The 72,089-nt window shown below is 40.2% G+C and overlaps 1 protein-coding gene across 2 annotated transcripts; it reads left to right on the top strand.

The window, feature by feature from the left end:
* The first annotated feature begins 21,664 nt into the window (after positions 1-21,664).
* Positions 21,665-54,353, top strand: EHF (ETS homologous factor). Of its 2 annotated transcripts, XM_015863598.3 has the most exons (10): positions 21,665-21,798; positions 23,696-23,918; positions 42,027-42,126; positions 44,789-45,034; positions 45,338-45,397; positions 47,655-47,723; positions 47,810-47,878; positions 50,779-50,838; positions 52,906-53,101; positions 54,023-54,353. In XM_015863598.3, exons 3-10 carry the CDS (start codon positions 42,030-42,032, stop codon positions 54,120-54,122), a joined length of 897 nt encoding a protein of 298 aa, XP_015719084.1. In that variant the 5' UTR covers positions 21,665-21,798; positions 23,696-23,918; positions 42,027-42,029; the 3' UTR covers positions 54,123-54,353. The 2 variants fall into 2 exon arrangements, with proteins under 2 accessions (XP_015719084.1, XP_085406081.1); XM_085549955.1 differs by lacking the exons at positions 21,665-21,798; positions 23,696-23,918 and adding an exon at positions 36,216-36,245.
* The last annotated feature ends 17,736 nt before the right edge of the window (positions 54,354-72,089 follow it).

Here is a 72,089-nt window from a genome sequence, read left to right as displayed (position 1 = left end):
TAGACTGAATAAATGAACAGTGGGATACAGCATGGCTGACTCATAAGCAATGAGAAATGTGGGGCCTTTGGTCAGGGGGAGAGTGTCAGATTCTGCATCCTGGAATGAGTGGATGGAGCACAGGACTGAAAGGCAGTTCACCCTGCAGCAGGCTTGGCTAAATTCTTCTCTGAAAGCAGTTTTCTAGGGATGCTGGTGAACTTGGATTCCTCCAGCATGGTGTGTAAGGAAGGGTGATTCCCTAATTCCTACTGAAGCTAGGTGTTGCGCTGGGAGCCTGGCATTTTGATGGCTGGAAAATATAGTCATCAGAAACGAGGATTTTGGGTATCTTTTTAGTAACATCTGAGCTCTTCTCTTTTGGGCAGTGTGGTATCTGTATGATTTTTTTGGCAGTCACTTAGTGAAGTTTCTGAATGGAAGGTGCTTCATGATTAAATTATGAGTAATTTTTACAGGCAAGTACAAGGAAGCAAAACATGGCACAAAAGAGCCTTGTATAGGTCACATCTCTTATCCTGAATCTACCACAGCAGAACAAAGCAGGTGAAGGGCAGTAAATATACCTTGTGAAGGGGAAGCCCTGCAGAAAGCACCCAGATGATTCTCACAACACTTGGAATTAAGAGGGGATTTTTTTTTTCCCCGCAAGTAATCAGTTGATGCTAAGAGCCATAAGGTTCAACAGCACTTATTGCTGTCTTTCTTTGCATAATTTATCATGCTGCTGCAGCTGCTGAAGATGCCCCTTTAGCCTTGAGACAACCTCCTGTAGCAACAAATTCCACCAAAAGCCCCACTGTAGACATTGCTTCTTTTTAGGGGTCACAGCTGGTCATCCTCATTTCTAAGATACATCTTGATACATCCTATTAAAGTAGCAGCAGCGAAGCTGAGTCTTTTCCACACCTGAGTGTTTTCACACACTACTACTCATTGAAGCCAACCAAGGAATAGAGCCTTTAAAACAGCTCTTGTGGGTCAGACCCTGACCTTCTGCTGTTACCTCCAAGCATGGCAATCTGATGTAGCTATTATTTAGCCCACACGAAGAGCGTTTGCTCAGGTGTTGATCCTTCAGTGTCAGATCCTTCATTTTCTGTGACTGCTTTGCTCATGAGCATTCAGGTCCAGATACACAACCTGCAAAGCTAAAATCAGCTGCCATGGATGTGATTAGCCTTGTGCAGCCCTGGTGTGCAGGCTCCCTGCTCTCCTTGTGAGTCATGAGAAGCAGCTGGAAGAGCTGGAACAAAACTCCCAGCTGCACTATCACTCACAGCCTCAGGTTTAATCAGAAGGTCAATGTGGTTCTCAAGTGAGAAACTTTAGATTAAAATATAAACAAATGAATGAGAAACGGTGCCAAGCTTGGAGGGATTAGAGGATTCAATGAAAGATGAAACTTCAAAAACTGTTTGAGCCTGTTTCTTAATCCTTGAAACTCAAAGGCACATTAAAGTAACCTCTTGCTACACACCTGTGCACGTCTTTGTCACTGCCTGCAAAGGCAGCAGGCTTATATTTTTGCAAAGGTGGGCATCTCTCAACAAAATAGCTGTACACAGTTCCAGCTAAATGAATTCTTTCCTGGGTGAGAGAAGGGTAAATTCCTTTGATGCTAATCTAACCTTATGAAGGGTTGTTGGTGACCTGAGGCACAGGAATCATAAAAGTACTCGTGACAAATTTAGCTAGGAAATTTGGTTGTGAGAATGATTGAATCCTGCAAGATGCCATGCTGCTGTGGAGACATGTAGGTGGACAGGACTAACCAAGTAGCAAGTTGGGTTTCTGTAGATTTATAATCTTCACTGGTACACAGAAAAATATGCAGCAATCTTGATTGAAATCCTGCTTCTGCTCAAATGAGGTTTTCTAGGTGGTGGGTCACAGGAGAAGGGCTCTTTCCATGGGAGGAGTTTCTTCTGCCTAAACTGTTTTGCCAATAATATTACATGATGTTTTCATAGAGGAGAGCACTGCTTCAAAAGTCCTTTCAAGCTGTGGTCTGGAATATCAGAGGGGTGCAGAGGTCCCATGGGCCACAGCAAATTGTGTCTTGAAGCAGAGCCCAGGGACTAAAGGAAGCAGCTAGCAACAAGGACCTCTGCTTGACTTCCTGTCCTGCCTCGTATTTCTTTGGAGAAATATGTGCATCTGAACTTTTGTTTCAGTTCAGCCCTGAAAACAGGTGTAGCAGTGTGTCTTTCTGTACAGAAGTGCAGTGTGTTTCTGTCACTATTTGCAAGGACCACCTGATCCTCTTTTAGTGCTTCAGCGTGTTGAATGTCTCCTTCAAATGACCTTGTAAGCAATCGGTGCCACAGCCAGATGAAACTAACGCTTACTTAGGTGGCTTCCAGAAAGAAATGAAAACTTCTGTCTGTTGTTTTACAGGCACTTTGGGCAGAACAGAAAGCCTAATGCTGCTGATGTTGTTGGCTGGAGAAATGCTTTTGACATTTCAGGAATTAAGCTTGAAGGATTAGTGAACAAATGGTACATTGTTGTGTACAAAGAACAATCTTTAACCCTTCAGGCTTCCTGAAATGCTATGTGCCTTGTCTGGATGGTCAGTGAAGAGACTTTGGGGAAGGGGCATTTGGGCTTCCTTTCATTGTTACAAGTCTAAATTTACATTTGAACTTGGGGAAATAGAGGGGGGAAAACTGTGAATGTTATGTTAGCAAGTGCTGGAGGAAAGACTGCAGGATTGGGCAAGCTGCAGAGCTTTGTGTGCAGGACAGGGAGTGGATCAGAGGAAGTGTTAATGTGCTGAGTTTACATGCTCCACTTTACAATGGACAGGTGGGAATCTGGCTTTCTGGCCACTACTGCAACCAGAGAAACATCCTTGAAAGATTAGCACTGTGGTGCTGCTCAGGGTTTTGCAAATGCAGCTGTGAAGCCAGCCCTTGCCTTAGCTTAGGGGCTGGGCAGTGAATTTTGATGTTAAGCAAATCCTTTGTCTCTCTTTCGGTAGCATATTTCTGTTCTTGAACATAGTGTTAGTTTATCTTTTTGTTAAGAGTTCTAAACTAGAAGTTCTGCAGGTTTACTCTTTTTTTTTAAATTATTTTTTTTATTTTTTATTTTATCCCCCAGCATCAGACCAGGAACATATTCTACAATTGATTCCATATAAAACTACTTTAAATAAGTTGTTTTAAAATTGGTCAGTTGTTTTTCTCTTCCTGTTGTTTCTTCTCCATGAAGATACTTTGAAACTTTAATGAATTTAAGGGATTATTTTGCTGAGACTTGGCTGGACACTCTGTGAAATATAGCAAATGCTTACTGTCACACGCAGCTCCGAAGGAGATGAGGATAAGAAGTGAAGGTTGATAATCACAGTGTTTTAGGACTGAGAAATAATGCAGAAAATCAAATTAGCTCAATCTGTGAGGCACTGCTCGGTAATAAGGACATTGTCTTTAGAAATGGAGCCTGAGAACTGTTTTTGGTTAAAGAGGAGAGGGAGGATAGGAAAAGGATCAGGGGCTGTGGAACCATTCATGTGCAGACATAAGGAAGAAGAGAAAACAGTGACAGGAGACATAACAAGACCTGCCTGGAAACCCCAGAAACTGCAGGTCTGTCCCAGTGCTAGGTCAGTGTTTGCCAATAGCAATCACACATTTGGCCATCTCTAGTCCAATTAGTCACCAGGTTCGATCTGGTCTTGTCAGGTGTGATCTAGAAGGATCAGAATGCAACTATGTGACCACAGCATTGCAAAAAATATGGTGGCTGATGAACTGAAAGGTAGAGCAGGACAGATCGTTCTTGCTAGACTGAAAGTTGAACGTAGTTTTCTTACTGACTCTTTAGGATTAAGCTATAGTGATATAGGTCTATGTGAGAGCACTGGATTAGGAGTTTAACATGCTTCAGCATATACACATTAACTTAACCATTTCACTTCCATTTTCCTGGATAAGTAAAGATCAGTCAGGAAGCTGAACTGTGAGCTAGCAAATCTCATCTTACTTTCTGTAATTATTGCTGTATTTTTTGGCATGTAATGGCCTCGGCTAGGATCACAACATGGTACACACCTCCTGTGACTACTCCTATTAGTTTTCCATTCTGTTGACTTACAGGTCTCCAACTTTTAGCAAGGAAGTTTAGAAGGCATGTCCTTACTTTATATCCAGTTCCATTTACAACCTTGAAATATTTTCGGGTCTTAACATGCTCAGGCTGTACCAAGGCCAAGCCAGATAGTAATCGGTTGTCATGCTTTGAGAACATTTGCTTGTAATGTGTCTCTGTACGTTTCTGTGATGGAAGAGCTGCAAGTGAGATGCCTGGGGAGGGCAGACATGGGGAGCAAAGGGGAATTGATCTTGTGTGTGCATAGAAAATGAGCAAAGTGTCTATGTTGACTTTTGCTGTTGAAGTTTGTGGTGGTGTTTTCCAAGCTTCAACTTTGGCTCATCTCAGAGCCTGCCTGAGAACAGCATTAGTGGTCCTGTAGGTTAGACACAGCTTTTGGGATGAGGATACACCTGTCATCAGACAGTGCTTTTCCTGTGATCAGTAACGAAAGCTTTACAGACACAAGAACTATTCAACCTTCTTGCTTCCCTGTTTTATCATGTAATTCTTTGTGCTATTTCTTTTTCTCATATAAACCTGTGAACATTATCTCTTCGGGAGCCATCATTGTGTGGATTTCTAATAGTCATTTCAGTTTTCAAAGAGGAACAGTGCCTTTATTCATCTGGTTTGTCTGGAAGAACTCTTCAGTGCTAAAACTGATAGCAGTCCTCCCTCACCAAAGTATCTGATGAAGTAAATTTCAGAGTGTGATTTCCAGAAAAATTAAAACCATGGCTATATATAGCCATGCATCTATATATAGGAAGATAGGTAGCACTTGAATGTATCATCTCACACTGCAGTATTATTCCAGAAGGGATACAGAAGCAACCCATAGGTAAAGATATTTAGAGGAGAATGCTGAAAACCTCAGCGTAAACCATTTTTGTATAGTACAATTTGCTTGCATGGGTTAAACAAATCCTGCTAAGACTAACTTACAAAACAAGAATAAAAGATGGAGACTTTTCAATGGCAAACTACTTTTTGCTCACTTAAGCTCCTTTGAAGTATTCTAGAGCTCCAGGTGCTGCTGTGTACTTTTCAGTTTGAATATGTTTCCATTGGGTTTTAGGTTCAGGATATATACGTTTGCATTGAGTATGTCACAAAGCGGAACTCTGTTCTGGAATCTATTATGTATCTATATCAATCACTTACAAAGAGAATCAGTTGGCTGCCTGCAGTAACAATATCTAGGATATGTATGATTGTTTTGCAACCATCCTTCTTGTTAGCTCATTAGGAAAACAACAGAAGACAGCAATAAAACCCACAAACAAGACTAAAAACACAACTGAGGAAGGAATTGCATGTCATCAGTCACTGGGAAACCAAATTATCAAATTTATTTCAAGCAAAAGATGTCCAATAAAACATGTGGCTAGGAAGTAGTTCCTAGACCATAAGGTGGTTACACACAAATCTCACAGTCTTTGTAGTTTTTAGTCAGGACAGAGTTGATTTTTAACTTATGAAACTTTTTTGTGTGGCAGCAGAGTGGGGGGAAAAGAGGTTGTTTAAAGTCAAATTTCATAAATACAAACCAAAATGCAGGCTGAAACAATAAGCAGGCTGGGTTGATAAAATAGCTCCTGAGAGTCCATGCTTCCCTTAGTAGCGGGTCCAGGCCTAAGTTCATGACTCATGCTGGAAATTTCTCTGTAGAATTTGCAGTTGTTGTTTGGTGGACAAAGCAGAGACTACGTGGGCAGGCATATACTGCCTTCCCAAGCAGGTAGGTGCTGTCAGTGAGGAATGTGGCTTATGGGCTAAACCCCCTCTTTATGGCTCCTCTTTAAGAAGAAAGATCCAGGGGTTAGGAGATCTTTTTTTAAGATACTAGGCGTTGCATTTTCTGATAAGTGTTTGCATGCAGTGCTGGTGAGGAATCTGATAGGGCAGCATTTTTTTCCAACAGAATTTTCCCTTTTGTAAAAGAAAAATAATTTTAAAAATTGCAGTTCTTTTTGAAAAGACACTGACTACGTTGAACACGTATTACTGGAAATAGCATTCTTGATCAAATCATACTGTAAGGAACTGCTTGGTTCAAGTGTGAGAAGCTCAAAGCTAGGTGACAATATTGAGATAGATAAGCATTTCTTAAAGCAAACAATCATAGAATCATTAAGGTTGGAAAATACAGCTAAGATGATCAGCCATCAACATATCACCACAGTACCATTAAACCACATCCCTCAGTGCCACATCTACAGGTTTCTCAAACACCTTCTGGGGCAGAAAGTGTCTTGGATAGCACTGAAGTTATGGGACTATTCCATCCAATGAAGTGATTTTCATGTTCCATCAGTTAAAAGAATAAAGAACAGATTTTGATTCAGTAGTGAAGCAATAGTGCGAAAGAAACCTCCCTATGATGGACTGCAAGGCAGACTTCAAAAGAATGCAGGTATCTGTTGTGTGCACATTTGTTTCCTTGTGCAATTGAGCTATTGTGTAAGTGGTTCCCAGCATGGTAAACAGTTAAGGCAAGACAGTGAGATAGCTTGGCCAAGCATGTATTTATTTCAGCTGTTAATGCAGTTTTGATGACTGTATTTGCACAAAGATGTGATATTGTATGTCCAGTGTTGGATAACCTTAACATTTATCATCACATTCAACACTAAAAAGCAGCAGCAGTCATCAAAGACAAACATCATAAGCTCTGTATTTGCCCATAAATTTTCTGTGTGGCGTCTGTGACATTCCCAGAGGAATATTAATTGTCCCCTTCCAATCCTTAGCTATTTCCTGGTCTCTCTTGAATCTTGTATCTTATTTCATTAGCAAGGTGAGGAAAAGGGGAAAAAAAAAAACCCAAAAACCTTTACACAAACTTAAATAATTTCCCACTGAATTACATGATTCTTTGCTTGATTTCTTATGTGCTCCATTAGTGTGCAGCAGTGAGACACTGTTCAGATCAGATGGAAGAAAAGAATCTGAGACCCCACCAGCCAATTTTAACTGTATTTGATGTGGAAACAGCAGTTTGAACAACAATACAGGTTCTGTGGATGTGGTCAGGTGCGGATCTCTTGGTCTTGCTCCTTATAAAGACACTCCTTCTGATTTTCCCTTTTCAAGAAATTAATTGTTTTAACAAGCATGGCCCTTATGTGATGGGTTGCACAGACAGCATATGCCAAATGAGGCAGATCTGATCCTGTTGAAAAATAACTTGGGAGTGAAGAGCTGGAGACTATAGTATTCCTTCATCCTTTGCAAGAAGGTGATTGTGAAGATCAGAGCCGCTGCTTTCGGTTTGGGCTTATTCTCCACCAGATGGTGCTCTTCCCCTTGTCCTGAGGTTGTTTTCGTTCAGCCTCCGTCAATAAATAACCTCGGTGCGCTGCCCCTCTGAATCTCTTCGCCTGTCTCTTCCGCACTGCTGTCCCCCCGTATGCACCGTGCTGAGTGGCCGTCCTTAGTTCTGCTTTTGCAGTCCGACCTGCAGCTGTGCATGGCTGCCTTACAGGAAGTCTGGAGGCTGGAATTTCTTCAAAACCTTATGCCTCATTGCGAAATTACAGTATTGCAACTGAGTCTGATCACGTTGCGTCAATACCTCCCAATTCTTTCTTACTGCCATATGCGTTTACCTTTACAGCACTGCCTGAGACAAGCAAACTGAGAAACGAGGTGTTTCCACACACCTGCACGACTGTTAGAGGTCATGATGTATAATCTGAGCATAGGACGGTGACCTGTGATGGAATGCGTTAGCTCTTTGGAAATCACTTGTTGGTTTCTCCAGACTAGGTCTAGATTGCTGTAAACAAGTGGATGACATACTATATTAAAAACAAAAGCTGAATCACACAGGAAACCCATCTGATTTTAGTGTCTGTTTTCCCGTGATATCCAAAGCACTTGCTGCCTTGGCGTTGGCAGTGCTGTGGGCACTGGCAGCTCAATCACCTGCTGACGGCAAGCACTGACCTCATGCTGCCCATGGTTTTGGTCCTGCGCTTCCCAGAGACAGGGAGCTCTGGCAGCTCCTGCTTCTATCTATTGCCAGGAAGAAAGCCAGCAAAGGAAGTTGTTAAGACCTTGCTATCTCTATAAGAAGCTATAAAAAGTTAACAACATCCCATGACACTTACTCTCATGTTAGATGTATGGAATCATATTGCTCTGAAAAGTAAAGCAACAGATCTGCAAGGAAGCTGACTGAGCCTGGCACCTGACAAGCCTCAAGAGCACTGGAACATGTTAAGACCATGGAGCCAGCCACAATCCTGTCTTTCAGCTGTGAGCATCCTCAGCCCACCTATTGCCCTCCATAGCCCTCAGCCTCTTCCTTCTTTGTTAAGCTCATGTTAAGAAAACTCATGAAATAACAACGAATATATTTTTCTCCAAGGTTTTTTTCCACTATCTCTTTCTCTCTGTATGTATTTAACTGCAATCAGACTTCAGCCTACCTCCAGCCACCTGCAATAGTGTATTATTGGGGGTGTTAAAGAGATGCACCTGCTAAGTGGCTCAATGATTAACCCAGTGTCAGGAAGGGATGGGTGTAGGTTCAAACACTTTATTTAAATAGATGGTGGGCAGGGAAACTCTGTTTCCTAAAGGACTCACGTGCTTTGCTTTGCTAGCATGACCAAGCTGAGAGGGAGGCAGGTAAGAGATTGTAGCTATAGAATTAGGCTTTTTTTTTTTTTTTTTTTTTTTTTCCTGGGAGTTCTTCATAAGGCTGAGAATTATTACTCCCCTGTTCACCTCATGAAGCAAAACAGACACTTGCCCATGGCAGACAGTGAGTCAGTGGCAATGTTCAATAGGTATGCCTTGGATTCAGGTTGCAACTTTACAGTGCTAGTTTGGCATTCTGTACCAACACTAAAATTCAGAAGGGGAAAAAAAACCATGATGAGACCAAATGATTCTAACAGACCAAAGATATATAACCAAATCCTATCTTCTATCATTTTTATTATTCAGACGACACTGGAAATTTAATTTGGTTACAAAAGTTTTTTATCCTGCTTATTTTCGTCTTTGATATACCACTGAGCCCTACAAACAGCTCCTCCACAGATTGTCTGTGTGCAGGAATGGCAGACAGTTGCATGGATCTTGAAAGACATCCTGTTCTTAATATCCTTTGAAGCTTTAGAGATGCATCAATTTGTTATCTGAGATACTGTTATTCAAATGCCTGGCTGCTATAATTTTCAATTACAAATCCATTCCATAGGGAAAAAGAAGAAAAAATACATACTCTCATAGCTCTTAATATGCTGGTAGAGCCATTGCATCTTTGTGCCAAGGATTCTTAAAATGTTAATGGCAGAAAATTCAGTGGCTTAAGATCAGCCTGTTAGTATGGATTGAAAAGACAATTTCATTTTGGTTTTTTCCTACCTCTAAAAATTTGTCTTTCTATTAGAGCCAAGCTGTTGGTGTGGACTTTTCATTAGTTTCTCTCCAGCTACCTTGCAAGTAGCATGCTTTTATAAATGAAGGAAAATTATTGGAAGGGTTTAAGCATTCATTTGATCCACTAGCTAAGAGGAAAGACTTCAGAGTACTTGTGGCTAAATTGCTTCATTCTCTCTCATTCAGAGCTGCTTGGCTCAGCCCACACTGGGGATGATTTCTGGGAGGTGACACAACAGTACTTTGGAGTGTGAAAATTGATTTGGAAACAGAATTCTGATGAGGATGAGACAGTGGGGCTGTGGGAAATGCTTACTCATGATGCAGAAATGCAAATAGCTAATAAATTATGAGTGCAGGAGAATTAATCCAGCAAAGAATGCTTTTTATCTTGTCAAGAGAGACTAACAGTTTGAAACTGTGCTGCCTGGTGACAAGCTTAGGGTAATAGGCATGAACTAGAATGCATGAAGTTCCACCCAAACATGAGAAAAAACTTTACTGTGAGGCTGGCAGAGCACTGGAACAAGCTGCTCAGAAAGGCTGTGGGGTCTCCTTCCCTGGAGATATTCAAAACCTACTTGGATGCTTTCCTGTGTGATCTACTGTAGGGAACCTGCTTTAGCTGGGAGTTGGACTAGGTGGTCTCTGGTCAATTCCAAGCCCCCATGATTCTGTGATTTTCTGTTTTCCTTAGACATCTTAATTACGGGTGGATCCAGATAGGCTAGCACACAAAATGACAGCAAGCTCCTATGACAGTTTCTTTTGAGACCTAAGAAAGGAATAGCTTTCTTGTTATTGACCTCAGGCGTGGTCAGTTAAAAGCAAAGATAACATTAAGGTTTGGGAGGGATACAGAGAACCTGTCTCCTCCCTGCACCAGCTAACTGGGACAGGGGAGGGTATTTGCCTGGCTAGGGCTTCTGCAGTTGTTTAGGACTTTTGAGTTTCAGCAATAACACCAGCAATCGTTAATGGGCCAAAAGTTACTGCTCACTTAATACAATGAAGGTAACTGCAGTGGCAAAGGGAGTGGCAGGTTGATCTGATGTCTTACTTCTATATCAGCTACAAAAGCTGGAGCTCAGGTGAGGTGAGGCAGGGCCCTTGGAGCAAGGAGCAATCTGTCTCCCAAAGGTTATCCGGGGACTGCTGTGACTCAGTTTATCAGAGCCAGAGTGACAAAACAAGAACAAAGCTTCCAGACAGCCGCCAGTTGCACAGCTTAGATGGGTGCTGCTCCCAGCAGGGTTCTGATCAGGGCAGTATTGGTCACCAGGATACTGCTGTCTGCTGGTCTTGAAGTTGTTGGCACATGCCCTCTGCATTTAGATTTGGGTACTGGGTATTAGAGGAGACTTACCACCCCCTCTCCCCCCCACCCTTTTCTTCTCTCCCTGAAATGCTATAGTGAATGCTCAGTTTAATTCCCAAGGATAATGCAAGGTCTCATCCACCACTGAATTCCCGAGGAAAGGGAGGGCAGAGGAGGACTTTGTGCTGGCAGTGACACTGCCCCTTGGCACCTGCTGAGACTGCTGTGGCTGATGCACCCTTCTCAGAGGCTGTGAATGTTTCCTGGGGAAATGTATCTAGCTGAAGGTCTTTTCAGCCACATCCCTTTTTCTCTCTAGGGCATAAGAAGAACAAAACTGTACAGTACAGGTCCTGAATATTAGCGAAACAGTGATGAGTTTCTCTCTGTGCTTTTCTCAAGGGAACCTGCAAGAATGATTCAAAGGGCTTTGGGAATGTATTTTTTAATAACACCCCTGGACTGTACTTGCTGGTCTTTGTGTTTGGCTTGACATTTTGTTTACTATAGTGTTTGTGAAATAGGGACAAGCCATAAACATCCATCCAGCTGCACCTCTGCAATGACATGCTCTGACATGCACGAGTACTTTCAGTGGAAGTGTTCCTGCAGCCATCTTGAGAGATCTTTGTGGGTTTTCAAGTCATCCAGTTACAGAGAAAAACAACCATAACATGTTACTGAGGTCACAGGATGAATAAGGCATTATGAATAGTTGTGCTGGAAACAAAAGCTTTGGTGAATACTTGGTGAGAAATGTGGGGGTTGACTAAAGTTTGTAGACCAGTTCAAAATAATGAAGCACTGGGAAAAATGTTAGCTTGTGGGTAATGTCCAAGTGAAAAGAGTTTATGAATAAACAGTTCGATGTGAGGACCTCACCAGCCCTTATTTTCCATCTGAGCTGTGAATTAGTATGTCACCCTCTTGAAGGTAAATTATTAAGTAAAGAATTTAGAGCAGAGAGAAAAAAAAATAAAAATAAAAAAAATCAATATGTCAGGTTTACCCTGTGTTCCAGAGATGTGAGTAATTACTTTGTGTTGCTGTAGAAACAGATGGCTCAATCTGTTCAACTTACAGTTCTCACCAGCGGTGTCAGGTCTTCTAAGCAGATCATAAATAAATGAGATTGTATCTTCTTTGCATCAGAAACTTTGCCTACAGATAGAATACCTTTCTTTTCTATGCTCTTTAAAAGAGGGCAGATACTAACATGCCCACATCACAACTTGCTCATTTGCGACAAGGCTTTGCTCCACATTGTGTCTTACTGTTGATTCACAACTTCCTTCTCAATTAGCTGGGACTTTATGTGAAAGTTTCTATCAGATGCGTATTTATAAGCTTTTCTCAAATACAGACTGTAAACATCTGTAGAATCTCAGAAATGACAATGTGTTTTACAGGTCTGGACCTGAAACATGGCTGTTGTACTGCTTACCTACACTGTATCAGAAAGACTGTGTTGGGAAGAGAAATTTTCCCTTAGATTAACCACATAGTCTGAAATACACAATCATGCAAGCTAAGTATCATCTCTGCAAGCATCGGTCCATGCATGCTTTTCCCTGATGTGATGGTAGAAGTATACTGGCATAGAATGATAGCACGATTGATCCGAATATTTACTTTTCTCGGTGCTGTGAAATTGTAGCACACTGTGTTTTCCTCCCTCTGAGACAGATATTCAGGTTTTGAACTGGGTTGTTATTTATTTGACTGCATCCCACTTCAAGTCCACACTGGTCTTCTGGTCACTCTTTTCTTCCACAAAACAGAGAGACTTGTCACCTGTTAGGAAATGTCCTGGCAGAAAGGAGAACCGGGCTGGTAACAGTGATCAGCTGAAGGGATGAATGCTCTCATTACACAAAAGTGCATGCTTAGCAATTAAAATATTCAAAAATAACATTGTAGTTGTTTTTATGCTTTATGTACAGTATTAAAAATAAAATAGTCTACCACAGGTAATTTATGAAAGCAGGTAATAATGAGTTCATTATTGCATAGCAAGCCAACGTTGCAGTCGTGGTTATAGGCCTAGCCAAGGTCTTTGATCTTCTGGTTAATTAATGTATAAATGAAAAGACCTTGGCTTTCATCTCGCATCCATCGGCTAATTATCTCAGTAACTGGTCTCACTCAGATCTCAGTCAGTTCTTATTCAAGGACTTACCCTTTCATTTTCCATCCTCTATACAGGCAGTGAGTCACCAGAGTCATGATTTATTGTCCGTCCTTGTAAGAGATTTGTTATTTGCACAGCTCTGTCCAAGGGACTCATCTGCTTTATAGAACTTCCAGTTGAAACTATTTAAAATATGAAGTGATGTCTCTATTTATGGAGACACCACTGAAGTTAGCAGGAGCTGATTTTGAATAGGAAAGTGTAGATCTTAAGGGTTCAGCCAATCACAGAGCTGACCTGTGTATCATGAGAGTAGTACTGCACAGTGCTCTGTTGTCTTCCTATGCTGCCATACCGTCACAGCATGAAAGCCATGAGTGTGAATAAGATAAGATTCTGTGTTAAGAGGGCATCTGAAAAAGCAATGAAGTTGAACTTTGAGGTCTGACAGTATAGATGTTGGAGTTCTGTCAGAAGTGCACAGCAAATAATTTCCTCTTGCAAAAGTTTGCATCAGTTGGAAGCTTCCAATTTGCTGTAGGATCTCAACAAAATAATGTGGTGTTGTTTGGGTTCATTTCCAAATGTTGCAGATGGCCAGTTCTATTCAGTTCGTTTTTAGTCAAAATAGAATGTATGTAATACATATGTATTTATACTTTTTTGCATATCATCATTAATTAAATCCAATCTAGATTATGTTTTTAAAATGTGTATTTTGTTTTATATGTACACTGTGGTTTTTACCTTGCATCTCAAAAAAAGATTGTCCTCAAAGGAGGCCTATACAGATGATTGCAAGACTCTCACCCTCTTTCTCCCTCCTTCTCTTCATCTTTTTCATTCTATTTGTAATAATAATAATTCAATCTCAACTAGAAGAATTAAGTTCTTGATGTGGAACTTGCAGGCCAAAAATGTTATGTTAGGACACTAAGACATACATCCCATGGCTTTTATTTTTGTAAACAAAATACATTTCTTGGATAATTATGTTCCAAAATAGTCCTGGAAATACATTTGTTAGAAACTGTTATAGTCATGTTCTTGTCATAAGATGATGAATGCTCGGAATGGCAATGCTGCTGAGCTGCCTGAAAGTTTCAGTACTAATCTTTTTCACTACATCTTTCAGTGATCAGTGCTGATGCTGAGAGCAAGAATGGTTCTATGCAGATCTGTTACATGGGGGGTGTGGGGGGGGAATAGGTAAAGGTGATATTTAGCAGTTGTTTTACGGATGCACTTCTGTTATTTTCTGTTATTTTTCTCCTATTCACAGTTGCACAGGAATAGGTTGCAGCTTTCTTTTAACTTGCATCCTTATGGACAGTGGGTTTCAAGATGCCTCAGTTCCCCTACATTTAGCATTATCAGAGATATGGGTATGGATGTGATATATAGTTTGAAGATAAAAGTGACTCCAAGTAGTGTTGTAAAAGAAATACGATAGTGGATTACATTCTGAGCATTTGGATGAACATGAGCAGGGTAAAACTGTGTTAAATGAATGGGATAAACTTATTTCCAGATTATAATAAATGACTGAATACTCTCACAAACGACGAGGTACAAGTACTACCTTTGTGAATGCTTGACACTACATAATAGGCTAGTTACAATGGTAGTTTTAATTGTTTCAATTCATTAAATATATCTGATTGATCAAGGAACTGATTTAGATGGTTAAGCACAACCCTAGAACCTGTATTAGTGCAGTCTGATCTCTTAGCAGATACTGTTTTCAGAAGGAGGTTGGACTAGGGTCTTCGTAAGGTCCCTTCCAGCTTGAATTATTGTATGAAATAAATACATGCAGCGGTACAAAAGAAACATAGAAAATGACTGCATATTTTACAATCCATAAGTTGAAAAATCCAGTGTTTTCCCATTTTTTTTCACTCTTCTCTCTCTTCATCTTCTCTCCTTTTCCTTTCTCTTCATAAATATGGGGGATTTTAACAAAATTTCTCATGCTAGCTGTGTTATGACCCAAGAATATGCTTGTGCACTTTGTCCTCATTCAACAGTGTAAGCATATTATGCCAGTGACCATTCTGAATAGTTCAAGACCAATAGCCAAGTGATGTAGGTGGTAGTAATAAACAGACAATTCAGTTTAGTTGCAACAGTGCAATCTCCTAATACAGGAATCCTCATAAAGACCAGGTCCATACTTTCTTCTGGCTGTGGCTGCTCCATAGGTGTTTCTCTCAGGTACGTTCTCGAGGCATTTCTGTATGTGTGTAAATGCATGGTGAGGCCATCTGCCTGCTATATCACCCAGTTCAGTCTTTTTGGAGGATGTGTTCCCACTACTAGTGTGATTCCAGCACACATCTGCCTGTTAATATGTCCTTGCACTTACACAGATCTATTTTCAAACAAAATAGACTTGTTGAGTGTTCCTGTTGAAACTGTGTGTCAGTAGAAGGACTGGCCACAGGGCATGAGACCAGTGGTGGAGATTCCTGAAGAACAGAACTGCAGCTCCAAGGCTTTTGCTAGCTTACTAGAAGAAAAGGGAGCAGCTTAAGGAGGGACTCACTCCTTTGAAATTCAGGGCAGTGTTGCTGTGGGTCACTGAGTCTAGTTTGCAAGCCACAGAATGAGAATGAGTCCTACTAAAGTCACTCCAATTTTTCTCATTCTTTCCTCCCACAGATGCACCATGCCAGCTGCTAAAAGCCATTTCAGAAAGGGTATGAGAGAAACCTGGGAGAAGGTTTTTCTTTTTAAATAAATCAAGCAATTAATTCTGAGTAATGTAATGTAGTAACCCTGCACAGGGATGATGAAGTGCCTGCTTCATGCCAGTGTGCCTTAATGTACTACCTGGGATTCTGTTCACATGGTCATTGTTGAGGATCCATCAGCCTGGTTGGTAAAGGGCAGTGCAGCTCTTCAGTGCTTGCTGGCTAAATAGCTACATACCTGAATTAAATGGGCCTTTCTCCAGGCAAAAAGAATGTACGTGTACTTTCAGCTGAGATCATGCTATATGTCAAAATGACTTGCCAGATCTAAGCATTAGAAAAGTGAGATAGTCATATAGTGAAAGGTGTCTGGGTTATATTATAGCTTTCATACATGGGCAGCCCATTTCAAAGACTAATGCAGCAGAACCCTAAGGACAAAGGCTGAACTTGGGGCATAGAAGGATATAGCACGTATATCTATTGAAAGTTTCATGTTTCTTTTTAACTGCTTGCAAAGTTGAAGTTTAGTAAGGAATGGGTGTACTGTTTTAATTTCATTATACAAACAAATAAAAGTACTTGCAGTTCTATGGAATTTTAACACAGTTAATCATAAACCTGATATTTGCATCTCACGGGCATTGAGCACTGTGTAGATACTGGAGTTGGGATAAACTGGTTTGTAAAGGTTTGCCTGCTGTCGCTGTGTTCAAGGGTTAACCCTCACTTCTCCCATCGATGCTGGCAAAGGAAATCCTGCCATGACCGCAAGATAGGAGGATAGCCTACTAACTGCACATGTCATGCTGCCTTGCACGTGTAGCTGCCTGCTTTGAGATGTCCCCAGAAGATCTGCCATATATGATTTCTAAGGCCAACCTGAACAACAGTGACTTGGACTTTTCACATCCTTTGTAACTATGCAGGTCTTAGCCCCCTTCATTCAGTACTGTTTAGCTATTTCAGTCTTGCCCCGTGGCAGACATACCCACTCCCTGTCTGTACAGGCTGAAATCTTGGAGGCCTCTAATAGCTCTTCTTAAACAGATGAATGTTAGCAATCTGAATGCACTCAGCTCACATTTATGCACCAGGACAGACATATACATAATGAGTTTGTTACTTTATCCCCTCCTCAGTCATTCAGTCATGTAATGCTCACCCACACGCATTCAAGCATTCATGAAAATGCACTTATACAGAATATTATTACTCCTCAATGTCATGAAGTGTAGTAGTTTGGTCACCCACGTATTCATGCTGCTATGGGTCTCTGGGCGTATTCCTAGTTGAGCAACTCAAGGGAGCAGCACTGGTGCCATAAACTCTTCATAACTAATCAAATCCATAGTCTCTCAGTCAGACACCTGGCATCCCAGGCAGTCTGCTCTCTATTCTGCTGGGGCCTGCATTGTGCTGACTGTCCTTGAAGTACTTTTGCTCAAAGAATGTGCGTGGATTTTTTTGTCTAGGGATGTCCTTGACTCCTTGTCTCTATTTCATTTAGTCACTCCATGCAGCTTTTAAGGGTGGCTGCCTTGAAAAATAGTTGATTGTGGTATGAACAACTTAAATGTTCAAGTAAGTGTTGCTGCTATCACTTTTCATTCCTACGTTGTATATTTCTTTGTCTTTTCTAATGGCAGATAACTGCTCCTTTGGTGGCCTGTTGTGCTTTTTAATCTTCTGCTTTTCCAGACCATAAAGAAACAACATGTGCTACTTTCAGGTCTCTACTGGAGATTATCTCAGGTCAAATTCTCTCTTCTGAACAGCTTTTGATGTTGGGAATATTCAAACCCTATGTATTCTTCAAGGATTTACTAAGAGCATTCCTTATGAAATCTAGCTTCTTTAAATTGGGAAGTTTCACTCAAAAAGGAATAGGATTAGAATTGAAATGCTGCAGGTACGATGCTCTTTTCATTTGTAGATTTCCTAAGAGGTCTGACATATATACTGTATATGAAATGCCATCCTCAAATACTGTGAGGTAGAGTCATTGATGAGGGCCTATGCGCAAGAATGAATTTGAATTCTGTCCAACCATTCTACAGTGCTTATCCCTACTTTTTCTTCTCTATAGTTTAATAACAAGGTGTCTGATGCAAGATCTCTTTCAGAGCTCTCTAATTGTGCTCTACATCCAACGTTAGAGAAATCAATGGCTCTGACTACAGAGTTACCAATGGGTCCTAGAGCAAGCATCCTTTTGCATTCACCAGATCTGGGGAGAGTGAGGTACAACACTCATAGACTTTGCCTCTTCTGGCCCTTGTGGTTTTACCAGGTTGCAGGTTGTGAATGTACTAGGAAAAGTACCTGTGCCCAACTAAAAGTTTATCTTGCTATATTTGTACTCTTTATCTTCGTGCTTGCATTTGTGGAAAGATTGTTTTTTTGTTCTTAAAGTCAAAAGTTTGGTTTGTTTTGGTCCCAACACGATCAAAGTATTTGCTAAGAGACTGAAACCACAACAGGTAGCAGAGACCAATTAGGTCCTTTTGCTGTGCCTGTTGTTTCTTAACATTTGCTATTGCATAAAGTTGTGATGCCTTTTCTCTGAGAAAGCATTCCACAGTCTAGGCTCATAATAATCCCCATTTGGGCTTAGAAATTCTTAATGACAAAACACTCAATCAACGATTTCTCATCCCCTTTGATGCATATAGCCCTCTGATATGAATAAATGATTATATACATTCATCATTTCCTACAGAAACACCACTGAAAAGGGGACTTTATGTAACAGATAAAGAGATGTTTTCTGGCTCCTGAACAGGCAGTGCACAGAGCTACATTCAGAAATACTGTTGGATTTATACTGTTAAATTCTCACAGAAATTTATGGGACTGCATGGGTTCATATGGATGAAAAACACAGCTTTCAGGTCTTGCAAATAGTTTCTTGACAGTTGATCCTGGTGACTCCTTACAATTTTTATTTATTTATTTATTTATTTTTCCAAGTGAAAAGCAGAACAAATCAGCTGCTGCACTGGACTGAACCTCAGTGGTACATGTTTTCATTTGCCACAGCTATTGCTTATTATTTCAGATCCGTCTCTCTGCATTTCTCATACCTGTATATTCCCACCAGTGTGAGCAACAATGGAAGCTCTTGCACAAAGGAGTGGCTGGATGCCACTGTGCTGTTACACTGAGTTGGTTTGACCTGCACACTAAGGAGAATGAAACAAATACATAATTAATAATAAGCCCACATTCTCTCTTGGATTTACCTTTTTATTTCAGTGTTCAATTAAGTTATTCTAGTTGCCCTGCTGGTTCATTTTAGCCCTTTACTCCTCTTATCTTTTCCACGGAAAACTTAACGTGTTATCTGTAGTTTTATTTGGTTTCTACTCTATCCTCAGCTCAGGTTTCTATGGTTTTATCCCTGAATATTTCTTGCAGATCATGGGCAGAATTGCAGTGATCCTTGCAAAGATTCTTGCATGTTTTTCCTGCAGATTGTTTAAGTAAGAAATAACTGCTGGATTCAGCCTTGTCTTCACCTTTGGACTTGCACAATAAGATAAACTACTGTGGATTTTCTGAGAAAATGTCTATTCCTCAGTTCTTTTCTGTGAATAAGGGACCAAAGACTCCAGACAGAAGCTCTGTACCAGCAGGAGAAAAAAACAGGGCTTAGGTGGTACCTCTGGCTGGCAATTGACTTTGCTGGGAGGAACTTGAGGGGGTTTGCTTTTATCACTTTTTTTTTTCATTGGAGTGTACAGCACCCTTTCCAAGGCTTGGTTTTGGAGGACTTCCCATCATGAGAGCTTTCAAAACCGAAGAGCTTTGTTACTCAGCTACTTCTAGTTTATCAATTCCAGTTAACTGCATGTTGTTGGTCTGACAGAAGGGGGATTGTGAGGAAGAATTATTAATGAATGTAGCTGTGTAGGTTTAGAGACTGAACTTTCCTAGAATCATACACAAAGCTGATACTCTGAGGCCATTGCCTAGCTGCTCGCTGTTACTACCTTATAATTCATCCAAATGGTGACCAACAGAGCTGTAATGACTTTAGCTTTAGGTTGAATATGTTTGGAAAAATCCGGACAAAATGCTTATGCTGTTTTCTAGACCGATGTCACTGTTTGTTTATACACAGAAAAGGTTCTCCTTTCCTGGGAGAAAGGTAATTTGATGTATGAAACTGCTGAGCACTAAAATCTGAAACACAAGTGAATGGGAGAGAGCTTTCAGTACTACACCTAGCTATTGAATACCAAGTGCTCTAAATACACATTCTTAGGCATCTCAGAATGGATTCCTTGAATTATTAAACAGCTTTACCTTGTTCTTTTTTAGAATTCCCCATTAAAATAAGGATAATAAATTATTATGTTCTTACTTTACTAGGGCAGAGTAAAGATAAATAAGTGTTTTGGTGTTAATACTGCAGTGTTAGTGCTAATGCATTAGTATAATGTAATACACTGCTGTACATGCATTAAATGTGTATTTATATTATGAATAAATGTATTACTATAATACCTCAAATACCATGAGGATTAACACTATAAGAAAACTCATGAGGAAATGAATACAAGTTTTGAGAGCAACTTTGATTCATGTGCAGCAAACAGAGCTGAGGGCCACTCCCTGAATACATAATATTGGTTAGCTTAGCTTCAAATGAGTACCATTTTGTCTCTGCCTTAAGTACAGTACTGCTCAACTGTCACAATGTTAATAAGTCCTTCAACTTCTGTTTCTTCTGTATGCATTCTGCATTATTTATTTTAAATGTGAAGTGAAAGAGATGTTGTTTCAGCACTGTGAGTTAAACCCAGGAACTGTTGTCCAGCTCAGACCTCTGCCCAATGAACTTGGCTGTTGGGCCAAATAGGGTACTCACTGGAAAATGTCTTTACAGAAGCGTGGATGTGAACAGGAACACAGCCTTTGTTAGCTGTGTGTGTGTAAATGTGTGTGTGTATGTATATATATATATATGTATATATATATATATATATGCTATTAAGGATGAAAATTATCCAAATATAGTTCCCATGATGGGAAATCTCAATTTATCTAAACAGCTAAGGGAGAGTATTTAGGAACCTGTAAAGAAGAAACTGTATTGCAAGCTTAGGTAGTATGCAACTGTAGTAATAGGTGGCTTGCCTGTAACATCAAACTTGTTTAGAAATAGCTTCAGTTCTGCTCCTCGTGATTTCTCTATAGTTTTTGCAGAAATTGTATTATTTTTACAGCAAATTTTATGAATCACTTCTGATTTTGCTGTGGAAGATTTGAAGACACATTATTCACTGAATTCTGATTTGCGGACACGTCTAACCTACGTATCAGCTTCTAACACTCCATTTGTTATTCCACTGGAATTTAACAAGCGAAGCATAGAATGTCACTGGAAAAGTAGAAATTATCATACTTTTGTTCTCTGTTTTCATCAGGTGTCAGACGCCAATTTAGGAATCTAGACAGATTTAGATAATTTCCTCCATGCCTGATGGTTGCAATTAAATTAATTCTGAGAATCTGTACTGACACTACAACCATGCTGTGAATGTGTCCTCGTAGCTCCTAATTAGAGAGGTTTTCATGTTTCCTCTGCCACCTAGAATGTTGTGGGGACCAAAATCATGCTAATTTTGTGGTTCTGTTGCTGCAGAAGAATATGAAGAGGGAAAGGTCTGCCTGTCTCCAAAAGCCACCTGTAATACTCTCTGTGCTGAACCACATGTAAGTGTCAATAAGCATAATCAGGAGCATGGGGGCAGCATAGCTGGCCTGGTAGGGCAGTAAATTTAAGAAGCCACCACCCTGTGTGGCACCCTGCCTTTGAAAATAGAACACTACTAAATAATGCATGCTGGTATGCCGGCCAAGTTAGCCTCACCTTGCCCAGACCTGTTGGTACAATGTGCTTTTTTGTCTGTCTGGAAGTATTCTGGGCCTTAGCAACCAGAGCTGTCTCTGCCCTTGGGAGCTGAGACAGAAAAGGCTTGCAGCCACACACACAGAAAGTGACATACCAGTCTAAGTACCGTATTTGAATCTAAGTTCTGCCACTTTTGCTTGTGCCCTTACTTAGAGAAGGAAAAACCTGGTATCTGTAGCTATGTTGAGATCCTGTGGTCATATCTTCTGTGATACTGCTGCAGCTTGTGGTGAGACATTCATCTTCCGCGTTTACTCGGTGGGGTGGTGTAAGATATGGTGGGTTCCTTGTTAAAGGTGTCATTCCAGGGAAGGGATTGCTCTTTATTACTTTCTTATTCTTTGCTTGCTTCTTAACTTTTTCCTGTTCTCCTGCTGTGGATTGATCACTCATATGATGATACGATGATAAGACATTATTTAATGATGAAAGCTTTAGTATGAATGCTCACTCATGGGATGAACTGGTATGCAAATACTTAGACTCAGTGACATGAATGCTTAGAGAAACCTCACAGATACTTGACCTACTTGTGAAGACTTCTGAACAGTTGCCTAGCTGTTTTCATTGACATCCTTAGCCTTTGGTGTTTTAATTCCAAGATGGTACTGCTCCCCAAGATGGAAATTTACAGCTGCCTTCTTCCTCAGGGTCAGCTTTCTTTTATAAGTGAGAATCAAGAGTTGCAGCTGTGGAACTTGACTTTACCTCGGGTGAAAACCAATGGGATCTTCTCAGACATCGCTTGTGTTCAGGCATGCAGTATTAGTTTGAACAAATCCAACTTAGGTTTTAATATCATTGGTGTGGATGATAAAAGCAAAGGTGACATTCCTCAAGAATGAGATCCACTATTAATCTTCAAATCAGATTCAGAATAAGTAACATGGCTGAAATATTTCCTCTACACTGACAATGGTCCTGCTTAATAATTAATAGTATCTCTGAATGTGAAGGACTATTCACTCCCTGTGGTGTGTGAATCTAGCACCAAGAGTGCTTGTTGGTCTCTGCTCATAGGGTAATTTATGATGAGCCCTGGAACCAAAAGTGAAAAGTAGCTGGAAAATTCATTTTGTATAGACAATTGAAGAACCATGGAATAAAAATATTCAGCAATTCTTATGCATGCAAACTTTGAAACCTTGAAACTTTCCTATGTCAGTAAATTATGTTTAAAAAAAAAAAAAAGATAGATGAGGATTCATATTCTAGGTACCTCATTTCTTGCTCAGGTTGCTGATTGCAAGCTGAAGTAATTCACACGTGATCAAGACCAGATTCTCAGAAGTGTCTGTAGAGATCAGGTATTTCACAAGGAAACAGCCTTTCTGTGCTTTTCATCTCAGCCAAGAGTTGAAGTCAGGACTGGATTAGTGAAAGGCTCTAATCCAGTGCCCTCCCTGTGGCTTGTAGGAGCAAAGAAAAAGATTTTGCCTGACTCCTATGGTCTCTGGAGTGCCTTAAGAAAAGTTTTATCTCTCCCTTGCTGGTCAAAACCCTAAGAATCAAGAAGCTTAAAGCAGATAAATGTAAAACCAGACGCTCACCTGCAATTTCCCCCCCCTAGTGATCTTCATATAGTTATTTTTTTCATACTCATCCCTATTTATGCATAAAGATTTTGCTTGTAATTTTTTCTGTCCTTTCTTTTTTTTATTATTTTCCTCTTGCATACCCAGAGAAGCTGGAAGAACAAGAGACTCCCCCCGATGGAGACTCATTCATTTCACAGGAAGCTCAAAGTGTAAGAATGAATCAAGTCCATAATATTGGCTTGTCCAATCCATCTGCCCGGCGGAGCAGGGCTATTTTCTACCATGCATCTTCTAATGTTATTTCCAGACTAAGTTTAAGTTAGGACATACCTGCTTTTCACTTCTCCTCATTCTAATTATAATCTCCCTATCTACCTGAAATAACCTCCTTTAAAAAAAAAAAAAAAAAAAAAGGGATGGTCTTAAAAAAACAACTACAAAGAAATCAATCCCTCATCCATTACCAGGTTTCTCTTTTGTTCTGGAGCCACACGTGTAACCTGGTTAGACCTGTTCTCTTTGAATACTGAGGACTGAGCTGGCCTTATGCAAATGTACCCAACCTCGTCTTGGTTGTTGTCGTTGCAGACCCAATCAAATGAACAGGAAGTGACCTAAGGAATTCCCCCATTGGCTGCCTGAGTGTTCAGCAAAATGTTTTAAAATTAATATCACATCCATTTATCTTCACTCCTGGGAGTCTTTAGGAGAGATAACCTAGTAGCTGTGTTTACCCAACCTACCATTCTTCAGACTGTCTTCCCATTGCCTCAGTTAAGGATTTCCACTCCAGAATCTGCAGCTAAATGAGGTAAGGTGTTTGGGTTATTATTTTTTATATGCTTCCTTTAAATTAACACCAATGGAAGAAAAAAAAAAAAAAAAGAGCTGTCTGCTGGACTCATGCCCACCCTACCGAGCCCCTCCCTTCCCAGTCTGGAACAGGAGCTAGGCTTGTTAGATCAAAAGGCTTTTTTTTTTTTTTTTTTTTTTAACATTACAGTATATACTTCTATTTTTACCTATTTTGAACTTGCACCTTTTCTTATGTTAAAATAATCTTGTTGTGTTTATGTTTGATTGGGGACAGATCTCCTACACCTCTACTCAGGCAGAGTGTCACTGACCTCACGCTTGAGCCGCTGGTTTCCTCAGAATTACTCAAAGGTTGTGAGGACCCTTGTTACTATGATATCTCTAAGAATAATAATTCTGTGGGTCAACAGTCTGCTGCCGTTGTTCCCAGAGAGGTCATCTGTTCAGTAAGGCAAGGGGCAAATAGGTAGACATTATCACTAGTCTTAGAGAGTTATACCAGAGACACCCTTCACTGGGATGGTGTTTCTGCTGTGGTTTGGGAGGAGGTATTGATGGTGATTGTACTGATGACAGACAAATACTGAAAGAATTTATAACTTGGTCCAACTCTGTCCTCAAGGCAGTCTCTTGGCAACTCCAGCAGTGAGGGGGGGATTGTCGCTCTCAGTCCCTTCTGAGTTAAATCACCCCAGAGAAGGGAGCTCAAGTACTGAATAGGTAAATACAGTTTGAACGGAGGCCTGCAGTGTCTTTGCTTGTTTAATTTGTTTCTCTTCCAATGGTAATTTTATTTGAATAGAGCCTGAATTGGCCCCTTAAGGTATAGACACAGCAAGAAAGATACTTTAAAAATTCTGTTTAAGGAATGGTAGAAGTGCGTGTAAGGAAAGAGTTGCTCAAAATCTACAATGATTGTGTAAAATATATGTGATGGGCATTATGCTGAATATTTGTGTTTCATCCCATGAGACATTTTAAGCGGGTGCTCTTGTGTATATATATTTTAGAGTTACTTATCCGTAGTAAGATTACTGCATCTAAACATATATCACCTTTTCTTCTAAGTTACATCCAACTATCCTTTTTTTTTTTTTCATGTTCATTTCTGAAATAAAACTGGTTTGTTAAGATCGGAATGAACCTTGAGGTAAAAGTCTCACTGACTGATTTTACTTGTACTCTTGTCACTGCATTAAGCATAGCTATCTTGTACCAGCATTTCCTGTAATTTGTGAAAATTTGAGAGGGATAGTAATAATAAAAAGCACTCCTTTAAGCATTGTTTTGATAGCAAATTTGTGGGTAGCAATTTAAGCCACTTTTCTGACATCCGTTTTTGCACTGTAGAAAGTACCAGAGTTGAAAAACAGAGCAGGTTTACATTTAATGCAAATATAGAAACCAGAGAGAACAGTTGCAATTAAAACTAGAAAAACAGCAGTATTAAGGTACTTTACCAACAAATATCACAGTTAATGGCAGTTTAATTCTTAGCCCTTACGGGTTTTAAAACCAGAAGTGATTGTAGTGATAACAGCAGGATTTCCCAGAATTTTTCAGAGTTAGAGGGCTTGAAGTAGAGTTCATCTTTTTAGAAAACTTCCAAACTTAAAAAAAAAGCCCATACGTCCAACAATGGGAAATTCACCAGAACTTTTAAATTAACTGCTTAAATACTGTTCCTCTAAAAATATTTTCTCTCATTTTCAGTCTGACGTGGTCTAACTTCAACATTCAGCCACTGGGTTTTGTTATCTTCTGATAGCCAACACAGAATTCCCCTGAGTCACAAATTTCTGTTTCCTTACAGTGGTAGCTGTTTGTAGCTGTGAACAGGTCCACCATCAGTCTTGTCTTTGACAAATGTGTTGAGTTCCATAGACTCCTCCATCTCATGGAAAAATCTTGGCTAGTTCCACTGTTGGTTTTTCTGTCCTTTCATCTCTTTGCTGATTCCCTTTAATTTTTCAACTTCCTCTGTAAAAGTCGGATGTCAGGAGTGGTCACGAGCGGTAGGAGCAGCAAAGCCCAGCACATAAAAAATATGAGTCAATATATCTGTGTTTCTGCCACCGTAAGTGATTTTGTTTTTTCCCCCCCAGAAGGTGGAATTCTTAAAGTTCTGGATCAGAAGTTTATAAAGTATGATTGAGACTTTGTAGAGTCATTGTCCTCCAGGCCCCCTTCTCACCTCTGTATGTCGGTCCTACCTGCAGAGACGATGTTACCATTAATAGTGCTGATGTAGTTTGCTTGCATTTTGTTTTTATTTTTCTAGTCATAGTAGCAATTATAAATCCCACAAGAAAATAAGAGTATATTTTTCCCAACTTACAGTATTAAATAAACCCGTATCAGAGCAGAATTGTGCTTCTTCACCAGCATAAATTAGGTAACACTACTTAGCAGTTTGTAAGGCGGTAGCAATTCTTATTATCCCAGTCAGGGTGAGCTCAGTTAATAGAATGTGGTCTTTTTAACATGGGAAATATTTGCTTGTCATTGTTTGCTTGTGGTATTGCCACAACAATGTCATATTACTTCAGATATTCTCAAGTTCTTATGAGTTTTCAGACGTGGTAAAAACTGTTGGAGAGCTGGACTAAGGCAAAGTTAAATAATTTGGCTCCAACTGAACTTACTTCACTTCTTTTCATTACCAACTAGTTTTACTGTTAAAATCAGTACTTGTTCTGTCTGGGAGGTGCGAGGTAACAAATTGCGATGGAGAGAGATCAAACTAAAAAGGAAAATTCATCCGGAGACACAGATGAAGAGAGATTAGAGAGGAAAATGAAGGATTTCTATAGGTGCGTCTCTGTCCAGACAGGACTGTTGTGTTAGTCTGTAGTTGCCTCTCCCACAGCAAATCAAACAAAAATAAAAATCTAGGACGGTTAACTTGTACACCTACTGAAGAAGTATATATGATCAGCTCTTAAAAAGGAGGGTAGATGACTTCGCAGCTGTGTGCTCGGAGAACTGTTCGTGACACCTTTCCAGAATCAGTGCTTACTGTTATTCCTTTGCTCACCCCTTGCTTACTCTGTCTAACTTAATGTTGGCACCAAATCATTCAATCTTCTCCCAGCAAATTTTCCACTGATGGCAGCATTATCTGGGTTTGCTTTGTGGAGTCTAGTTACATGTTTTTTATTGCTGTTGATGTGCTTCAATTCACACAGAATTGTCTAAGCTCTATCTGCAGTACAGCCAGTGCCACCTCCATGAACTGGAGCAACAGCCCGTGGTCCCAGGACAGTGAGACAGAGCTAACTGGCTTAAAAATTGGTCAGTGTTGAGACGAAACTACAAATAGTTGGATGACCCTGTCTTGTTTTGACTGTAGTGTGACCACCCTCTATGGGATCTCCGGTGGTCTTACAGTGCTCTCTTTCTCATAAGCCTTCTTGCAGTTGTGAAGGAGGTATTCTTGCTGAGGACTAGGTGTTCCTGCGGTAAACAGCACATAAAAAGAAAAGGGTCACAAACTTAATTGTCGTCATTGCTAATGACACATGGTGTTAGCATGTGGTAGAATCAAATATAAAGGCATTGTTGCATATGAGGAAATGAACAGAAATGCTAACAATTTCTGTAGCTTGCGCAGTTTGTGATGTTTCATTGAGTCTTTTGTCCAGTCTGGCAGCTTAGATATTGCTGAACTTTTAAGCATAAACTCATGGAGTTCTCTTCCTAATGGTAAGCGCACAAAAAATGTTCAGCACTATCTTCAGCAAACCCACTGGCTTCGGTCAACCTTAAAGATTAGATAGCCAACCTTAAAGGTACCTCGGGTGTCTGCTGCTCCTTCTCCTGGTGCCGCTTTCAGCCCATGCTGCAGTTTGTGTGTACTTCAGCCTCTGATTAAGCAGGGACACTGCAAAATTCATGAGTAAAACAACTGATAGAAAGAGTAAACGATGAAGTATTTGTTCATACAGGCGGCATGTGGAAGAGTAAGGATTAATTTGGTTTCTGGAGAAGTTACCTGTCTTTTCTTAGTATGATAGATGTTTTGAGCTTTATTAGGGGTGCAGCTTACAGCAAATCCCTCACTGAATGCCGAAAATGCTTGGGACATTTGTTGGTCATTGCCCTATAGATGGGTGAGAATGAGTAAACAAGGAGTCATGTAGCCAGTGGAGCAACCAACTGGCACTTGGCACTTTGCGTGCCTCCATATCCCTCAGAGGCTCCCTTTCCAAAAGCTGACATTGCACATGGTTATCGTTAGCTATTCCTTTGGTGATCTTGTGAAATGTGCTCCATGGGGAAGAGTATGAGAGCTAGGAGAAAAAACAGCTAGCTGGGGCTGGGTAACCACTGGTCATGGACCAAAGAGATTGGGCAATGAAAAGGAATTGCTTTGCAGTGGTGAAAAGAAAGCCACTCTATTTGGAGGATCTGCAAACATGAAGAATAAAATAAAAAATCCTGCCTATCAGAGAGGGAAAAAATAGTGATGTATTCTCTTAAGTTATTTCCTATGTCCACAATCATTTGTAGCCAGAAAAGCTTCTTGAGCCGCCATAGGTCTGTAATAATTGGGCTTCTATGTGTAAAATTATACTCTGTTGACCAGATCTCTGGTGCCACCATCATAAAAAATATGTACATACATATATATGTTTCAAAGCGGTTCTGGGTTCTCTCTTTCACCTTACAGTGAGCAGTAACTAATTTATATTGTTCTATTATTAATGATCTTGTGTAAAACTGCCTGAGATGCTATGGTCAGGATTGAGACTGAATGCACAATATAGTGATTACCCCCAAATTTTCTTAATGGTTTTTACTGAAACTTGTAATTACTATTGCACAACAATGTAGAAGCGTGCATCTTGATGATGCACTTTTAAAGTATGCTTGGTTAAGCAACTGTCTCATAGATTGGCATGGCCACGAAGGGGCTTTATCAGGGAGTCAAATTCTGACACACTAAAGGTGCTGTTCTCATCTCTTTTGCAGTGGGATCTGCCACTCCACTCATGTGAAGCAGATTGCACTCATAATGTTCTCAGGCAACTGCCCCGACAGAGTAAGATGAAAAAGGTTTTAGAAGACTGATTTAATAGGTGATTAGACGAAGGAGATATCCCTAGAGACTTATCAAAAGTGTGATATACAAAGTGAAGCAGATACAGATTTTCCTTCATTTAGGGACTGGTAGATATCTTTACACTCCCTAAGACTTTTGATGGAGCTCTAATACTGTGCGAGAACAGGTAGAAACTTATCTTCCTCCTTTAAAATCTCAAATGATTAAATGTTTTTGGATGATAGTCAAATTGTAGTCAATCCAGCAAATCTTTCTCAGTCTGTCTGCAGCCACTCCCGATAGGCATACACTCAGACATGCTGCACAAAGTACGTGCACATGCACATCCCTTATCTCCTGCATGGGCTTTCTTGCCCAACTTTAAAAAGTAGATATTCAAATATTTGCCTTATATTCAGCCAGTTTTGTCCAATAGTCTGAATAATTCCTTCATTTAATCCTTTAAAATGTAAAGTAACTTGTGTTCGGTGTATTTTGTCGGCGGGCAGAAATGGGTGACTCGTGCTGTCCTGCAGTGAGTGAGGGGCTGCTTGTGCCAACAGCCCAAGCATGAGCTACCTATGTGAGACTCGGTGTTAACAATTGATGCTAATATTATGTGAAAAGCTAATGAGGTTTGTACAAATTTAGCACCAGAGTGTTAGCCTGCCTTATGATACAATGCATCTTTGATATTGAAAAACCTGGAAACAGCTTTTATAAGGATACGAGAAAGGATATATAAGGATCTCTGCTGACTCCCCCTTCCTAAAATATTCTAGTTGGTATAGCTTAGATGGTATTAAAAATGTTAAAGTTGGTAGTTTGGTGGTAGTGAGCTTCCTTTAGAAGAAAATAGTTGTTTGAAAGAACCTTGAAATATATTCATTGGTTTTCTGGGTGGAAACTGTTTCAGCTAGCTCAAGGACTAAATGAAATACAGACAGAGGGGAACAAAAAGGACTGATGGAACGGAGACAGAACGGAGCTTTTCTCCTTGCTTCTGACTCCTTCAGTCTCTGTCCTTCAGCCCAGCACACAGCTGCTGGAGGATCTGGCATTTTTGTGCCATGGATAGAGAGCTGGAGATGCTGTTTTTGTCTGTCTCACTGGCTATAGGCCTTTCGTGGTCTCCAAGAAGAAGCTTCATTAGCCATGTCAGCCAGTCTGATCAAATAGAATGCAAAAGTAAAAGAGTAAAAAGAAAGAAAATGGAAAGAAAAGAAATAAGGAGGTAGTGATATTCCAGCACTGGGTGGAAGAGCAAGACCGGGATCGCAAGCTCCACATCACAGCTTGTGTTTGAGATGTCAGATCTGGTAATTGCAGAGAATGTGCCCCACAATCACAGTGGCAAAACCCTGAGAGGTCTCCAGGTGCCCACATGGGCATGGTAGACAGGGGATAGCCTCCAGTGGAGCTGCCCTGCAGTGACATTACTGTCTGCTGCAGTGATATCGTGGTGTGGCTTTGGACATTTGCTGTCTTCTACAAACAGTTTTGCATAACAGGCTGAGTTGCGCTTTTGTTTCTTGAACAGCTTGAATATAGGTTTTTACTTGCCAGCTCATAGGGATGGGGATCCTCCCTCTTTGCTGACAGGAAACTTGCTTTTTAAAGTTCATGGTGATTCAAAAGGAAGAAAAATACAACACCTTGAAATAGCCACAGTTCCACAGAACAGGGATTTTGAATTTCAGCCAGCTCTACTCAGGAATTTCTAGCTCTTTTTCAGGATCATACGTAGGTCAAGGGCAGCTTTTTTGATTTAATATTCCAAGTGTAGATTTAATTGTTTGACTAAGTTAACATTCAAATCTCTACTAGGCGCATAATAACTATGATGCATAGAGGAGACTTGCTTCCATCTGAACAGATTTCTTTTCGACAGAAAATTGTTTCCCTTATTTTAAGTCTTCTCTTTGCCCTAGCAAAAAAGCCTATGATCATCCTAACTCATCTGTATGTTGAAATTTTTTGCTGGAAACATGATGTAATGGAGCTTGCACTGGAGGATATGAGTGGGGCTGACTCGTTCACTGACTTCTTATAAGACTTTAGCAAGTCACTTCGGCTCTGTCTCAATGTTCCTACTTGTCATAAGGAGGCAATACCAGTTCCTTCCATCACTTCTGTGCTTTGTGCTATTTACTACCCTGTTTGTGGATTCTTTTTGTGCGTGTGCTTCTGCTATAGCTATAGATGAATGCTTTTACAGATGATGAGCCCTGCAGGCTTGGTTTTCAGAAGACCTTAAAACCAGCCCATTCCTAGCTGAGTGCCTGCTTCTTGTGAATTTCATTTATTAATTTATTTTGGTAAATAGCAGCTGGAGAAGTGGAGTGTGCGTACGTGCACAGGGATAAGCAAACCTTCCCAATGTTCCAGGTTTTCTTTCTCTCTCACCAAGGGTCCTCTGCCCCTTACAGTCAATTTTCTGCTTTCTCCTGCTTACTTTCAAACCACTGCTTTTTCAGCTGATTTTGCTTTGCGTATTTTGTGCAACGCCTCTTTTGATGCCAGTCTTAGAAGAGGGTGTTACTTTGCCCTGTTGGGATTTCAGTCAATGGAAAAGTACAGTGTTGAGGCGTCCTCCTGATACCAGTCTGTTCTGTAGCAAAGGACTATTTATGAAGCAGGAGAGAGTTCACATAAGAATCGAAAGAGTACATTTGTGCAGAACCCAATGGGAAAAGCTGTATCGTCAAACCGGCCAAGGCTGTTGAGGCAGATGCCTGGCTTTGCTCTTTTGTTTATATTCCAACAAATCAAAGCTGACCTGTGTTGTTATCGGAGTAAAGCAGCAGGTGCAAAAAAATAACCCCGCTGCCAACTCAAACTAAAGGGTAAGGCTAATACCCTCTGGGAGGTATTGAGGAGATAACAGAGGGCCATGCCAGCAACTGAATTAACGGCTCTATTTACGGTGGGTTTTACTTAACAACCTGCTCCCAACACAGGCACATAAATACTCCATTGTATTGTTTAATGCAACCACTGGAGAAATCAATGGAAACAGGATGGGCAGCTCTCACTGTGCCAGCTGAGGAGAGGCACTATGAAATATTGCTCCTCTAATCGTGGCTAGGAGAGAGAGGAAGCTGCTCTGGGCTTTTAAAAAAGCAGGAAGATGTTTTCCACAGCTCCTCGTTGCTTTACCTGTAGAAGGTGGCTGTTAGAGCATGAAAACTTTGCTCCCTCTGTTTTCTGGCTGCTTTTAATGAAGGCAGAAAGCAGGAATGAGCTCTTGTGTTCCAGCACTGTGCAGCTCTGGGAGGCATTGGGCTTCTCTGAAGTTTGGGCCGTGTGGGGTCAGGGGCATGTGACTGAATGGAATGCTAGGGCACAACCTCTTATTCTTAACACAGTAAATACAGGATGAAGAAATATGAAAGAGACAGAAGAGCTCCAAATAAAAGTGCTTGCTGAGCACACAACTACACAAGACTAAATGGCAGTCAAAGTAATGGTTGGTGAGCACCACTGAACTGTTTCACTGATAGCTGCCACTCAGGCATGCTTTCCTGCACAAACACCTGCCCACCTTGTGATATTTCATAGTCTAGAAAGAAGTACTGGAGAAGCAGGTGTATTGGCTGGAGCTACTGTCATTCTGATGGGACTGATATTCCTCAGCCTGTCCATGGGGAGTATCTGACTCAAGCATAGGAGTTAATAGTCAGCTGTACAAACCCTCTCTTATCAACTGCAACTCATGATCCTTCCCATTATAAGCCCTCTACTACCCCTGTTATGTTTCTTCCTTGAAATACCCCTCTGCTTTTGTGACAGTAGAAGAGTGCTCACATCAGGCTGGGCAGCCAGTAGGTTGAAATACAGGTGCATATGCTGCTGCTGACTGGCTTAGACCTCTAACAGCCTGTGCTTGGACCTTAAAATAGGACACTTTGCTCTCAACTCTCGGCTTCTCTATCCTAGCTAACTCTTAGCTGTGCCTTTCGTGTATTTAGTGAGCAAATGCTATCAGTTTGTCAACTGAATTAATTCATGTAAAACAAACAAACAAAAGAACAGTAGTCTCCATGAGAAAATTTGTATGTTAATCATAAGTAAGGCTTTTAAGTATGAAATCTTAAGTGGACAAAATTTATATTGAAGATTTTATCTCTGTTCTTAAAAGCAAGAAATTTTCCAAAGTGGACTTTAAGTGAGAAGGTATTCCAGGCTTATTCTTGTCCATAGAACCACCTGGCACCACACTGGAAGAATGTTAATACAGAATAATCTCTAGGCTGTGTTAGCTGGGTGTCCCGAGTGGGGTACTGACAGCATAGGCATAAGAAGGTTCAGCTGTTCTCAGCTAAATCATGCCTAGGGCTCACTGTGCCCTTGTCTGTGGGACTGCCATCCCTGCCAGGGAGGTCTCTGCCTTCTCCCTCCTTCCCAGATAACAGAGGCTGATCGCAGGGACCCGCAGGACACCTTCCCTTTTATGGTGCCTGAGTCATGTTCCTTATTCTGTCTGGTCCTCACACAGAAACTAGCCCCAAAGAAGCCTGTAATTTCCAAGCAGTTGCTCTTTGTAAAAGCATAATATCTGAAACTGAGGTTTTTGTGTTTTTTTTTTTTTTTTAAACGGGATCTTTTTTTAAAGAACAGGAAAAAGGATCTTTTTATTTTGGAAGTAGGCAAATTAGTGGTTGTTACTACTGAAACCAGACTAGTCCCATAAAAAAAAAAGAGAAGTTCTGGTGCTGGCAGTGGTTAAAGTATACTTCTCCATGAGAAACTGGCTGCTGCTGCAGCGTATGTTGGACTTTATGTATCAGACTAGCTGTTATGTTGTGTTTCAGCACCTAAAAAGAGCTAAACATGAACGAAGCCACAATTTTTCTGTTTATTTGCTAGTAACTGATCAGTTACATAGTCTATGTTAGCAGAATAGAAAGCAGATCCCCCAACACAGGCTCAGTCTACAAGGCAGTGCAAAGAGAAGCTGTCGTGAAAGGTGGAGGGAAGTGGTTGTGGAACCAGAGCCAAGGGGAAAGGAGAAGGTGTTAGAACACGATGGTAGTATTTTGTTAGCTTATGAGGTTCTTGCTTAATTATAGGCGGGTAGTTTGTCAAGCTACAGGGGCATCTAGAGTGCTTTTTGGCCATTTGTATATTTAGTGTATTGTAAGCAAAAGAAAGTTGTTTAGTAAAAGGAGATTAGGAAGATGAGCTGGCTCCTGGTTAGAGGAAGGATGTACTGGAGAGATAGGAAGGACATGAAAGAAGGTGTGGAGTTGTTCCATGAGGTGTGGTATTAAGTGCTGAAAGAAGAATAAAGAGCAAAGGCAGTTTTTCCCATTATTGTGTTTTCCAAGACTCTGTACCCCTGAGGCAAGACTGATGAATCTATTGCAAATGACTTCTAAATACTCAGGAAAAAATGGCTGGCCCAAATTATCATGAACTTGCTGAGGTGATGCAGACAGCAATAAAGGGAGTGCTACATGCCGGTCGAAGCCACCTCCAAAGAACAGCAACAAAAATCCTACTTTTCTTACCAGTTATTTGCAGACATGTCTATGTATTCAAAAAATTCTAAGTTTATGATCATGCGAAATTGACATGAGCATTTATCACAAAATATAGAACCTTTTCTTGGCTTGCTTTTAATTTAGCCATGTGACTAACACTTATATGCAAGTCTGTGAAAGGACCTTCTGCATGAAAAGAACAAGCTTTCTGACAGCAAAATCAACTGTGCTATTTTCTTTCTTACTCAAAAAAACTAGAGGCATGGCAAAGATGTACGTCTAGGCTGTGATGTGAAGAGGAAGCATGGATCCCAGCACTGGATCCTTGATGAGAGGCAGGTTTGCTGTTTCCTTTGCTAGGGTAGCATAAGTGTGGATAAAGTGCCTATGATTGGCAGTTAGCAGTGTCAGGCACATCTGTGCCTTGAGGACTGTGTGATTGTAGTTGGCTTTCTGTTTGTTTCTGATTTAGAAAAACAAACAAACAAAACCCCTGTTGAAATTCTCTCTTTTATTTTCATTATACTAAGTAGTACCTTGAAAACTGAAGCTGGTTCATATGAAGATTGTGGACTATGGGCTGTGTGTGTGTTGGGGGGGGGGGGTGAGAAGAAAGCAAAAAGGGGGACAGAGGAAAAATACCCTGTGAGACTTTGCATACAATCAAATACATTTTCATTTTTTGCATTCGTAAGGTGAACTTTGTTCTCACTCAGAAAGGAAACTGAACTATGGTTTTGTCTTTAAATTACATCGTTAAAAGAGAGATAAGAACCAAACCCTGGAGCAGAGGGGTAGCTCAGATACAGATCTAGATCCTAGCTTTTCTACTCAAGCTTCTCTTTGGTTAAAATATATATGCAAGATTTTGAAGCATCCATATGAACATGTTAAAACAACCACCGCATATCTCTTACAACAGTTGCCTTGTAGTGCATCATGAAAATCAGATCTTTAGTAATAAAAGATTCCAACCAAGCTTTATTTGACTTTGTTTATTGCGATCCTATCTGCAACACAGGTAAATGCTAAAAGCTCCTTTTCTATTCATCTTCCTTTTTCTAGTCTTTCAGTTTACCTTCATGTATACGTTTAATAACAAGGTTCAAAGAAAACAAAAGAATAAACCCAACTCTTCCTTTCCAAAAGCCCACAACAGTAAATGATCAAGGTCTCAATATAGTCTCTGAAAGCTTACCAAGAGCTAGTTTTGCACATGCGAAGGTGGTTTTATGCATATGAACCACAGCTGTGTACACCAGAAATGTAGAAGCATAGGAATGTGCAGTTCAGAAGAAAGAAAAACATGGGCCCCAAAGCTCCAAACCAGATTCTTGAATACAAAGAGTATGGGGATTATTTAGAACATTTTCTTATAAAAATGAGTAGTTGAACTTTACACTTGCATCATGATTCATTAAACGTGTTTTGTTGCTGTGGCCTAAGGGTACGTGCAATGGACTCAAAATGAAATGCATCGAACACTGTGTATGCTATATAACAAAAACCGAGTCTAATCATAGTGTTACTTCATAGTAACTTTCTTAACAGCTTTCAAAGAATTGGGAAACCTTTTTTCTTTTTTTCCATTAAGTTATGTTTGTACCGACATAAGTGGTGATTATATCAGCAAGGCCAAGCTGCATGGGCTATCATTGGTACAGTAACTTGCAGGTCACAATGAGGTGGCACTCAGCTGAGCTTTGCGTTGTGAAATGGATCCCTGCTGGTAATCAGCTTGCTGTATGTGGATCTGCATGGTCAGGAGAGATCCTAACAGGAAAAGATCACGGTGAGCTCTGACAGGGTTATATCTTGCCTGGGATTTTGGCATAGACTGGTTGAATGTGAAACTCTGTAAAATAGACGGTAAGGCACTCTTAGGGTCATCCATAACTGTATTTATATGCGCAGTGGTTCAGAATTAAACTCTGGTGCTGTGGTAGTAATGCACGTTAAATGAGAGAAAAAAGCAGAAGACTGAAAGCTCATGGTAACGTACAAACAGGCTGTCAACATTCATGTATTCAGTTTGTGCCTGCTACTGGAGATGTAAAATAGGTGGTTGGAATGCAAAGCAGCTAATTGATCATACACATTTCAAGTACAATGCAGTTGTGTTTCTGTAATAACCGTATGTGTAAAGCAGGTCCACCTGCTTTGTTGTGCATCTCCTTTGTTTCTGATGTCTTGAAAACTCAGCCTGTTGCCATCTTTTGAGGTTTCAAGAAAAAGCTTAAAATCCAGAATCTGATCCTCTGCAGCTGCAGTTATTATCTAGCATCATTTATTTTAGATTGCTGTTTAACTGCTTGACTGCAATCCAAGACACAGTAATGGTATAAAATATTTAACATACTCTGTAGATACTTGTTCCATAAACTCCAAGCCCTGAAAAGCAGGGATTGTGTCTTCACTGTGTACATAACATACTTCAAAGAAAATAGGCCCAGGTGAAATCTATATTTGAAGTTCAGCCACGATGGTAAAAGGGGAAATATGGGGAAGGATCCCATAGATAAATGCGCCAAAAGAGATCCACCCTTTTGGACACGCCAGGAGGAGCTGCACGGAGCTTGTCTCAGCTAGAAGTCACTTTTAGACTTTGCATAGCTTACGGGTGGAGTCATAGTTTAATAGTTCCAGTCAGTTTTGCCTTAGATATTTTTTTAGTCTTTTGCATAGAGTACGTATTACAAACCAGAAAGCTATACACTTTTTTCCCCTATGGGCTCCACACCCCCTCATATTTGTAATTAATGAGACCCTTAGTTCAGTTCAGTGTTGTAATGTAAGCAATTGTACAAATCAATGTCAGTGCAATCACTGTGGTTGGAGTTCTTTGGGATTCACTCATTTTCTCTGCATTGCTCATTCTCCTTTCATGTTGAGTTCAGCGTTTTCCTGCCATTTAATACACAGTGTTCTTGAAAGATTTGAGTTCAAAGAAAGGAGAAATCCATTATTTGGCTGTTAAGGCTCATTGGAGTGAATGTGGAAACGGGGATCAGAGTAATTTACTTTCAGAGAACACCTGTAGTGCAATAAAATAATTTCCATAGAGTGCACTATACACTGTTCAAGGTTCAAGGATTTGTAAATATGTTTTTTTGCAAAGCAGGGTTTGCTCCCTTTGCCAAGCCATGGCTTTTTCTGGTACCACCATGCCCTCAGATTAGTCAGGCAGCTAGGACAGATGAGAGGACCAGAACAACTGAACTCTGGTCACTGCAAAGTGGTCAGGCTGTGGCTTGGTCTGAGCTCCTCCTGACTCCAGTGAGAGCTTCATTAAGAGAGGCCTTCAGGCTTTGGGTTTTGAGTACCATCTGATATATTGAATGTAGATTAAATAGCTTTTTTAAATTTTATTTTCTGAGTGCGCTCATGCCCTCTAGTAGGACTCTCTCTGAAAAGAATGTTGCTTAGCACCAGTGCACAACTATATTTAACCTTGTTGATTGAGTAGAGCATTGTTTGATTCCTCTTATAACTGTGCCGTGTTCCTGGTTGTGTTTTAAGTTTATAATTCAAAGGTGTCACATCTTTAGTGGAAAAACTAGGAATGTGTGTATAGATATCTGCAGTGTGCACACAAGGGTGTATGTGTTTAAAAATGTGTATATACATACATATATGTATAGACATGCAGAACATTTCATGTGTGTTTTCATTCATAATATACCACTTCTTATTCCATACTGCGACACATCCTAAGATTTTTATATTGTTTTTTGAAATCTCATCTTAGTTAGAATCCCCTTTTATCATGGTTTCCTGAGGAAATGAGGCTTTTGTGGTTATTTTGTCTGTACCTTGGCTTTTGCAAGTGGCCTGTAACAACCTTTGAGTCCCATTGCCAATTTTAATTAAATTTGATATGGGGTAGGAGTCTCAAAGATATGAAGTTCTTATAGGATTAATGAAACAGGCTGCCAAATAGAGAAAAATCTATTAATACCGTGTCTGAAAGGAGTGAAGCTTGAGCTCACTGCTTGAAGACAACGAGATATTATGAATGCCCCAACCGTGGGAAAAACTTCAATCAGTGCTCACATCTTACTAGACACTCGAGAATCTAACCACAAGATACACATTCATAGGAAACCAGGCTTCATTAGTTCCACCGTTCACTTTGATATATGGCATACGATTAAAAGAAAACTGAACATATTATGTGTCCTTTCCCTTGAGGCTTCACACCCTTTAACCAGGTTTGTCTGTACACAAGGGAGACTTGAGGATTTGGCCCCAAACTAATGAAGAGCACGCCCGTTCCAATATCCTGACTCGAAATCTTTCCAAGTAAGGGATGAGACACTGCTCTAAGCATAAATCTGTCATGAACTTGTATCAAAGAAAGGCATATACTGGATGAAACAAAGAAAATCACAATTTTGTTTTTATAGGGAAAATGTTATTGAGCATGATGTGCACACTTCATGTTAGTTATGTTAGCAAAGTGAATTCATGAAGTTACGTTAGTGGGACTTTGTATTCACCCTGAATAAAGTGCTACAAGTCACTTCCAAATTAGGAGTGCTCTTGCATTAAGGTACAGAAGGCGACACGACAATTTTCAAGTCACAGAAAAACTCAACCCAGCACCTTGATTAATACCCATAACTTTGGGAAAGTTTGAGTTAAAGCAGAATCTAGTCCTGTGCCAGTGGTTATTGTTGTATCATGATTTCTTCTTGTGAACAGTTGTTCCCACAAGTGATGTGGGTTATTTTGTTTGAAATAACTTGTATAGCTTTCAGAAAGAGGATGTACTGACTGATAAATTTGCAAAGTAAGTTCCACATACATTGTCTGAAAATACTATTAATGTTGTAAGGAATACTGTGAAGAGCAATTATCTGCTAGACTATGACAGGGGAATAAGATTACAAGGGAGCATGTAAGTAATCAGGAGCTACGGAGAAGGCTTATTAGAGTGCTTCTACTCAGTGCTTTAATGTGTTCTGCTTAATGCTGGAAACTATGCAAGACTTAATTTTTGGTTTATTTAACTTTCTATAGATTTGTCATTGAACCGAAGTGTCAAAGTGTCTTTTAGTTTGGAAATTCAGCTGATTGGTTACAAAGAAAATAAAACGAGAATTTATGTGAGTAGAGTTTTCTGAGAAAAGATATGCAGAGCCTTGAACGTAGAAAATATTTCAGACCATAAGCATACATTTTCCCAGACACGTTTATATTTGCACAAGTATCAGGCATTAAAATTGTGTAGAATTCCGTAAACCGTAGAAACTGCTTAAAATGACATAACAGAGTATATGTGAATCCTCAATGGTCTCTTCTGAAAACCTGAGATCTATCGGTTGAAATTCAGTATTAAATGCCTGCTGCATTTTTTAAAAACAAAGTCACCATACTGCGTTCCTAGGAGAGTTCTGTTAATCCTCAAGCTCTATGGTTTTCCCAGTGTACCTGGTGTTCTTCCTCACCTTTATTTGATATTGTAATAAGTTTTTTTATCATGAATACTTTACTTGTATAAAATTTTAAGGACATAATTGAGTCTTAGATGATTAAAAAACGAGTCAGGGAAATAAATAATTTGATGTATCTTTCAGTCTGTATCTGCTCAGAAGAGTGGGTATGTGTTTACTTTCAAACATGCATTATCTCTGAAAAGCATCCATCTCAAGTTTGTGAGATAAATAATATTTATGCTGAACACAATCAGTGTAAGAAAATTCAGTGTTTCCTGACCTTCTCCTCCTCACAGTACCAAGTCGCTTGGCTTTAACACAGGGCTAATAATGTCTTCTTATCTAACTTGCATGAGCTTACTGACTGATATCCCCGTATCTTTTATTTGGCCACGGAGTTTAGCCATAGAGGGACAACAAGTATCACTCAATTGTTGACATTTTGTACCATCACATATCTGCTATAAGAAATAGATTTCACCAGTCATCACCGAATCACAGATTTGTTAGAATTAAGGGTGAAAAGCATTATGTCATTTTATGTAGCAGGGAAAAAAAAAAAAAAAAAAAGGTGCTGAAGTATGGTATACTGTAAAGGACTGTTCCCTGTGATTTTTAAGTAATCTCAGCATTCTCCCTTTATAAATGTATATAGATGTGGAGTCAGGGAGAAGAAAGACTCTCCATAAAATGTACGTATTTGTAACTTTTACGAATGCCATCATTTATTGCAAATGATGGAGGAGTGTGTCAGCCCAGATCTTTTTCACTCAGTTCTTTCAAACCAAGGCTGCGACTGTTCCTAATGGCTTCTTCTATCAAAAATGTTCTTGGTATGAGCCTGTGGGGGTCTGACAGGGCTCTCAGTGGAAGTTTCCTCTTTCACCTCAGTGGGGAAAAGGCCAAGACCATCATTTTTAACTTTCACAGGTACATTTTTATTATTTCAGACTCTCTGTAATTTCAAAGCGATGTCTAGCTACTTTCATGTGCCCTCCTGAGCTCTAGCATTTTCATTCTTACAAACTCTATGGCTTTGGGTTTAGAAGGTTTTTGAACAACAGTTTGTTCTGTGTGTATTTATATAAGAGCACTGTTCTGAAGCCATTGCAGAAGTTAGAAAAGTTACTTTTCTAAACTCTCAAAGAATGCTCATTCTGTGTAGTTATAATGTGTATTTATAAACTTACCACTTTAAACCACTGAAAGATAATAAGAAAGTCGCAAGTGCCTGTAGTTGTGGCGTTTTGTCCATGTTCACTGTAATGATTGAACGTGTGATAAATGTGACATTTTTGTAAAATACCATCTAAGTAATTTTGCACAAACAAAACCAAGAGTTTTGCTCACGATGCTAATGCTGATGTAAGTAGAAGGGAAAATTTGTGTCATTTGTCTTATTTATGAGATCTTTGACTTCCCAGTAGTTCAAAAAGTATGATCTGTGCTATTTGCAACTGAGAACAGGTTAGGGACACTGCTGACATGGATCAGAAAGAATCTGAGCCAGCTGAAAAAATACCCCTTGTAACATTACCTCCCTGTAGCACTTACAGGTGGGTCCCTCTGTGTGAAAGAGTTTCTCAACATGAGTTGTTATCATAAGTTCTTGTATAGTTTAATTTGCAGTTATTGAAAAGTCTTTTCTTTCTCCTAAACAAAACAAAACATAACAAAAAAAAAAAAAAAAAGAAAGAAAGAAAAGAAAAAGAAAAAAGTAAATCCTATTTCAACCACATTTCTCTTTAAATTAAAAAAAAAAAAAAAAAAAGCCAGACAACTTTGTTTTTTGCTTCTCAAAGCTTGGCAGTTTTCCTGTATTGCTCTGTCAGGATCCTTGTCTTTTCATTCAGCTTCATTTCTGATTACGGATTATTCATTTATGGATGGGCAGCTGTAGAAACTTGCTTCTTGCATATGCAAATCAAGCATGGTAATGTTTATCATAAAGAGATTTTGTGGCAGCTGAAAAGGGGTTGTGGCAACATGTTCTTGATTTCAATTGTATCTCCTACAAATGGAATTGGCTTGCTCACTTCACCTTCAGTGGATTCTTTTTTTTTTTTTTTTTTTTTTACCATTTACCTTTTGGACTAGACGCTGCTCACTAAGCAAGCTGTTCGATTCATTTACAGATCATGATTTTGGAAGGAGCTGGCAGAATGAGTATCAATTCCAGCAGCAACCTACTCCACCAGCAGCCTTCCTGGACAGATGGATATTCCACGTGCAATGGTAGGAGGAATTCAACAGCTCTGAGCTACGTGTTTTTGTTTTTTTGGTGGGATTGGACAGAGGATAGGCAGGGGTGGAAGGGACTACTTAACCCTTAAGTATGCACAAGTATTACTTTTCAGTGATACTGGTTTACTGGAGTTTCACTTCACGTTGGAAAATTTCCCTTTGTTATTTTCTTTGTAAAAGCTGAACTCACAAAACTTATATTTCCGAAAGTGACTGGTTTATGGCTTATTTTGTTACTCCTCCAGGTGTTTTGTTTTTTTTTTTTTTGTTTTGTTTTTTAAATGAATTTCAAAATAGCGAAAGAGTCGAATGTTCCCTTTCCTCAGTCCGGAATTCTTTCTCTGTCACATTTACCCCTCATGCCCTCTCTGAACTGACATTACTCTTCAGCACTAATCACCCCTCCGGCTTTGCAGGGGAGTAGTCTTTTCGCTCCTTTACTGTATTTGCTTTTTCAGCTCAGATTACTAGATAGCTATCTAATTAGACTGGCGTTAGGGCACTAGGTAGCTTGTGATCTGAGAACTTCTTTGTTATGCACAGAACCGTCTCTTTAATTCCATATATGCCTTCTAATGCCTAAGAGTTAGTGATGACTTTTGTACCTAAATTAACTTACACGGTGTCACACAGGGTGAAATTTATTATACTATTTTTGTGATGATATCGCTGCATAGATACACATTCTCTCTATATATATAAAAACATAGTTACAGATGCATAGATAGCCATGCAGTGCTTCATCTAATTTTATTTTTCTCACCCCAAATAGTGTTTTAGAATCAATGTGTGAACCTTAAAATCTAAGCAAACATGTTGCAGTTGTTGTTCTGATCTGCAGAGTGGTACAAAAAACTTCTAATGAAAGTAAAATGTGAAACTCTTGTGTTTGATTTTTATTTTATTTTTTTTATTTGTCATTTCTAAATACAGAGAAATACCAAAGTGAGCTTTGAGTAAATGTACCAACCTGCCTATAATCTCCCTAACAGAATTATAGAAAAAAGTCTTGACTGATCTTGCACATGATCTCATAAAGATATGAATTTGGATTTCCCATTTAGAGATCCTCAGGATTCACACCTCTTTTGGAGTAACAGGAAACTAAGAGCATAGGCCAGCCTCTGCAGTTATGTACCTCCTCATGTCCATTTACCATGCTAACTCCTTCCTCTCACTGAAGACTTGTACTTGCATTAGAGAGTGTATGAAAATTCTTGACTCTTCTGAAATGATGGGAATAAGAATCAACCTCCTTTTCAGGGATCACTTCTTTGTTCCTTCAAACCTTCACTTGCCAACATACCGAAGTCTTAGTCATTTCTGTACTCATCCCCCTAATCCTTCAACAGCAGGATGAGCAACATCAACCTAAAGCACTGACGCAGACTTTGCTGGCCGACATTGGTAAAGGAACCTAAGTAACTGTGGGCTTATTTTGTGTTCACCCATGGGCTCACACTGCGCATTGTATCTTAAGTGAAGAGACCTGATGTCTAGCTGAAATGATTTCCTAAAATGTGCCAGCTCTGTTGTTTGGTCTTCTAGCCACCCCTTGTTACCCGTATTTCTTGCAGCTGTGTGGGGAAGACTGTAAAGGACCAGACTGGTACCAATGAGAGAAGCCATGTGCTGGAGTGGAGCTAACTCAGAGCCTGGCCACGGCAGTATTTCCTTTTCTCATAATTTAACCTCCTCTGCAGTCTGTAGTTCTCTCATCCTTAAATGAACCTTCTTGCTCTTCTGAACATTTTATCATGTCGCTGTCTCTGCCTGGCCTTCTCCACTGTCCTCCTTTCCCAAGGAATAAATTGCACCAAACTCCTTTTGCTAGCTTTTCTGAGAGGCTGGATCAAGGCAGTCCTACCTTTGTATATCTTACATCTTATCTTGTGTAATTATCCTGTCCCCGCATATGTTTACTTTCATTTGTACACATAAATTATTGTCATGCAGTGACATACAACTGAGAGTGGTTTGAAAGACTGACCAAGAAAAGATTCAGACATCCTAAGAAGAAAATTAGGCAGCTTCCTTAATTTCAAAATAAGTTTTACAATTCTATTTAGAAATCTTACCAGACTACAAAGATAACGTACAGTTGTTAGAAGGTCAGCTCTGTCCCGATAGTGTAGGCCGTACTGATAGATTTTTACGTTAGAGCAGTTTAAGAGTGCCTTGTTTTTAGTGTTCATTGGCTGAATTCCACAATTCATATTCAGTCTTTATACAAACAAAATTCCACTGCTCATTATGTGGATTTTGCAAGGCTTTTCCATCATTTTCTGATGTACTAGAACACTTTTCCCACGCACAGATCAACACTCCTTTGTCACAGTGCTTCTGCACTTTATCTTACTCCAAAGAATTTTTGGTATATTTAGCCAACATTACTGAATTCGTTCCTACTCATTCAACGTCTTAAGAGAGGTGTAAAGTAATATCTTTCATTTTTAATTGGAAAACTGAGTAAAAAAAATTAAAAAAAAAAAAAAGTTTTTCTCCAGCAGTAGCTACTGAGCTAGTGTTAAAGACTGAAAAGAGTCTAAGTTTGTGGAATTCCAAGACATGAAATTTAGCTATGTAACTTTTCTATCCTCGCTATAATCCCATGGTCTCAATGGAGCCAGTTAATATCCATTTTCTTCTCCAGTGTCCAGCAGTTTCTATGGAACCCAGTGGCATGAGATACATCCTCAGTACTGGACAAAGTTTCAGGTCTGGGAGTGGCTGCAGCATCTCCTTGATACCAACCAACTGGATGCCAACTGCATACCCTTCCAGGAGTTTGATATCAATGGGGAACATCTGTGCAGCATGAGCCTGCAGGAGTTCACTCAGGCAGCTGGGACAGCCGGGCAGCTGCTTTATAGTAACCTTCAGCACCTAAAATGGAATGGTAAGTAGACAGTAAGCTATACGGGGATAGAGATGCATGTACACTTATCTGAATTTTGGAATCTTCAGGAGCCGCTTCCTGGCCAATCTCATTTGCTTTGTCTGTTGTATTGCTTATGCGTAACTGACAGTATTACTGTATCACTTATGTCATGTATAAGGCAGAAGGATCAAGGAGAAGGGTTTGTATCCCACTCTAGAATTAGCTCTCTGACTCAATTGTAGCTGCTTGTGCTTGGAGCTGTATATTTAATTCTTCAGTGCTTGTTGTCACATGTCCTATCTGCCGTATGCTTTCTTGCAGGTCAGTGTGGAAGTGACATGTACCAACCTCATAATGTCATTGTGAAGACAGAGCAAACAGGTAAGTAATTGTTTGGGTGACTTATCTCTGTGTAGACAAAAAGGGGAAGTTGTCCATTCCAAGAGAGAGAGAGAGATCACAGCAGCATTCATTGCAGTGTCAAGTGTTTCACACAGAATTAAAGAAATAACACAGATATCAGTCAGTCATTTTTTGAAGCTTCAGGTAGCGCCATAATACCTTCTCATATGGCCACTTTTGCTGGGATAATAATGTAACACCACTGGCCTACAGTAATGTGCAGAGTTACTGTAGTACACAGTGGTCAGAGAGCGCAGCTGTACAGATAACATCATTCTTTGCTTCATTCAGCAGACTGCAAAATGATTCACAGAATTTTAAGTTGTTGGCTTTTTTCTTAAGAGGAAAAATATTTCGCGATGAAGTGCTGTTAGTGCTTTGAAATGTGAAGATATTTCCAAACCAAACATATTGGATTAAAAAAATTCAAAATGTTGCATTTGTTTGAGTTTCAATGAAACTGAAATTCTTAGTAGTATTTCGGATTGACTAAGTCTGCATTTTTCCTGCAGCAGTCTCTTATTCCATTGTATTTGTAGTTAGATGCTTTTCCTGCCAGGGCTTTGTTTCTCCGGGGAAAGAACTTCAGCTTGGCTCAGTGCACTTTCGACACAATTATTGTGTGAATTTCTTTCCCAGGACAGCTTCGTCTGTATCTGAACATTGCCTAACACAATGGTCCCAGCATCTTTGTCTGTAGATGTATTAAATAGGCACATTTTAGTATCTCCTGGCAGCAGGAGTACAGACTCATAGTGTGAGGTGTCTCTGACAAATACTGCCAGCCAGTTCATTCATTGAACCCAGAGGAGCACAGCCTCCCCAGCCAGGAACACTCCTCACCTTCTCCTTGCAGCAAACAAGCATGGCAGTTCACTCCCTGCCTATGCCTGCATGGCATGGGTGACATGCATCCAGTGGCCTTGATGCTTGCCCTGTGAGTAACCACAGTAATTCTCTAAGTCTTGATTTATGAGATCCTGGTATAATGTTAGTCTCTCCTTCCAGTAGAGATGCACAGGGTTCTGCAGGGTACTTCTGCCACGCATCCTGGAAAGATCAAAGCCCACTACTGACTGTGTTCCTCGCTCTGCCATGTGGTGGGGTGGCGTGGACTGGTGCAGACTGGGACTCCATGTGAGCTGGCAGAGATGGGCTGGTGGTTTAGGGGGAAAGCCTGCCTTGTAGGCACTGAAATAGTATGAAATGTGAAGACAAGCTGTCTCCCCACATTCTGGCTGGCTAAGGCCTGTTTTCAGAGGTAACACTGGGCAGATCAGGTGTCCAAACAAGCAAAGGGTGTGTGCTATTGTAGGAACACAAGCTCTGAGTGCCCAAACATGCAGCTATTACTTAGCATGCCTGCTAAATTCCTATGTCATAAATGGTAACTCAGCCAACCATGATTATTTAGCTATAACTCTTCCCCCTTTTCCCCATTTATATGAACATTAAAAAAAAAGAAAAAAAAGTAAAACACAGATCTGAACTTCAGAACTTGTCCTTTCTGAGCTTGAGTTCAAAAGAAAAATAAGTTTTTAAAGCTTCTAACCTCAAAAATGCACTGTAAAAAGAGTAATTTCCTGTAATTTTCTGCTCAGTGTACAGCTTATAAAGACAATGCTTCTGTATGTATTGATCCACCTGACCAGAAGGTCATTAAGTCATATTACACTTTAAGCTTACTAGTGGCTTTTGGGTTAAGGGTGGGGACTTACATGCTGGTTATGCTTTGATGTTTCTCACCGTGTGCTTACACATGAAGCTCTGTCTCAGAGGGGACTTTCGAGTTCCAATATGATAGAAATAAATACTCATTATAAGCATTCTCTTGTTCTACTAGATATTTGAGAGCACTTTCATTCCCATGGCACCAAAGAACTGTCGTAATCACCAGGGGCTGAAACTTCAGGACTGGATTGGGTAGAATTAGGGCTGTTCTGACATAGGAAAATTCCTTCAAGGGCAGGCATAAATGATGCCTTAGCCAGGAAAGGGAAAAGGCAGCTACGTTATTTTGTAAGTCAGTGCTTTGTGCAAGTACGTTTGCCTGAGTATGGAAACCCTAATTCACAATTTGAGAGAAAGGAAGTAATTTTCCACTTAGACCCTTCAATTTTCAGTTCTTTTCACTGTTCCTTTTGTGTACTTCTTGCTGCTTTGTCCATACTGTGCTCAATATTCATCCTTATGTCATTTTGTTGATCTGATTTTCCTTGTTGCTCTTCACCTTCAGATCCGTCGTTAATGGTGTCCTGGAAAGAAGACAACTACCTGTATGACAGTGGCTATGGTAGTACAGTAGGTAACTACCTTCACCATACTTCATGCTTTTCTGAAGTAGTTGTATTGTTGTCAGAAGACATTAAGTGTTTTCTATTTAATTCCCAGAGCTGTTAGACAGCAAAACGTTCTGTCGTGCTCAGATCTCCATGACAACACCGAGTCACCAGCCTCCTGGTAAGGAACTTGTAATTATTATTGTTAATTGTTGCTTTTCCCAAAGCTACCAACATATAATAGCCTCTGTGGTCTTCTGCTGCATGATTGAATCTGAGCTTCCAGTCGTTTTATACTAAGCAGTACTGATTCTGGCAACTCTTGTAGCTATCATTATTACCGTAGCGTCTCTCTTCCCTCTGTCAAGACAAAGAAGATCAAACAATCTGCTGCCTCCACATATCTTTTAAAGTGACTGAGTCAAAGGGGAAGAAGATGTTAGTGTCAGAGAGACAAGATGTTCCAGCTCAGGCATCTCCTTTTCTGTGGGGTAGCCAAGTGTGGGCAAATAATAGTCATATTCCTCCCCAGAAGCAGCTGCAGTTCCTCACTGAGCTGGTTGTTCATGTCAAGTAGGTTTGGGGGCAGGCTGGGGGCAGCCGCTGGGCACTGTAGGACAGACCCGTTGTCCCCTGCCCGGCCTGTCTCTAGGCAAGCCCAGCATGCCATTTCACCCCTTCTTGGAGCTCCACAAGGCCACAGGAGAGATATGATCTGTCTGCTAAAGGGCAGAAAAAAGAGCAAACCCATTTAATGCAGCACCCATCAAAACCCCGTGGGCAGGGCACACACATCAGGGTGCTCTGCAGGGCACGTCCTGCTGCAGGCAGCGGGATGGAGGCGAGAGCAAGGTTGGAAGGAAAAGGGAATCTGAGGTCATGAGGCAGCAAGAAAGGGGGAAGGAAAGGCACAGTCCTCTTAGAAGGCTTTCAGGCAGATAGGCCTGAGGGTGATAGGTAGAAGCTGTGGGGTAATGAGGGAGGTGTGCTGTTGGGGATGTGGCCTTGCAGTCACTGTCTCTGCAGAGCGCTGTGGAGCTGTGACTGCCCCAGTGCCCACTGTGCCCCTGCTGGGGTTACACACTATGTCACTGCTGGGCTTGCTACTGGGTTGTGTGGCTTAAGTGAATACACTTGGCAATCAATTTAATAAGACAAAGAAAACCTGACTTGAGAAAGAAAACCGCCAAATCTTAAAAAGAAAAAAAAAAAACCCAACCAACCAACAGCAAAACCCCCATTCTGTTTGCTTTTGCCGCTGCCTCCACCCACTCTGCTAAGATGGCTGCCAGGAGTTCAGAGCGCTCTGGTGGGACCAGAGACCTGTCAAGCTTCTGGCGCGGTGTGTTTACCCGCTGACTGCTTGAGCCTAGAGCGAGGGTGGCACGCCAAGGGCACAGCCTCCTGTAAAAACTAAATTTGTATATCCCGTAAAGAATATGGCTCATTCCTGAATCATATGCAAATACCCTGCAACCTTTTGTCACAAGTTTTGCAAGACAGCTTTGTTGAAACTGCATTGTAACTCTTTTCATCTGTCAGGCACCAGCCTCACAACACGATGTGTTTGAAACCGGTCTCCATGTGAGAGGCAGGCAGAGCAAGAGGCTGTGTACACAGCTGAAATCCAGAGTAAATCACTAGCCAGGCAGAAGGCAACTGAATCTCCACAAATAAATCTCCAGCTAAACAGAGCATAACAAACATTTGCGAGCAAATTGTGGGATTTTAAAATAGAAAGGATTTAAATATGAGGGCAAATAAAGGGCCTGGTCCTGTTGTCCTCACTGGGTGTTCCCACAGGCTTTTAATAACATCGGGCAATCGTGATTTGAGGAAAGGCAGTGAAATAAGCTTCATTTTACTTTTTTCCCCCAAGCTGAGTAAGGTTCAGGCTGGTTCCTGCTCTTTGAGAGTGGGAAGACAAAATGACTCAGAGCGCATTTGATGCTTGGGGGGTCAAGGACAGTAATTATGTCAGCTCAGAACAGGGGAGGTTGGACTTATCCTCTCTGCCCTGCTTGGGGTACACATCCAGTTATGTATGAATAAAGCAAGTGCGTGAATAGCTTTGCATCTACCTTTTCACATCCAGTTATTGCAGTTGCTTGTGCAAATCCAACAAGTTTCCATGCAAATGAATATTTCCTGTGAGTCATTTGCAAATGCAAATGTCCCGTTTCCATGAAAAGTATGATAATCTTGCATTCATAGAAGCTGGGAAAACGTGCGTGGGACCTTCAGCTTTGCTTTGTGGCATTCATGCATGAAGCAGGCCAAAAAGCAAATAGAGGAGGGCCTCACTCTTGGGACAGTCCCATAGATTTTGTGAGACCTTGGAGCTACAGAGCAGGATGCAGTCAGGCTGCCAGGTGGGGGATGGCAAGGAACAGACAGAACTTTTCTTTTTCTTCGTTTCTGAAGAAATGTTAGTGCCAGAAATCCGATTCCTCCTGGGGCTGGCTGCAGGTGATAAAGCACCATCAATGAGAAATTGCTTGTTTCTGTGGCTTCGAGCCATGGAACAATATATGCACGTCCAGCTGCCAAAACCTCCTACCAGCACAGTCCCGCTCCCTGCCCCCCAAACAACTGCGCTGTGCCAGTTCATTATGTTTTAGTCAGGTAGGTGTTCTGTGCATCAGTACCAGCGCATACATTTCACATTAGATCATCTCTTCAGAAACAAATAAGCCCCCAAAGATACATGCTTCTGCAAAGACTAAGACATAATGGGACAATTCAGGCCTCCTTTTATAGACGTGATTCTCTTATTTTTCTCTCTCTCACACATAGCATGGGGTGAGGTATTTGTTAATCTAATTTAGGTTTCAAAAGCCAAATGTTTACCTCTGCGTTCATTCTTTATTCATCAATGGTCTCTTTGTGAAGTGTGCTGATTACCATACAGTACAGAAAACAAAACTCTCCCCCTTCCTCCTCCCTTAGATTGCCTTCTGAAAAGTGATTATCTTTAAAAGAGATATTCATTCTTTTTTGTGGTTTTATTTCTTTCAACCTGCTAGTCAATGGAAAACCTTTAATCAAATTTACAAATAGGCTTCATTTTCCTCTCTACAGATTCTTCAGATGTGAAAAAAACACAAGATCATACCCCAAAGTCACACACCAAGAAACACAGTAAGTCCATGGTTATAATGGTTATAACATCTGTGGTTTATAATGTTTGATTGAGGGAAAAGAAACACATTAAGAGTGGATACCCATTGGGAAGGAAAAGGGAGCATTCTGAGTTCATTTTGAAAGCAGAACTGGTTAGATGGTTACTCTGATTGAATTCTCTAAGTATCTGACTGTTTCTGGTGCTGTTTGCTCACATTATTTTTGATGCAGTAGTTTTGCACTTTTCTAATTGTTTTTATCAGTTAGAGCCTAGAGGGAAACAACCAGAAATCAGTTTCCTTCAGCCTGTGTTTAGCTGAGCTGGTAAAAGGAGTATAGGAATGACAAAAGAGGTGATGGACTAAATAAGGAAGGTCTGTGCACAGGCCCTGCTGTGCCTGTGCCCGTGTATGCCAGGTGCAGCAGTTCCAGAGATGCAGTTCTGCATCTCCTCCCAGAGCTTTTCATGTATGGCATCATGAGCAAAAACCTGCACCCCTACTCCTACAGCTGCCTTTTCTTCTGATACAGCAGAAGATACTGCTCTCCTCATCCTCTTTTTCTTCTAGTTTTGATTCAACCTGAGTCTAAAGACCAGTTACCATATCAGTGATTCATAAGCAGCATTCTGTTAATGCATTTCAGTGGCACTTTAAACCTGAAAATAACTTGCATATGTTCTTTTCATCCTGTGTTTATAATAGAGCATATTGACATTGGTCCTCTGATGTGCATTGCAGTATTCAATGTAATACTGTTTCTGTAGTCTCCAGATTAGTTTTTCCTTCATGACTTCTCTTCTTATCCTGCTCTGTGACATTGCTCATTCAGAACTCCAGAACTTTTATCTGCATGCAGACTCTTTTTGTGTTGTGTGTGTATCAAGACTGCTAATGAAGAAATTAAGTAGGAGTGGTCTGAAGACAAACCTGAGAAGAACCCCATCACAGACTTGGCATAAAGTAAAGGTCACTTTGCCATGCTGGGCTAATCCCCTACATTTACAGTTTTCTCAGTAGTTGTACCACTATCTATACAGTCTGTTGTTGATGTCCAGATAGACTAGATTCACCACATTTTGTTACTTCTAGAAAGCAATTATCATAGCAAAGAAAAATTAAGGATTAGTTGACAGAAAGCTACTGATGTTATCTGTATACCAGTTTTTATTTAACATCACATCTTTGTTGAGGTTGTTTCCTTCTTACTTTGGTCTAAAGCCTTACATGCATTTGAATGCAGACCAAAGGACAACAGTTTTCTGGCCCACCTTGTCACTATTATTCTTCATTCATATACCATCACATCTCACTTGTTTGACTGTATGTTTGTTTCTTTTCCTTCTTCTACCTGGGCTTTCTCGTTTAATCTCTACAATAGCTGGAACAGAGCTGTGCTTAAATAGGGTCTCCATATTGAACTGGATGTCTATTTTTGCCCTTTCTGTTATTGAAGGCAAAATTTAATGCTATTTTCCTATACAGTTTTGGCTATCTGTTTTTATCACTGTCTCTCTATCCAGTATACACCTTTTTCCTGAAGTCTATCTAGAACACTTGAGACCAAACACTTGCTTATGTGGAACAGTAATGTATTTCGTTTGCCTTCTGTTTGTCTGTTTTAAATGTATGGCGCTTCAGTGCCCACCGTACGGTTCTGCTGGCTGTTTCACAAGCTGCATAATAATACCAAGTTACATGCTGCTGTGCTGTAGAAGAATATCAGGAAAAATTTTTTGGGAAGGGAAGTGAGGGGAAGACTTAAACACATTCAGTGCCAAAGTGGTGTTCAGTTCAGGAAGCAGAGGATGGTTTGGTTTCTACCTCCCCTGGTTGCTGGGGCTCCCATCCATCCTTTTGCCTCAGGGCTCAGCCTGCTGAAAGCTGATGTTCAGCCCCATCCTTGGTGTAAAAGCCATCAGTGTTTTCACCTGTGCAGCTCCAAGGTTCTGCACTCCATGAGGCATGGCCCATCCTCACTGTGTGGTCCTTGTTTATAGATGACATACCATAAGAAAACGGCATAATAAAGAACATACCCAGAGAGTTCCTTAAACTCCTTCCTTCTGCATCCTTCCTCTTTCAGACCCTCGAGGAACTCATCTCTGGGAATTTATTCGAGATATTCTTCTTAACCCTGAGAAATATCCAGGATTAATCAAATGGGAGGACCGGTCAGAAGGTGTCTTCAGATTTTTAAAATCCGAAGCTGTGGCTCAGCTCTGGGGGAAGAAGAAGAATAACAGCAGCATGACTTACGAGAAGCTCAGCCGGGCTATGAGGTGAGTGCACATAAAGAAACCATCTGAATGGAGAATTTTATGACTTTTAAAAATGAACCGTAAGCAACAGCAGCTCCTTTTTTATTTTATTTATTTATTTATTTTTGCAGCAACAAAGTCTCTCCCACTAAATTTGAGGTTGTAATGTTACATTCTGCTTTGTCTTAATTTATTCCTCCTGTTTCCATATACTATCATATGCATATTATATAATATTTACACTATATTTTATACATGATAAATTCTGTTTCTGACCATACTACCAACCAGTAAAAATATTTGATTGTAGGAAGGAAAGATGGTTATAGCAAGCTGAAAGTTCACATACTACTGAACTGGGAAGTTTTAAATGACAGAGTACTTGTTTTTTGCACCAGTGCTCAGAACATAAACATTCCCCTGCCCGTTATCTTAAAACTGGTTTACGAATCCTCTGTGAGGATCTTCATTGTCCCTTGCTTTAATATTTTCAGAATTTCCCGTAATCCATAGAAGTTCAAACTGTATTTCAAAATGGTATCTTAGATTCTTTCCTGGTTAGGCTTATTTAGGAAAAGAAAAAAAAACACCACCAAAGAAACCCCCCAAAAAAACAAAAAAAGAAAACAAAAAAACCCACCAAGATGAAATCTAATCAGATCTTATAATGGATAGGGCAGTACATTGTAACTCAAAAAATGGTGAGATTAAAATTCATTAGTTGATTAATGTTAAGTAAAGAGAAGACACAATGATTTTTTTTTTCTTCTTTGTCTTTCAGTTAGATGAACCTTAGGTGTAATAAAATATGATAAAATAACATAAAATGAAACCAAATAAAGACATTTCAGATAGCTTTGTGATTCCCGATTTGACTGTGTGGGTCATTTGAGATGATACAGGAATTTAGTTTAAATCTTTTTTACGTGTTTCTTTTAACAGATACTATTATAAAAGAGAAATCCTGGAGCGTGTGGATGGTCGCAGATTAGTATATAAATTTGGAAAGAATGCCCGTGGCTGGAGAGAAAATGAGAATTAAAGATGTCAAGAAATAACACTTAAAACACCTGGATGTAAATATTCAAAGACTATTTTCTTATATTTATGTACCAAACTGGGGTGAAAAAACAATTCTGCTTCTGTCGGGAAGAAGGAACATTATCATTATTGGTGTTAAAATTATTTTATTTGAAGTATGTCCTGTATGGGGAAAAAATGTACACAGTTTTCTGTGATATAAGATAACATTATAGAATTATGATTATTTTTCCCTTCTTGTGAAGTTTTTCTTTTTTTTTTTTTTAAGTCATACAGGCATAATGTGATTTATGACAATGCTGTGAGTCATGCAAAGAAAGGGAAGGAGCAAAATATTAGGGCATTTAGGCAGTATGATAATCCACTTTGGAAGGCAACTGTAAGTGGAGAAACTGTAAAGCATCTCTGAGCCAAGTAGTCTTCTTCCATAACCAGCTGGTTTATAGCTTTCATTGGCCAATATCACTTGTTCCTTCCCTCCAATTTCTGAATGTTTCAACACTTTGCTGGCTTCCAGTTGCTTTTATTAATCCAGACAGTGGGTTCCCCTTCAATTCACTTGTCCCAGCTGTAAGAGCAGTAGCTCAGCAAGGTGGGAGTGAGCATTTACTTGGAGAACCCATACTACCTCCACCACTGGGACCTTCTTTTGTAGGCAGAAGTTTAGGACTGGACCTTGCCTGGTACTGAGTATCCTCCCTAACCTCCAAAGGGCATTCAGCTCTCACCATGAAAAGGGCTATGTGTTTATAACTGACTTTAACTATCTTTGAAGTGGACCGCAGGAAGTGAGTCGATCTCAGGGACCAAAAGCCATTAGAGGAAGATGACTGTTTTCTGACTGGGCAAACATACCAAAAGACACCAGTTTCCCAGTAGAGAGAATACTCTCCCCTACCTGATATTCCTAACTAAAGCATTCAAATCCATGACACATAAAGCAGTGAGGAGGGGGCAAGCAGAACATGTATTAATCCAATGGCATGAGGGAGATCCCAGTTCCTTCAATTTATATGATCTTCCTGGCAGGTCAAGTTTCATTTGGACATATATTTTCAAATAACCTCTGAGAAATGTAAAACTCTGTTGCATGCAAAATATGAGTTCTCTTTGCTTTTCTCAAGCCTAGCTCTTTGTATTTGTTTGCTTTTTTTTTTTTTTTTTTTTTTTTTGGCATTCTTAGTTGCAGATAAACCCACCGACATAAAGACACTGAGACATTGGGGACACTTGAATCTGGGTCTGGGTCAGTATTTTGGGCTTGTCTCTAGCTGTGCCATGCGGAGACTGAACACTGATTGGCAGCTTTTTCTTTCTCCAACTCACAAATGCTTCCTGCTGGCACCAGGCAACGGGGAAATAAATCTAGAGGAGGCAGTTCTTCATCAGGTCACTGAGTGCGTGAGATGTGGGAGTTGAGAAACAAGATTTTCTTGGTGATGTTAACAGAGGTGAAACAAAGATCAATTCCTGTTTCAAGGATTGGGAATTTGGAACACAGTGACAATTACAGGGGCTGAAAAATCCCAGGGAAAAGAATATTAAATTCATCCAATATCCATTTCCTCAGGCTCTTGGGTTTGAATCCAAATTAGCCAGAAATGCAGCAGGGCACAGCTGGAGGTTGAAAGATATTCCAATTTTTTTGTTTGTCTTAAAAGGAAATGCAGATGAAACCAAGAGACAACAGAAGTATCAATATAAATGGCATCAAATGTGCTTAGCAACAATTTGTAGGCAAACATAAAAGCCTAACTTGTTATCTACACATGTAGGGCATGTCTAACAATAGCACCACCTCCTACAGTGTGTGTGCCAAAGCTGTCACCATCAATTACCCGTACATGACAATTTTTACTTTTCATAACCTGGGTGGAGAGAGGTTCATCTAATTTACAAATCAAGTTATTAGTCTCTGTACTTCAAAGCACTGTTTTTTCTCTCAGTGTATCTCTCTTTTTTTTTGGACTGACTGTGCCAGCCTTCCTTGCTTTTGCGCAACTCATTAATTTCCTCTTTTTTCAGCTTGATTGGCTACATTCCACTCCATTTACCATCATTTTGTAGTTCATACAGCAAGAACCATGCCACCAGATGAGGAGAGAACCTTCACTTTTTTCCAAAGATCATCACCTTCCTCCCCCCAGCCCCACAGTTATTTGCAACCCTTTCATGGGATCACAGAATCATTAAGGTTAGAAAAGACCACTAAGATCATCTAGTCCAACCATCAGCCCATTGTCACCGCACTCCAGGCTTATCCCACTACACATTCCAATCCACCCCTTGAGTAAAAACCTGAAATTAGTGCATCTGTCACAAATTCCCTGGCACCCAGATTTCATCCTTTCTTGCTCTGGAAGCAGAAAGGCATAGCTGATGGCCATAGCGATACTGTTGTGCTAGATCTCAGGCTAACTCATGTCTTACACATTATCATACCTTCATAAGACTGCTTGCTACCAGATCTTTCAGCAACTTCCTGGGAAATACACTGAACTTGTGATATAGATGTTGCACCCCTTTTTTACTGAGCAGCAGCTAAACATGCTTGTAAAGGTTTTGAAAATTAGAAGTTTCACTTAAAGCCCACTATATAAATCCAGATAGTGATTTATGCTGGGTTGCAGTATAAATGCCAGACTTCTACTGTCATGTCTTTCAGCAAGTGGAAATCGTGCAAGTTTACATTCCCATTCTGTAGAATTTTTCAGACTAGGTACTTGTCATTCAGCATTACAATAGCACAAATCTGGAATAGAAGCCAGCCAACTTTTACTCTGTTTCACAAATATATTAACCCTCGCCTAAGACAAACACAAAGGGCTGTTTAAATCTGCAGTTCTTGCCAAGGACAGATGCAACCAACCAAAGGGAATCTTTTTACCAGACCTAAGCAAATGGAGAAAATGAAGAGATGAATGTTTATGTAAATTACTATTTAAACAAAAAGCATTTCTGATTGCTCTTTTATTTTGTATTTCAGAAGCTGAGCAATCATATTTTTAGATGTATCCTTTAAGTTAGCAGCTGCTCAACTGGTAGCACCATGTGTATAGATTTTTATTGTACCATAATTTTTCATATGTAAAAAGCTCTAGATAGGAAAGTATATTATATTTATATAGATACATGCAAATCACAGTGTCAGAGGTGTTGGCGTGAGCACCCCTCCAACTCTATTTTCTGCACTAAGTTAGAGCAACTTACTCTTAAAACATCCTGAGAAGCTATATGTAGGCTGGTGAACTACACAGACATTAACATGTTTAGTTATGTTTTTGTCTTTCTTTCTGTGGCAAATTGCGTAATTCTTGCTTGTGTCTCACAGCTTCTTCAACATACATGTGTGGAAAAAACCCCACATGAGATATTTCTCTATTGCCATTGTAAATCTCAACTTGGAGACTATGTATCACAGAATGGTTCTAAAGACTGTTTCTATTTTTGTGGACATTATATAAATTCAAATAAATGACTCGTGAAAGAAATTTTCTGGCTAACATTTACCTTTTTTTTTTTTTTTTTTCTTTTTTCTTTTTTTTTCTCGAAACTGGAATTGTGGCTGCAGTGAGTTCTTTTTGATACTGGAGAATATTTCGATAATGGAGAAAAAGTGATGTAACTCCCACAGAATCCAGTAGCCTACTGAACTGGTTGGTGGTGTAGCCCTTCTCTGGTGAAGCCACTGGGTCTGCAAACGTCTTGCACGTCCCACAAGGCTTGTTGTCAGTGCTGTCAGCAGAGCCAGACTGCCTTTCTTGTTTGGCTGCTGAACTTCACAAAGTCTTACTTCAGCACTGCAAATTTAACTTCAAGGCATTTTGGAGCACGCACAAGGGCTTGTCTGATTACCGCTGGCATTACTCACACCGAGCATTTGCTTCACTGAATCAAAGCTGCTAAAGTGGCAAAGTCCTTTCCTTTGTGCTCTTTTTTTCACCTAAGAGATAGCTACAAGAACGCTCAATGAACAAAGAGAGCACCTTTCTCCTGATTTGATCTTCAGTTTGAGGGAAACAAGAATGAAAAACCTGATGCTTAAGAGAATTTCAGAGTGGGATCGCACAGCATTTGCACCCTGTGGCTATATCAGAGAAAACGTTTGATTTTCAGACACAGGCACAGCCCTCGCGTTCAGCCCGCAGAACCAGGCTGCTTCCCCTCAGGGCTGTCGCAGTCTGAGGGCTTGGGAGTCCCCCGTCAGCCTTCAGGAGGAACAGGAACCAGATTCCACGCTAGTTTGGCTGAATTTTAAATAAGCACACAGCTAGTTTTCCTCAAAATGGCTGGGCTTTTGTTTCAAGCAAGCTGAAGCCAATACTTGAGCCAAAGACAAATAAGAACATTGTCTGGAAACATGCAAATAAATGTGTATTTAAAAGTAACCTTCTCTGCTTATGATTTAAAATAAAGCAAAACTGCAGTTTTCGGCCACACTCTAAGGCCAACATGAAATAAATATTCCGTTTGCAAATCCTATGTGAATTGAAAGTAAGTAAAACATGCATTGAAAATTGTCTTCCAAGCTTCATCTAAACCCAATATAAATTTGCGTGCACTCCTCTGTGATAGGAGTGAATGGGATTTGGTTCATTTAAGTGAAATCTTGTACTGCAGAAAGAGAAACAGTTAGAAGTTAGCAATACCAATGGTTCCCAAGCAGTGTCATCAATTTAAAAGACAGGTAGTCTATTGGAGTTTTCAGTGTTTGCTCCCAGGCTGATGGAGTTTTGCACAGGCAGCCCAGGTCCTGAGATGAAGGCAACTCAGCTGAGCTCTGTGCCAGTCAGGAATTTCCTCTAGCGAGCACTTTTGCCTCCTTTCCCTTGATATTTAGCTCTTTCAGTCACCAGACAGTGCTTCAATATGTGAGAAAACAAGAAAATACCAGGAAAACAAAAAACAAACATGAGAAAGAGACAGCACTCTGCCACATCTTACTGCACTGAGTGCTGCTGTGTGGAACTCCAATGGCAGGAAAAGAGTTGATGACATCCAAATCAGTCTATTTATATTCTTCCCACCAGAGGTTGCTTGCAAAAATTAAATACAAATTAGTGTTTACAAGTCTAATTGCAACTGTAAGGAGAAGAAGAAAAGAGAACAATATGCCTGTATGCATGACATAATCTTGTGAGGCTAAAATAATTATGGAAGTAAAATGACAAATATATATATATATGCATTCTGCTGAAGAATTTCCCTCCTCTGTCTTCAAAATGGTATAACATTCTCCTTTTCTCTCATCAGCTTTTGAATTTCTAGCAACAATGTTTAGCCTCAGCATGGGGAATGAGGAGGAGCGGGATGATCTGTGATGCTGCACCACATCCTGCAAAGCAAAGAGGCAAATTATAGCTTCTTCTTCCCAGACTTTTGGGATTGGTTTGGATCACAGAGCTTTTAATGTTCCTGGGAAAAAGATACTTTGTGTAAGGTTGGAGATTAATTTTAGAGCAAACATGAGATGTCACTAAAATGAATAGGAAAATTACATTTTTTCTCAGGATAGTAAATCTGAATTTTTCTCCAGTGAAACTCCAGTGCATCTCTCCCAAGCACTTTCTCTGCTGGTGGGATTATTTTTCTTGAGTCTGCTGACTTGAATAGCCAAGTCTGGTTGAATAGTGCCAGTTATTTCTATGAGAATCTTTTAGCATTCTCAGGTGTTTTCATTTTGATGTGAGTAACCTGGAATTGTTTCCACATGAAAAGCCCAGCACCAATGTATATTGCACAAGAGTATTTTAATGTTTGAATCCTATGAAAAGAATTTTATTTTTTTTTTAAATTTTAACTGAATACCAGAGAGATTTCCAACATGTCTGGAGAGGGAATAAAATAAAGTAAAACAGGAGAGATTCTTCATGTCATTTTTACTTTTAATTTTGGAGGAAAAGTTTTATAATAACTTTTGGCATTTTGTTTTTGCCTTTTACAGTGTAGTAATGACACTGGAAATGAATCCGATTTAACTGAGTTATTCTTTAAAAAGTATTCTGTGTTTTCTAAGACACAGATGAAGGTACTGTTGTTGCGTTAGTAGAAGTTGGAGAAACATTTGCACCTCTTAAGTGATTCACCTCTTTTTGGAAGATACAAAGGTAACAATACATCAGAGTCGTACATGAACAAAAATTGCATGTATGCTGTGTCGCATCAGAATCCCCCTATTCAGATGCATCTGTTCCATTCTGAGGTGTTTCTAAGATTACCTGATTAATGAAACTTTTCAGGTAAAAGTCAACAGCATGGCAGCTATTACTGTATTTTGCTTGAAGTATTCTGGTTTGCTGATAAATCTGGCGTAACCCAGCATATATTTTCATTTTAATCAAACTAATTAAGGATCCATCCCACAAATTTTACATCCTGATGGATCGTTGCTCCTGCCTTGATTACTGTCCTTTTTGCCACAGGCCATCAATTTCACTGTCTTATTCAACACACATCCCTAATACCTATTTGATTCAGAGTATTTTACCTTAAGCACTGCTTTGAATTCTACCTTAAAAGGCGAGAAAATCTGGATGCAATCTACAACATTTCAGCATTGCAATTGTTTTCTCCTCTCAGATATTGCCTAGGGTCAGAGGGACAGGATAGGCCAGAAATGCAGTTTCTGCTCCTACAGTCGGCCTGCAAGGCCCACAGAAGAGCAACACAAAATGTACTTTTGCCTTTTGCCTTTGCAAACCAGCTGGCACCACATGCAGCACTTCTGGGCCTCAGGGAGGTGTAAAGGCTTCGTAAGTTCTTGTTCTCTACTTTTATAAATTTCATGTATGTATTGCACTTGTTTGTTTGTATCTGAACCTGCAGCTTGACACCTCTCTAGATGTTAAGATAGTTTCTTCTTCCAGTGAATTAGTTCAAGTGATTTATTGTTTCAGTGAATTGATCGCAAACTGAGATTAACAGGTGGACTATTTATTGAGACTTTCATTCATTGTGAAAGTCACTTTGTTTTTCCATTGGCAGATGTTTTGTGACTGATTCCAGGTTTCTGCATAACCATGCACTGGGATTTCCTCATTTCAAGCTCTGGGTAATTCAGAGGTGTGAGTGTTTTTTCAAGAAGTGATTTCAGTATCATGACACATCTGGTGTGTTTTGCAAAGGACCCTCTTGCTCTATGTATCTTCAGAGCAGTGAAGAGACTGAAAGCTGGAGGATCTCAAGAGCCATTCATGGTAATAAGAATCCTTGGGGCTGACATGACTCTCTCACCTGCTTCTTTCCAAAGCTCCTTTCTGCACCTAGAGAATCTTGGACAACAATGTGACCTATAGGATTGTGTGGGGATGAGATTATTGTGCTTCACAGCTCTCAGAGGCAGGCTGAGGAAAGCTCCATAGCTCCACAGGTGAGGAGAAGCATCAAACTGATACAGGTTCCAGCCCCTGGAGAAGGTAGGATTGACTGAGTGCAGGGCTGTAGTGCTGCTCTGCACCCTCACCTCCTGAGGCCTGGCCAAAGACTTCTAATATGCTGTGACAGTGAGTGTTGAAGAAAAGTCTGAAGACAAATGGGACTGGAGAAGGTCCAGGTTGGTGATGTGAGGATGCTGAGATGTAGCCTGCCTTTAGAGAGCATGAGGAATGCTGGGATGAGTGGACTGCACCCTCCCCTTCAGGTCTTGCCAGCTTGCTTGCTGTGTGTCAGCTCCTGTCTGCTCTCTTTTTCCACCCCCTTTTCCCAGGTGGGGCGGTTACAGCTTCCCCGGCTGTACCCACAGGAACTGCCCTTTCCCCAGAAGCCACCAGCCTTGAGCTGGCTTTCATGGGCTAAGAACAAACTAGCCCTTTGGCTCTAGCTTACACAGTTATAAGCTTTGGATTTGCCAAGTCAGAGAAATCTAAATGTGCAAACCGAATCTGCTTCCAGGGGCTCTCTCATGCTGCTCAGTGATAGTTCTCAGTGCAGCCACTGACCAATAGGAGGAGAAACAACAACCAGTGACTGCTGCAAGTCACCAGAGACATGCAGACTGCAGTCCTATGCTGTCTAAGAGCCCTATATTTTCAAAGAAAGCTTAAATAGAGAGACAATTAATTAAAAAGGGGGGAGGGGAAACGCCTTGAATCTCATCCTTCTTATGGCAGATACAATCATAATGTTTCGGGTAATTAGCTTTGCCAGAGCTGATGATCTCTCATTTTGGGAGTGTATAAAATCTGTGAGTAGTGATATGAAGCAACCTGCAAGTCTCCATGCCTTCTTCTAGAGTTCTCTCTGTACTCCTCTATCTCCCTCTGAATCGTACCTCCTCTCCTGGGGAAAGGCTCATTGGTGCTTATCAGATTCAATTACTGCTGTTTCATATCAATGTTCTCATGTGAAATCAGAATACAAATAACATAGAACTACCTCCATGCACCTAAACAATTACAAATGCTGATGATTCACCAGTCATTCATGCCAAACCAATATTTTTCAGTATTTTACAGATCATGAGCTAGACATTTTAATATGTTCAGGCTGAAATCACTGGCATGCCATAAGACATCTAGTGGAGAAGGCCACTCTGCCTGAGGATGCATGGCGTGCTCAGTTGCTGTCACACAGCCATACACAGCATTTTTCCTGGTAGGTTTGTGGGTATTGAAAGGCATGTTTGCTTTCAAGGAAATTTAGTTAGGTGGTAAAGTTAATCCATTCTGTTACCATGCTCCCAGGGAAGAGGGACTCACTTTGAGGGACCCAGCAGCCATCCCTGGCACAGCTCCTACCTACCTGTGGTTCTTTCCTAGCTCTTCCCCATTTTGGGGCTGCCTCTAGATTCACTTCTTAGAGCTCCCCTCAAGCTGACCCAGATGAGAGTATAAGCTGTCCTGTCATGCCAGGCTCCATCACTTCTGCCACCACCAGCAGCACAGCAGATGCAGCTGTTCATTAATTTTGCTATAAAAACTGAAACTGGAGTTGTCAGTGCTGAACATGTTAAGGACTGGGGGAGCCATGATAAATGTTGAGGCTGAGAACACTCTTAAGCTCCTTGAAACCTGAGCTCATGACTTCAGTGAAGGAAAGTAACTGACACTGGACTGTGTGCTCGCATAGGTGAGGAGCAACCTGGTGCTATCAGATTTAAGGGAGTCAAATACAAAGCCACATCGTGGGTGTCCCGAGATCCCACCAAAAACTGTATCATACCAAATATGTTCTGCTGTCATGGAGATTGGTCACTTTCAGCAGTGATAAGTGAGACCTGCCCTTTATCTGATGTTTCTATCAGATGTAGTTTTTCAATATATATACACACTAAAAAGTCATGTGCTGAAGCTTATGCTCCTTTCTTCTGGTGTGCAGAAGGAATTTAATTCACTGCATATGGATAACCCATTTGTTTACAGTCAAGTTAAGTACAAAGCCAGCTATTAAGCTTTGCTGTCACCTTTAATAAATGGTTTCACAAGATAATAACTCTATGCAGCTACGCCCAAGGGCCATCAGCATTTTTAAAGCCTCTTTATGTGTCAAGAAAAAGCCACACTGTAACAGCCAACAACACTGTGGAGAAATATTACCACCTAATATTTCGTTTGAACACTAAGGTTATGAGTTACAGAGACCTGCAAGCAAAACTGAAGCTTTAAGCTGATCCCCTGCCTCAGAAAGGATATAGAGTAGCAAGTCTTTCTTCAGCTTGGAGAAAGACAAGGCTGGAAGCAGGGGACTTATCAGAGGCCTGTCTCCCAAGCCTAGTCACCATGTGAAACACCTTGAACCTGATTGCAGATTGTCTATTTAAGCTGACCTCAAATGTCTGCTGTAAGAATGGCTTTCTGCTCTGTGTCTGCTGCTGTGTGGACTGGCCCTGCTTGATGATGGATCCAAAAATCAGTCTGAAGTAAAGAAAAGATTTTGGTTGAATCTGTACATCCTAAGGCTGTGGGGTTGTTGGGTCCAACCTGAAGGAGAAGGTACAAGTCTGTAATGAGAGCAGCAGGAGAGGGAGGTGATCTGTCTCTTGGGCAGCCACTTTTTGTCAAATTATTTGTTACCAGCTATTTGTGAGCAGTGAAGGGATCACCTGCTCTGTGGAGAAGACATCTGACTGAGCTATGCAGGGGCACTTAGCAGGTATATTACACTTTGACAAAGGTTTGACACCTTTCCTTAAATTTTACATGGCAATGAAAGGATTTTGCATTGCATTTCTGCCATGAAGTTCCTTTGACTCTAAGAGTGCTTTCGCAGTCTGGCAAAGCACAGATCTGATGAGGCTGGGATGTGAAACAAAGGAGTTGACACAAAACAGGGGTACCCAGGCTGATTGCAAACCTCCTGGGCTGAGCTGCAAGGATGAGCTTGTTGAGGAACTGCAAGCACAAGGTGTTCGTTTGTGAAAGATCCCTCCCACCAGCAGGTGTTTGCCATGGAAGGTGAGCAGGCCATGTTGAGTCACAGAGCGCTGTGAGGCACAGCCTGCATCATCTGGGCAACGGGAGGTGAGTGGGGATCAAAGCTGTTGATAAATGGTGTGGGGTTGTATGTTGTGAAATGAAGTGATGGTTGGTAAGGGGTGGAAATATAGTTAAAATAAGGAGGAACTGAAGAGAAGGATTTGGTCGTGCAGGGAGTTCTTCCCAACTGCTAACAGCAAGGCTGGAGGTGCTGGGGCTGCAGGGCTGCACCATGCTTGCTCAAAGTGTGTGTGATCAGAATTAGAAACCATTATAACTGTAATGACTGAAATTGCGGAGTGATGCATCTAGGCCTTTTGAACTCTGGATATGGCATTTGCATGCTAATATCTGAGAACAATTACCTCATGTCTCCTAAGGGAAGTGGTTGAGGCCCCATCTGTGCACCAGCAGGGCTTGATTTTCAGATGCACTGAGCAATTGCCTATCCCAAGAAAAAATCAGGCTGGAAAATAAACTGCAGATAACAATCTGGTACTGGCAGAGGAATAGAGTAGGTGGGACCTATTATGCTTTTTTCCATCTCAAAATTTTATGATTTGGCTGCATGTATTCGCCTGATACACCAGTTTAAAAAAAAATAATAAAGTAATAATACTGTGTGATCAACCCACACAGCTCTGCTCCCCAGTCAGTTCCCACACCTTCGTTCCCCAGCTTACTCAAAGGGTTTGGTTGGGGAAAAAAAAAATCACAAAGAAACCACAAGCAGAGCAGATCACCACAATCACACCAGGCAACGACTGGGTTACAGATAATTAATTTTTGGGAGCTAGATTATCCCCTGGGTTTACACACCTGTCTGAAGGAGCAAGGCAGAACAGACCATCCTCCACCTGATGCTGAGGAGCTATGACAAATGTAGCTCAAGGTGTGATGCCTGCATCTGATCTCTCTTCTCCATGCCTCGTCCCTAGAGCAGGAGTGAGGTGGAGCATAGCAGGGCTTCTCTGGTGATGGAAAAGGGGAAACAGGAACTGCTCTGGGTGGGAGTAAAAAGTGTTAGTTGCTTCCAGGGAAAAACAGGAAAAATACAACCCTGCTGGCCAGTCCTGAGGGATTTCTTTCAAACAAAATGCCTGCATGTATCCTTTCAATCTAGCCTTGCGCAACTAGTTCATTGTAGTAAGAGATCTATGGTCCAAGCATTTTGATAGCAGAAAATAGGCATCTTCAGAAGGCTGAGATAATGCAGTAACATCCTTTCGTGCCTGCCATGTCATAGTGAAAACAAGCAGGTACATAGCAGGCATCTTATGACAGAAAGGGATCACGATGGCTGCAATTACATTGTACTTTTTCAAGATGTTCTTGAACAAATTGCCTTCTATCTACAAAATGTAATGAAGAGTAAATCATAAATATGACCTGGATTGCTACCAGTATGTGAAAATGTGTCTATGGGATCACACGCATTAGCAGTTTCCCAGATAAAGCCAATGATCTTGACGACTGAGTCCTAACTTGTTAATCACTCCATCATTTGTCCTTTTATTTTCTCATCAGCAGTGTTAGTAATCTTTAGTACTTCAGCTGCTGTCTTAAGGTAACAGAGTTAGAGGCTTCAAGCTTTTTTTCCTTCAGAGTATTTGAAAGTGCATTTTTCCTAAACAGATTAGGCTGTAGGTGAGCAGGGTAGTATGTTCAGAGCTACAGGAAGAGCTACATGGTTATTGTGGGGCTTTTTATGTTCATGGGGACATAAATTATACTGTGTTGGTTTTGATTGCTTGAAAGGATCTCAGTCAATGGTCTCAGCTATTTCAAACAGAGACTCTCCTGTTTATCAGTGTTGTATTCCAGACACAAATCTTTCTCAATGCCTCAAGTGATTACAGCTGTAATATTGCATATAGAAAACTAACATGTGACATGTATATGTGTGATATGTAAGGGATCTAGTCATAATATCCAGCCTTTCTAAATCATTATGTATAGAGTATGGTGTGTTTGGAAAGATGTGCAATGCTTTGAAAATAAAATAGATTACTGTTTTTCTGTTTTATATCACAGCCTTATTTTCTTTACTTTTCTGCTTCATGGAGAAAGCAATAGCTTGTGACAGTGAACCTGTACCATCCACAGGTGAGATAGCTCAGGCTGCAGGTAAAGGTCTCTAGAGTTACTTGCTTGCAAACCTTTAATTCCTTTTGGTGTCTGTCAGTTTTACTTTGGAAATCATAGTCTAGATACTCAGTATGGAATGCAATAACACAGCTATAAAATCTCAATGCATGTAGCATGGAATGAAAGAGGAAAACTGCTCATAGTCAGTTTTCCCTCGCATGTGTCAATGAAGGAAACAGAAGAAATAATATCCTTCTTAAACTAATCATAGTATTTTAAATTCTTTTTCAGAAGGTATTACAAGTAAATAAAAGCAACCATCACTTCTAACTTTTGGGGTATTAAATTAAAAACAAAAGTTCTTGAAGCTTTTTCCAAAATGCATTTGGATATAAATATGGTAAATTCTGGCTTGGAAAACACTTAATTTTTCTTATCCTTTTTTTCCACAGTGTGAGCATTATGAATTTTAGTAACACTCCCACTAGAAACTTGGTTAGACTTCTGATCAGAATGGCAAAGAAATTAACATTAGCAAAAGAAGTGGGACTTCAGACTGGAAAGTTAAGAATATGAGGTAGGGGGCTCAGATCTTTTTGAGATCAGTTCAAAACTCTGAATTGTTAACAATCGAAAGTAAAAGCAAAACCAAAAAAAGGAATGCAGTGATCTAGTAAAATGAAGTTTTTAAACACAAAAGACTCCAGGGGGATGGTGAGCAGAATGAGACTATGATGATGCTATGATACTGTTTTGTAGATGTTTTAATCTTCAAGGTATGGAAACATGGTCTTGATGAAATTACTCCAAACTGCTCTCAAAACAGTTGCAAAATTGCACCCCACAAGTGGATATTAATGATTCATTGTCAAGCTGAGTTGTATTTAATGTGGCTTGGCTGTAATCTCCCATGGGCCCAAGTACTAGTCAATACTTTCATTAATGACTTTACTCATGGAAAAAAAGGAGTCAATTTACTGAGCTTGTAAGTCATAACAGCTGAAAAATATAGCCAGCCTTTTGAAACACAGGATGGAAAGTCAAAACAATGACGTTAGAGTTGTGATCCAAAATAAGCAGAAGGTGTTCTAGATGGACACAAACAATATCAATGGCACTATAGGAATACTCAGTTGCACAAAAATGAGGTGGTAAGTGACTTATTGGACGTGTGTTTCGTAGAAAAAGAGGAACATAATATTTCTGCAAATTACAAGTTAAGCATAAGAGGGCAGTGCCAGAAAATATTCAAGAGCACATAGACACAATGCTTATGAGATAACAACAGTGCATTTCCTGCTCACCTGCAGATAATCTAGCTTTATGCCCAGCTTTGGATACTACTTCAGCAACACCAGGATCTTGATAGCACAGCAGGAAGCGCTAGAGATCTAAAGGCATGCTTTATGAGGAAAGATTAGAATATCAGGTTTATTTTACAGGGAGAGGACAGGAATGAAAAGAAAGGTGATTCCCATATTCAAACGTTTTTGTTTGTTTTGGTTTTTTTTAAAAAAAAAACAACACCAAAAAGCCATCATGAAGAAGATGAATCTTTCTCCACTTCCAGTAAAACAAAACAAGAAATAACAAGCCTAACTACAGCAAAGGAAATTTGGGTTAGATGCAAGCAAGAGATTTATAATGGTACGAAGAGGAGTCTCATCAGCAGACACTAAAAAGAACAGGTTAGACCAACATCTCTTTAGAATTACATAAGCACAGCTGATCTTTCCTTTGGGTGAGGGATGTACTGGCACAGTCATAAGAGCTCTTCTAGAACAACTTCTTGTGAAGACATACTGCAGTCATAAGTCATGTAGGCTTGGATTAAACAGTAATGTCTCAATGGGGGAAAAGATGTTTTCTTCAATAGCTTTCTGGCCAGCTTTAGCTGCATGCACTGACAGTTCCTAAAGCTGCCTAATACTAAGATTTCACTGTTACGCTGTCACCCAAGTCTACATTCTGCAATAAATGTTTAGGCACTTGGAGAAGAGTATTGTATGGACATACAATTTAAATTAGAATATATGCGAAATTCAAACTGATTGTAGAGGACAGTGGGGAGAACAAGTTGTACTGACATACCCTGAATTATGTCTGAGTCTCACCTATCGGGCCTATTAGGTAATTGTTTACTGTTTACTCTTTCCCTGCAGGTAAGTGATAAAGCAAGTTCAAGTCTTAAAAGGAAATGAGAGGTTGCTTATGTCATTAAATTGTAGGGAGTGTTAACCTAGATTGGTCTACACTACTACACTAGCAGGATCGTGTTCTGCAAACAACTGCCCTGCAGGAGGGAAATCAACTTTTTACACGGGTAGGTGGTGATAGGACATGGGGGTTCAATTTAAAACTAAAGGAAGGGAGATTTAGTTTGGATGTCAGTTAGAAATTTTTCACTGAGAGAATGATGGAGTGCAGGAACTGGCTGGTCAGAGAAACTGTGGGTGCCCCCATCCCTGGAGATGGTCAAATCTAGATTGGATGGGGCCATGGGCAACCTGATCTAATTCCATGATTTAGTGGCTGCCAACCCTACTTGTGGCAGGGGGCACAAAGATGATCTTTGAGGACCCATCCAATCCAAGCCCTTATGTGACTTTCCTATGTGCATCTAATCTTTATATAGCTCATACTAGTGTAAAATTCTACAACACCTTAAGATCCTTATCCTCATAGCACTGTCAGAAATGTGAGTGCTATCATATCAGTGCTAGTGTTATCATCTTCCTACACACATCTTAAACACAAAAAATAAAGTCTAAATCTCTTCACTGCTTTTGAAATGTTAATCTACTTCTATGTAGACATGGACTGATGCAAATTCCTTGAAGTCATAGAAGTGTAGAGAAGTCCTGGATGTGAATGCATCAGCCAGGTATTGTTGGTACCCTGCTCTGGGTTCATTCTTTCCTTTCATTTGCCTGTCATGAAGCACAAATCTGTCTAAAGTAGGCAATGTGATTCTAGTGGTAGAAAATGCTTTTGTTTCTTAAAATGGTCACAAAAATAAGGTCTGAGATTTTTTTTTTTGTTGTTATGAAGAATTTCTAATAGCAACCTGTAAAGCTGCAAAATCTGAACTGTGGTAACTAAATAGTACTAGATTTTAGAAAAATAATGAAATCATGAAAAAAGAAAGCACTCTGAAAAAATACAATATAACAAATATTTCTGCTTTGACAGAAAAATACATCCATGTATTTTGGCTTTTTCCAAGGAAAATTCAAACTTTTAGCCAGTCCCATTCTTCTTGTTGTCCAGTGGGAGAGAGACCTATTAGAAGGTGGATATGGGGAAGAAACAAAAACAAAACAAAAAACCAAAACCCACAACAACAAAAACAAACAAACAAAAACAAGGATATGTTAATTGAGTTTGGCCTATGCATTGTGAGTGAAAGGAAAAATAGGACATCAGTTTTACAACACTTTAATTCTCTAATTCTTCAGCTAAATTTTTAATGTGTAGTTAAAGAGATGAGCAAAGAACTAGAACAGAAAACAGTTTTTTGTAAATAAGCCAATGAAGTTAACAGTGATATTTAGACACAAAACAGCTTTAAAATGATGTTCCAGCTTTTCTTCTACAAAGCCCATAAAACTTAACGGTTATGAAATATTTCCTTTGTTTGGCTTCTTTTTATTTCAGTTTAAAGCAAAGTCTGAGGTACTCCTGATGTTCTGCCAAGGCTAAGAAAAAGGATTTTAGGAAAGCCTGAACTTCCAGAGAAGTTCATGTTCATTGCTGTCAACAAAGCAGCAATAAAAGGAGATTTGGCCATTCAGCTGATACAAAGTAAATACAATAGAATCAGTTTTTTAAGATGATTAATGCTTGGTATTTAGGAAGGTAGACACAAAAGGTTGGCTGCAGCCTGCTGAGACTGATCACCAAAGGGTTGTCCGTAGTCAGTGGAAGATTTGGGCTTGGCAGACACAGGGTATGTGATTCCTGTGTTGGGCAAGGCAGTAGACAATCTCCCCATGGATTCTCTGCATGGCATTCCAGGAGGAATCAAAAACCTATGCAAAGCTCAAGTATCAAACTGGATCCAATCAGTTTGTAGCACTCATAAATGTGTGCTAACAATTAATTAACTCAGTGCTACCGAGTTTGTCCTATTACTTAGGACAAACCTCTATCTTGATGTCCAGAGAATCTGAATGCAAAATGAAAATACCTAGAGGATACTCTGAGTTAACAAGATGGTAATGCCTTATTGATCTTGCCAGGCCACAGAAAAAAGGATTTTGGCTGTCTAGAATGATTGGCACCTGGTACTGCCAACCTCAGGCACATGAAACGATGTGGGAGTTGGGTGTGTCAGGAAGCAAGGACTGAGCCTCATGCTGCTATCTTCTTAGGATAGCTTGCGCTCTTCCTGATGCTTAATGGGAACTGGGATATGCCTAATCAGACCAAACAAAAGATGTAGAGATTAAACTGCACCATTAGTATGCAGTAATGAGATGACTGGGAAAGATCTCTCACATGCAACACCTTCATTTCCATGCTTAAATGATTTACTTCTTTATTAAGTCCACTTGAATCAGCATTTCAACCAGGCAAATTAAATGTATGTGGAAGAACAGTTGGCATCTTGACCACAAGCTGTGCTGTGGATGTGGATTTAAATGTACAAGCCTGCAGAGTTGGATATTACTAGTGAATGAAACAACAGAAAAAAACCCAACATTTACATATCCTTACTCTTGCCAAAAAAAGTCTTACAGAAATACTGCAAGGTAAATTGGGAGCATCAAAAAAGAAAAAGCAGAGCACTTGCCAAATATAATTTTTTTTTTTTTTTATGGCACTGCTGTTTCACTTCACAAATAGACTATTGATTTTAGTAATGTAGGAAGAGTGGCAGAATTACCTGCTCGTAATTACAGTCCTTGCAGCTTCAAGAATCTGTTTGTAGAATCTGACATTCAAGGAAAAAACAGATGGCCTAAGAAAAGTCCACATCTTCTCCCAATCCAGACAAAAAGCAGCCACATTTTGGTATGAAATGTTTTATTTCCAGAAACCATTAAGGTGAAGTTTTGCCTGTGATTTCATTGCAGATTTTTAAACATTTCATCATCTTAGAGTCACCCTCTGGCTTACCTCCCCTACACTGCAGGATAGGAATTAGGAGTGATGGCACTGGGGAAAGCCGGATGACCACTGCATATGTGCACCAATGCTGATGGTGCTGCAGTGGCACCATGAAGCATGAAACTGGAAACTGCAGTCAGTGCTAACAAGGGATGTGAATTGGAGTTGACTGCTCCACATGAAAGGCTCTCTATTCCAGTTACTCACTGCTCAGCTATCCAACACACCCAAGGTTTTCAATTTGTAAGAAAAACACATTTTGATCTTGATTCTGGAAAGAGGGCTTGGGCAATTTGTTAATCATGTACTAATAGGATTGCCTCTTGTCATACCAAATCATCCTGCTGGGTTTTGAG

This window comes from Coturnix japonica, chromosome 5 (genome assembly GCF_054131305.1).
Source record: "Coturnix japonica strain WE chromosome 5, WE-NBRP24, whole genome shotgun sequence".
In the NCBI taxonomy this organism is placed as follows: Eukaryota; Metazoa; Chordata; class Aves; order Galliformes; family Phasianidae; genus Coturnix; species Coturnix japonica.
This window is presented reverse-complemented; position numbering and strand designations above follow the sequence as displayed.

Bases quoted from the DNA above. Each gene is read 5' to 3' on its own strand.
- EHF (XM_015863598.3), top strand. From the start codon at position 42,030: ATGATTTTGGAAGGAGCTGGCAGAATGAGTATCAATTCCAGCAGCAAC. The intron at 45,035-45,337 runs GTAAGTAGACAG...GCTTTCTTGCAG, and splicing joins TCAGCACCTAAAATGGAATG to GTCAGTGTGGAAGTGACATG. The intron at 45,398-47,654 runs GTAAGTAATTGT...CTTCACCTTCAG, and splicing joins TGTGAAGACAGAGCAAACAG to ATCCGTCGTTAATGGTGTCC.